We start from the raw sequence: 72,089 nt of genomic DNA, 5'->3' as shown, positions 1-72,089 counted from the left end.
ATCTATCTATCTAAAAATATTTACTTTAATCCCTAAATTTATATTTACCTTCTTTTTATTTAAGTCACAGTTGGTCTTTTCTGGTTTTCTCCATTAATTTCCTAGATATTCTTTTTCCTATAATTTTTTCATCTATATTATTGATATCACTCCCGTTTTTTTTTTTTCATACTACATTTCACACTGTGATCTCTTATTCTGCCCTTAGCCCTCTCTTCTTCATACTTCAAGTATTCCTGGTTGAACCTGGTCACATTCTTGGCTTTGGCTCACATTTATTATCTGTGATTCCTCAGTCCACCATGATTTCTCTACTAAACTTAAACCTATATTGGGCCACAGCCAATTCAAATCCAAGAGGTCTTAAATACTGTATCTTACATTTCAATCCACTTCTCCCAACATTCCTTTTTGAACTCTTCCTCTTGGTTACAATTTCCATCAAGATACCAAAGATAGGAACTTGGAGGCCTCTGGATTTTGGAGATACCCCTGCTTAGGTGTTCCAATTCATGTTATTGTATCACTGTTTAAAATATCACATCTATGTGAACAGTTTTTGTGGTTCCTCCTTGTGTATAGGATAAAATTCACACTCATAGTAAGGTAAATATGTTCTTTAATAACCCGGTCTTGTATTACTCCTGGAATCATATTGTGTTACTCCACCCTGTTCACTCTCTTGCTTCCGGGACTCCCACTTTTATGCCTCTGTGATCTGCTCGTGTATCCACCTCCTCATTCTTCAAAGCTTAGCTAAAATATCAGCTCTCCTGGGAAGTTTTCCCAGATTCACTGACTGAGATTAGTTCCACCTTTTATGCTTCCAGTATTTTGTTAGTTCTCCTTCTTACATAGTGTTCTGGTTACCGCTGTGGTTTCCATCTCTTTTAATGGGCTACAGAGTCCTTGAGAAGAGGATCCTTATTTTATTCATCTTTACACCCTAGGACCTAGCAAGTTGCTATATAAAAGTCTATTAAATTGAATAAAGAAAAGGGTTTACATGGGGGAAATTTTTCCTGATGTTATCGTTTTAATTATTAGAAGAGGGGAAGGCCTGGGAAGAGAACTGACTTATAATGAGCATCTACTTTGTGTCATGTACTACACAATGTGGTTTGCATATTCCCATTTGATCTTCACAGGGACTTTTTAAAATTAGTATTATTATCTCCACATACATATAAGCAAAATGAAGGTCAGAAAGTTTGAGTCACTGGCAGACTCTAATTTATAAATTTCAGGTCTTGGAAGTCAGTAAAAACTAGGACAAGGACTCGAATTAACTTGATGTACCCTAAAGCCATAGACATATTAAATGACTTAGAAGAGTGGTTTGAGTTCTATGGAAAAAGCTACATAAATATGATAATGCCATTTTCTTATTTGAAAACCTTTCAATTGCATTGTTTTTGCAAACAAACTAAATTCCAATTCTTCAGGCTAGCATTTAAGAGCCTCAAAACTGGATTGTGATTCATTGCTGCTCTTTCCTACATTAATTCCAACAAAATGCTCTGTTTTACTGGAATAAAGCCCCAAGCCACATGCATCTTTCTACCTTTCTACTTATGCTCACTCTTTCTCCCACCTGGAGTGGACTTCATCAGGAATATACTTACAATGTTAATTAGCTTACTTTGTATTATTATAATTAAATACGTGATTTTTCTAAAGCTGTGGACAAATAAAATTCTTAATGGGCCCCCTTTTGCAAACTCTGCGGTGTTCAAGAATGTCAGAGTAGAAAAATTATTCTAAGGGATAACAGATTCACCTCAATAAATTACAAAGGAAAAAAAGAAGAAGGTGAGTACTTTCATCAACATGATGAATTATTGCTAAATGTTAGAATAGGGACATTGCTTGAAACATAAAATATTTTAAATCTTAAGGATATAAATTTTTTTTTTTAACAATCCATCCTAAGAGCATTCTGAACAAACTTAACATACTCATCAGCTTCCTAATTTAAACTTTCATCTTTTATTTCTTTCACTTACCCCATGCCCAGATCAGTTATCTACAGTACCGGACTTGGCAAAGTACCAGGATTGTCCCATTCAACTGCTTGCTGGATTTGGTCCAGGATTAGCTACAACTTTGTTCAATTCTCTAGTTTTCAGTCAATCTCTGGTCCAGCATGTATAGTATAGTAATTATACAGTTACACAATAGAGCATAATGTATATTTCCCAGCACATTCAACTCTGTTTTTCTGATTACAATTCACTAACTTAGGATAGGGGGTGGGAGATAGTATCTCTAAAGATGATTGAAGCACAGCTGTTGGGCAGATCTGTCCTAAAAATGTAAACCGGAAGACGAAGGCTGACCTCAGAGCAACTTCAGAGTTGGCACACTCTGGATAATTTCCCCCACCTCTCTCCATTTCCAGAAGCAAGTCTAGTTTTATTCACATATTTTTTTATAGGAGATTAAGTTTCTCATGGGCTGCGTGTAAAACTGTATCCTTCTAACGAGCAATAGTAAACATGTGTGACATTCAGAGCAATAGCACATTAAAATTATGCCTATTGTTTGAGAACTATGGCTCTATTCCTTGGGGAGTATATGACGTCTCTGGAGAAAAAGAGAAAAGAAGAGAAAATAAAAAATCAAATAACGGGGCACAGAGGGTTATCATAGTCATAATCTCTTATCTGAAGTCCCCAAATCAAATAGCTCTGATACCTTTATTTATTTGTTGGCTACTTATTTGAGGCCACATCTGACCATCTGAACTCACTTGGCAAGATGACCTGATCTGACTTGTTCCTAGGATATTAATAGTCTTTATTTATACCGTGTCATATGACGATTCGTAGTTTTGCTACAGAAATATTAACGTGTTTGATTGGAGTACCATCTGTATCCCACTGGGATATGACGTGTACACCATATTTGTTTGTGAAATTTGAAAAATTCTATGTAGCAAATAAATGCAACTGGCCAAAGGGGCTTTGGATAAGGGAAAATAATCTATAATGTAGGTAGGAGAAACTATCTTGATTTTAAACATCCCTCTCTTAAGACAGCACAACTTATTCCTCTAACTCACATACTCTAGTATGTCACACACGTTATCGAGATTTCCAATCTATTGATCTCTCTTTCTTCCCTTCTCACTCACCCTAATTTTAATAGCCATTCATTACAATCACTGTTTTTTTTTGTTTGTTTGTTTGCCCCCTTCTTCCTTGAACTTGCCTGGTATATCTCCATTGTTGTTTCAACCAATTGTCTATTTACTACATGTCTTCACCAAAGCAGCTGAACATTATTGAAAAAATTTGTGTAATTGTGCAGACTAGTCACACTTAAATTCATAACCACAATCTCTACTGGACACTACTAGAGAGCTCTGCTTTATTTCTCCGGTAGTTTCTCTTTTCTGTTTGCTTATATTACTATATCATACCTTTTTATCTCCTGGTAAAATATCTATATTCTGCTACCTATCCTGCTCAGCTGATGACCTAAACTCATACTTTATTTAAAAATTTATAAATAGAAAGCAAAAATGAATTAAGTTATCTTCCTTCCACCAAAACTACCAACCTAACTGCTATCTGTACTTGTCTAACCTAAGCTAAGCTAAACTAAGCTAAACCAAGCTAAGCTAACTTAACCTAACCTAATCTAAGAAACTTAAATACCCACATAGTAGTCTTTCTCTCCTATTTTAATAGAACGATCCCTGTTTCTACCTAAAGCCATCTCTTCTGTCACCTCTTCCGACCTTCCTGAGGAATTTAGTCCTGCAGCCTCTCTCCTCTCTCTGCATCATTAATTTATTCATTAACTCTTTCTCATTTGCACTGAAATATGCCATAGTACATCCATATCCCCTCCAGCTAGTATGATATTTCTCTGGTTTTTATCATGTTACAGTTTAAGGCAGATTTCATCAGTATCACTCTTTCTGCTTTCTTTCCTTGACTCCATTCCGCAAGGCTATCACTGCCACTATACCACTGACATCGATCTTCTCAAAGTCTCAGTGACCTGTAGGTGTCCATATGCAGTGGTTACTTCTCTAGCCTCATCTTAATCTTTTAGTTGCTCACATTTGACCTTTCTCTCCTAGAACCATTATTTTCTCTCAGCTTCTGTGGACAACTGAATCTCCTTATTTTTCTTCTGAACTTTTTGGTTATTTCTTCCATTTCCTTTGCTACCTGCCCAACCTCTACAAGTTGTGGCATCCCAGAGCTCAATACTGTGCCCCTTTCTTTTTCTTCTTTTACTCAATTATCTTATCCAATCCAACGGCTTTAAATAAGGTTCCAAACTTGATACCCCCAGAACCTCTGATCTTGAGCCCTAAATTCGCATATCTAATCATCAGTGTAGCTCTCCACTGGAAAGTCTAGTGGGCACTTTAAACAACTCTCAGACACAGAATTCTTATTTCTCCACCAAAGTCATTCTTCCTCAGTACCCCCTATATTAATAAATAGTAAACACCACCATTCATCAGTTGTTAAAGCAAAAATCTAACTTCTTCATTCTCTTAACTACCCCAATGCATCCCATCAGCAAGTCCCACCGTATCATGTTGAAATATATCTTGATACTATTCTCTTCTCTCCACTACCCTAGTTTAAACCACCACTACCTCTCTCCTGAACTATTACAGTAGCTTTTGTATGTCTTCCTCTGTATAGTCTCACTTTTCTATAATCAATTCTTTTTATAGCAGGTAAAAAAAAATTGAACATGTACATGTATGCCTCTGTCCTGTCTCAAACTCACCTGTGGCTCCCTTTTCACTCAGAATAATTCTAAACTCTGCATTGGCCCACAAGGCTATGATGATCCAGGCAGGCCTGTGTCCTAGGCTCCTTTCCTGCCTTGCTCCTTGCTCTTCCTCTTGCACCGCCCCCTAGCCTTACTGCCTTCTCCCTCTTCTCCACACACATCACATCAAGCTCTTTCCCACATCACTTGCTCTTACCTCTGCCTGCAGTTTTCCCTTCATGATCTCTACATTTCTGGTTATTTCTTTTCTTTTTTCTTTTTATCACTCAGCTTTTAATTTAAAAGTCAGCCTCCAGTCACTCTCTGTCACATCCCTCTGCCTGACAGAAAACAGAGTCCTCATTGGCACTTCTGCCTTTGCCCTCACATTCAGCTAATCGATGAGTTTTATTTTCTCTCTTGCTAAGGTCCATTCATTTTGTTCTTTCTCCACTGCCAAAACCCTAAGATAAGCCACCTTCCTCCCTTGATTGGACCAGCCATGCCTACGTTTGTACTCATTCTTTTCTAATCTGTGTACATCTGTCATACAATTGCCTTACATAGGCAACTTCAGTGGCTTCCTTTCCATTGCTCTTAGGGTAGACTGCAGAATCCTTAACAGGATCTCTAAGTCTCTGATCTGGCCCCAGCATTTCTCTTCAGCTGTACCTTTCAATACATAAGCATTCTTTCAGTGCCTTAGACATTTCACACCTCCTTCCAACTAAGCACATATCTTTTCCTTGACTGGTAACACTTTACCCTCTCTCCTTTGCTTTCTTAATCCCTGCTCATCCTTCGAGTCTTAGCTTAGAAATCATTTTCACAAGAAAGACTTTCTTGACCACCCTCCAAAACTGGATTTGCTCCTTCTGTCGTATAGTATCATAGCATCCTGTACTTCTCATTTATAGTGCATATTAGGATTTTATTTAATTCATTCATCTTTACATCCACATCCCTTGCTAGAATGTGTTATGTATCTATAGTACCATGGTAAATGACATGAGCTCTCAGGCCAGCCTGCCTGGGCTCTAAATCCTGGTCTCTTTTCTTCCTAGCTATTTGAACTTAATCAGATTAGAATTTCTCAATGTACAGTTCCTACCATATAGACTTGTTCTGAGGTTTAAATGAATTAATGAATGTAAAGCACTTAGTATAGTGTCTGGTAGATGACACACATTCAATAAATCATCATGATTGTCATTATTATTATGAGTGCTGGGCTTAGGTCTGCCTCATTCATCATGGCACATTCAAGAAGTATTTGTCAAATAAGTAAATAATATTTTTCAAGAGTCAATTAAAATTGGAAGTAACCTTATTAAATGTCTAAATGTGCACTGGGCTCTTTAGGGGATACAGAGCTTAACAAGACATAGTTTTCACAATCAAGGGGTTTTCAACTCAGCTTATCAGAGTGAAATGGGGTGTCCTCAAAGGGAAAGGTTGCAGTTGAGATATCTTTGTGTCCGGCGCATTTTTCCTGGAGCCTAGGCCACAGACTGTGCTCAATGTGTGCACACTGAGCAAGCACCCACCTGGCGGTCCCACAGAGGAGAACTTGGGGATCCCTAGAGAGAACAGGAGAAGGCTGATCAGTGGAAATGGCAGGAATTTTGCTTTGAAGGAAAAGAAGGGTTTCAACAGGTGGAGCTCAGAGAATGGGGCGGGGAGTGACAGGAGGCGAGGGGGGCATTCCAGGAAGGAGAAAAGCAAAGAAATGGAGCTGAGAAAGTGAATGGAGAATACAATTGTCTGGAATGTGGAACAATAGTTCTCCCAGTGGTCCTGGAAACAGCAGCATCAACATCATCTGAGAACTTATTAGAGATGCAAATTGTTGGGTTTCCCCAGATTTACTGAATTAGAGAATGCTAGGGGTGGGACCCAACAATCTGTGTTTTAACAATTCTTCCATTTGATTCTGATACTTACTAAAGTTTGAAAACTTCAAGGTTTACGTCTGGAGAACTGTGTTCTGCTTGGTGATCTCTGAACACCCAGAGATTCACAAAGGTGTTCTAAGGGATTCATGTGGTAGCAATAACAGCACAATTCAAAGCTCCCGTACACACCTGATAGGCAAGCGTGGCAGTTAGTGCATAGTTACAACTTGGCTTAACGCCACGGGTTTCAATCATTATATAATTTTTAATAGATTTTTGTTCAATCACATTTTGGAGTTGAAAAGGGGGACTTTGGTTTAAGGCATAAAATAAGCAAAGCCGATGTTAGGATAGAAGTTATTAAGAAGCACATGATAATATTTCTGCAAATTTGCCTCTAGATGATCATCACCAGATCCACAAGTCACATATCAAAATTCTGATAAATCTCATCAAGATATCTCAAATGCTTAAAAAATAAACAGAAAAAAAGAAAAAATATAGTAGTTATCCTATCTAGTTTGGCTTTTCATTTAATAAAAATGTGCTATTTGGAAAGTGCTTGCAAATAACAGCCTAAAAACTCTTTTCATATCATCATTAGAACTTAACAATTATAAAAATGAACCAGTTGATTTTTAAACTGTGAAATGCAGGAATTTTAAACAGCTACTAAAGTAGTCAAATTCTGATGATGTAACACATAATTAAATTTTAATTTACATTTTAATCTACATCAGCCACCAAATCACAAACAGTATCATTTTGAAATTTGTTACTAAACCATCCCTTTTTCTTACATAATTAAAGTAAATCAAACAGTATGTGTCACATAATAAATAGGAAAAGCTAAAAATTTTTATACATCATAGTATTAATATTATAGAAGACTATATTAAATGAATGTTATAGTATGATCTTTAATAAAACACTGATCTAAAATTTAAAAAATCTTTCTAACTTAATATTAATTTTGAAAAGAATTTATGAGTCTCAAGAGACTAGACAGTTCAGGACTAGGGCACAAGGTGAGTACATGGGTCTGGGTGCTAGAGGAGAGAGAGATCAGGGAAAGGCAGGGCCGAGATGGAGTTTTCAAATCTTAAGCACAAGTAGAAGGCTTAGTTTTAGAAGAGGGGCCGCGTCTTCTGAGATAAAGGGGAAAGGGTACAACTTTGAAATTTTTAGAAAAAAATAGTGTACCTACCAGAAGTCAAGAATGCTCATTCAGCTCTTTAAGTCCTGTCTGAAAGATTCTGGAACTGCTGATCTGTCATCTGGTTTCTGTGATCTACGTACCATGTCCTGAATTCCAACACTTCTAGTCTCCTCTGGGACTTTGTTTAATTATTTATTACTCTCTCCTGTGCCCTAGGTCTTTTTTAATTCATTCACCTTCAATTAGCATTTGAATGGAAACACAGTTTAAACCTGTATTAGTCTATTTGAGCTGTCATGATAGAATACCACTGTCTGGGTGCCTTTAGCAACAGAAATTCATTTTCTCACAGTTCTGGAGGCTAGACATCCAAGATCAAAGTGTTGTCAGAATTGGTTTCTGGTGAAGACTCTATTCCTAGCTTGCAGATGGTCACCTTCTTGCTGTGTCCTCATGTGACCTTTACTCTGTGCACTAGTGGAGAGAGATCTCTGGTGTCTCATCCTCTTTTTGTAAGGAGATCATCACTCTTGGATCGGAGCCCCACTCTTCTGACATTATGCAATCTTAATTACCCCCTTAAAGGCCCTATCTCCAAATATATTCACATTGGGGGTTAGGGTTTCAACATACGAATTTGGGGGTGAGGCACAATTAACTAAATTTTTTATCCACATATATTTTCACCTTCTGGTTTTTTTTTTTTTTTCCATATTTGTGACACAGCTACGTATTTTTCAATCCTACTGTACTTGCTGATATTTTTATTTTTATTTCTTTGGTAGAAGACTCCATTTGTACCATGTGACACTGGCCACCACCTTTTCCTTATACCTTGTGAAGAGTAGAGATTAAGATAAGGCTGGATTTAAAAAGAAAATCCTGATAAATGCATTTTACTTGTTTTGTATTATATAGATTAAACTCATACTATTATTGACAATAAATTATGTTTTAAATACACTGCTCATACACTGTTGGTGGGACTGCAAATTGGTACAGCCACTCTGGAAAACACTATTCTTGTATTTTTTGAGCTTCCTCAAAAAACTAAGAATTGATCTACCATATGATCCAGCAATCTCTCTACTGGGCATTTACCCCAAAGACTTGAAAATCCATATCCCAAAAGATATTTGTACATTAATGTTCATAGCAGCATTATTCATAGTGATCTAGGACATGGAAACACCGAAGTGTCCAACGATAGAAGATTGGATAAAGAAACTGTTGAGATGAACTATTATTGCCATTTGCAACAACATGGATGGACCTCGAGATACTCATGCTAAGCTAAATAAGCCAGATAAGAAAAGTTGAAAACCACATGATACCACTTATATGTGAGATATAAACTTAAACGTAACAAGCAAATAAGACAAACAGAGACTCATGGACATGGACTATAGACTAGTGGTTACCAGAAGGTAGGGGGGAGAGGAGAGGGAGGAGGTAGATGGGTTAAAAGGGGTCAAATGTGTGGTGACAGAAGGAAATCTAACTATGGGCAGTGAACACACAATGCAACATGTATATGCTTTACTGTTGAATTGTACACCTGAAACTTACTGGATTTTGTAAACCAAAGTCACTATAATAAAAAATAAATTGAAAATACATACATACATACATACATACATACATACATACATACACACATGCATACATACACACCCCCAGGTATAGCCACTAAAGAATGTTGAGTTTGATCGTATGCATATGAATCTCATAACTATTTCCCACCTTCATTACTTTTTTCAGGTTTTTTATAGAATTGGAAGGTCAGACAGTCCACATCTTTATAATGAATGAAGATGGAAACTTTGCTCAATGTGTGGAAAGAAAGGGGGTTAAAATCTAGACTGTAGGTCTCCAATCCTCGTTTTGTCTTGGGTTCTCAGACAGCAAATAATATAACATTTCACATCAGGCAAATACAGATATACTAGATTAAATTTCTATTTTGTATATATTTAGATGATTGAAACACCTGGGTACCGGTGAGTGCACAGAAAGGAAATATTACTCAATTGTACTCCATAAAAAGGAACATTTTTCGGGGTTTTCAAAGATTCCTGATAAGGGAGACTCTAATACAAAATGCTATACTTCAATGAAAATTAAGATTTGTACGAAAGAAACATTTATATGTCATATATCATATTTTAGATTATATATTAACATTGTAAATGTATTTAAATCTTTTCACATTCTTTTTCATGTTAAATACTTATTTTTAAAACTCACTTAAAAATTTTAAGTGTACTATTTTATAATATTTAAAAATTTTTCACATAAAGCTAAATTACCTTGATAAAATTAAAGTGGAACATTTTTTAAAAAAACAATATAGGAGTATATCTTGTTTGAATTATGTTAATAATAAGATGTATGGCTTTCAGAAAGAAGAGAGAGAGACAGACAGGGAGGGGGCAGGGTGGGAACAGAGAGCTAACAGTGCCGGCGTATCTTCTTTTTTCCTATTTTGGCTTGACAAAGTAGGCTGATTATAGAACTTCTTAAAAGGTCATTTGGTAAAGTGAAATAAATGACTTGGAAAAAATGCTCCTAAGGGAAAATTGTTTTGAACAATTAAATAATCATCAAAATAATTTAAACCTCTTTGCAATTAGTCTTCTTATGAATGTCTACAATTTCAAAATTATTTTTAAAAAAATGAATCTTGGCAACCAATTAATGCTTGGAGTAGTCTAATTTATTTGATTTTCTTGAGGGCAGAGAAAACTGAAAAAGATCCCTAGAAAGGATAGCCAATTAATAAATGCGATAATATTTTAAAAAAACATATTACATGAATTTTTATTACAAATTAAAATATATTCTTTTTTTCTTCTCTTCTGAATTCTTTTTTCTCATCTGAATACACTGTAATAACTTTGAAGTAGTCTATATTTTATGCACCTAGTAAACCTGCATGATATCGACACATCTTACACACATTTAGACTTACCATATTAATTTATTAAACAAGTAACCTAATCAACAATTTTCAGTAATTATTGCTAACTTTATTCATAAATGAAGTATCACCAACTGCATTCTAACAATTATCTTTATAACAAACTCATTGTTACATTAAATGCAAAATCATTTTGTTACTCACATATATATTTAAATTTACTTTTATAAGTAAAGCAATAAGGATGAAGTTGCAATAATAGTGGCTATTAGTGAGATTTGCTAAGCCAAATACCTCTCTTTCTCTCTCTCTGCAGTAACTTTAAGGTTAAGAAACAGATTTTATGTGTAGCTTATAAAATGTCTTATTACATGGAAATAAATGGCTTCTGTGAGCTCATACAAAAATATGTGATATTTCATATTTTAGGTTAATTCTTTATAAAATGTCTTACACATAAAATACCTTTTGTATTTTTTAATATAGATCCTTTTTATGATTTTGCAAAAACAAGACAAAATTTAAAACAAAACATACACTCTTATTATTTAGTTCATTCCATACATTTGGAAAAGATGACTGGATTGATAAGAAAGAAGAAAAAACAAAAATTAATAGATAGCATCAATATATAATTTAAAAAAACTTAACAATTGCCATTTACTTCTCAAATGGTACCTGTGACCAAGAGCTCAGTAATGGAGATTTATGGGCATGTCTGTGTCTCTGTGAGAGGCAGGGCACCAAATATTGAAAAGTGTATTGTCTATGTCTCTCAAGGGCTTGTGATTAGAAACAAAAATAAAAACATAAGCAAATTTAAAAAATCCTATGGATACATTTGAGAAAACAGAAAGCAAAGGTTTATTGATCTTTACATTTCTTCCCTTTGTCATCTTCTCATTTCTTTAGTTTCGAGGCAGAAGAAGAAGAAAAAAAGTGGGAGAATCAAAAGAAAAGGAGGCAACAAGAAGAGGAAAAGGAAATAAGAGCAACTGGGCTAAGTGAAAATAGATGGAGGGGTCGTTTTAGCTGACATTCCATATGTTCTTTTGGAAAAAGACACAGTCCTCTTTATTCTGCTGATTGCCTTTCTCTCCCCGCCTACTCCGCCTCCTGTCCTGTTCCATCCTGCCACGATGGTCTGGCTATGGGGGCTTGTGCAGAGCAGGAAGGCCCAGAGGAGGACCTCCCCATATCTCCCATGAAGCCCAGTAAAAGTCCTTCAGATGTTCATGATCTTGGGAAAGCACAGGAGAGCCTCTGTTTTCTTTTTGTTGAAACGGGAAAACTGCTGATGTTACAAAGTGCTTTGGAGGAACAACAAAAATAACACATATATCCACACATGCATCCATCCAGCCCCTTCCCCTAAACCTAAGCAGGCATGGCCTCATAGATTCTAAAAATAAACAGAGAAATAAATAGATCGCTCACTCACTCAATCGATCGATAAAACTCAAATCCTCAAATCACATATTTTTCTGATTATCCAAGGGAAGATATATACTCTGTAAAAAGAAATTTGGATAATATGTAACTCAAAATAGTCACTTCATGCTTTTCGGTATATTCTTTCAGAGTTTTTCTTCAATGAATATGCATACGTATATTTTTATTCCAAAAGACAGTGTATATATCTTTCCTCAACTTGCTTCTTGAATGTGAAAGAACAATTGAGGTATCTTTTCATTTCAATACATATAGATAAATCTTGCAAGGTTTAATGGTTGTCACTTATGTGACAATACAATTTATCATAGCGTATCCTCTTGATGGACATTTTGGTAGATTTCCTTTTTTTTTGACTAATGCAAGAAATGCTACATTTAATTTATTTATATATAAGTAATATATAAAAATATATAAGAATATATTTATATACATATACGATGTCAATTTTTCTGATTCTAGAGTAGAAAGTTTGTATGAGTAGTAATGTCAATAGATAACGTCTAGCTGCTCACTTAAAAGATTGTATCTTATTTCCAATGCAGTAAGTCCTCACTTAATATCCTCAATAGATTCTGGAACTTTAAGTGAAATGACACATAACACAACTAATTTTACCATAGGCTAATTGATATAAAAAAGAATTAAGTTCCTTTGGCACCTCACCAATATTAAAATGAAAAGATGTTGAACTAAACAACCTTATTCTAGGACTTGCTGTAGTTTTAAAATCAGTTTTCTGAGCTAGAAACCTCAAGGTCATCACCAAACTCCTCCTGTCATTTCTTTGCCTCTTTCTAAACTGTCTCCATATTCTGTGATTATACCTCAGAAATGTCTCCTAATTCACTCAGCTTTATCCTCTTTGCTGCTTTCTCAGTTCATGTCTTATAGAAGAAACTTTCAACAGTTCTCCAGAGTTCATTCTCTTTGCCTTCTTGGGCACTTCAAGGAGTCTACAGTTTTCCCAGGCTCAATGCCTGGCCACAGTAATAGAAAGAGAACAGAAATGTCACATGCCCCTGCCAGGCGTGGTCACTAAGAACCTGCCACTCGTGATCCTCCGTGTCCTTTCATCTTCTGTCGGCTGAATGCTGCAGACCGCCAGGTGCTGTGGGGTGGTGGTGCCACAGATGGCAGAACCTGGGCCTCTGAATGACTGCATGGAGCAACGAGCCCGGGAGCCGAGCCACCGCCTGGAGCAACGTCTCTTGTGATCTGTGGCACGCTGGGGTCTCTGGGATGACACAGAGTGTGCAGAACAGATGAAGATAAGCCTACTCATCTGTCACTCACACTATCATAGCAGCCTTCTTGCTGAACCCCCTGCCACCTGCTTCTTCCCCTCTCATAGCCCTGACACTAGAATGGTCCTCCTCTGAACCACACTGATTTGAAAGCCTTCCAGGACACGAGATCCTTTATTAGTGGCCACAGCCTTCCACAGGTTGTCTCCTGTGCCTCCCCAGCCCCAGTGCTACACAGGCTCCAACATGCAGTAGTGTTCATTCAGTACATAGATGCAGAATGAATCAATGCATCATGTTTGCTTTAGAGATAAACATAACAACAGCTAGGAGGCAATTTCATAAAAATATATTTGTTTCATAGGACTATTAATTTGTGCTTAACAGTTGGTAAAAATAGTAATTTTAGGGTTCACCTCTTGAGGTACAGTAAAATGACATGTTTCTGGTATTACTGATTTAGGGCTATAATATTCTAAGCTTGAAAGGGCCTTCGAGCTCATCTAGTACAATTTCCTCATCTTGCAGGAAAAGAAAACCCTGCAACCAAGACAGCTGAATAATTTGCTCCAGCTCGTGCAGCTAGTAGGGCAGTCGCAAGGGCAGCTCCCAAGCAGACCAGCCCACAGGTCATAGGTCTGCCTTTTGTGACACCAGCCTGTTCCTAAGGGCAAGGACCATAGAAAACAAGTGGTACCTGCTGTCTACTGTCTGCTCTGATTCAACTAACTCTCAGGATCAATTGAAAGCTCCATTTGAAGCTTTGGTGCCTGTTTCTCTGGTTGCTTACCCTAGTCTTGATCTCGCAGCCCACTGGGCAGGGCCAGATTGATAGGTATGGCCTCTCAGTCTGCAGTCCTCCCTCATCACGAGAGCCAGCTGAGCTCTCACATGGACATAGCTTTCTTCACTCACCGGGGCCAAGGCTGCCAGTGTGTAGGGAAGGCATTTTTCTAATGTGGTTGGAGGGATGGCAGGCTTATAACTATCCTCATACCCTATAAAAAAAATTGTCACTTAAAAGGTGTATTGTTTCTTATATCTGGGTCTAGAAACTCAGCGATGGGCATGTTTAGAAATCAATACTATAGTGAGCCAAGCATTCAGCTCACACATCATGAGATTGAAGAGATTCCAATTTAGCAGGAAGACAAGATGGGCACAAAATTGAGATAGCTTTTCTTGCATTATAGGTTATTTTCTTTTATTCAAAGCCCCTTTGGCCATATGCATTCATTCGCCATGCAGGGTAGGTGTCTGTGTGGGAGTGTGAGAGTGTCCTGGTGTTTTGTCCGGAGGAGTAGCATGTGCAAGGTCTTGAGTGGGAGCAACAGGGGCTCTGTGTCTGGAGGGTGTAAGCAAAGGGAAAGAGTTGGGGAGATAGCCAGGACCAAACCCATAGGCCTTCGTGGCCCCTGGTAGATTTCATAAGGTATTCTAAGGTTGAAAAGAAACCTGTGGATGGTCATGTTCTGGGGAGTAACAAGATTTGATTTATGTTTTAAAAAGATCATTATGGCTGCTGTGTAGAGAATAAACCTTATAAAAGCAAACGTGGGAATAGAAAAATAAGTTAGGAGAAAAGAGAAAATGGGTTGGCTTGGAATACAATTATAAAAGACCAGTCTCAGGATATATCTAGGAATCAGGCATCAGGGCACTTCAAATGGACTGAATGTGGGTTGTGAGAGAAAGAAAGGCACAGGAGATGTCTCCTAGGTTCCTGGTGTGACCCCTGGGGTGAGTGGTAGATAACGTTAGTTGGAGTGAGATTGAAAGGTAGGGAAGATATTTAGGAAATGACACTAGCCATATTAAGTCTCACGCAATCTGAAAGCCGAACTTGGAGGCAGTTGACATAAGTCTATCATTTTATAGATGAGAAAAGAAGACCTGGACACATGAAGGAATTTCTTTTTAAAAAGACCGTGTAGGAAATGGCAGTATATTTGGCAGATTTGGTACCAGAAACCTTGGCTTGTTTGTTTTTATCCCCCGTGTCTCAGGGCAAATCTCAGAACTTTGTGCCTCCATCCTGGGTTTGCTGATATCACTTCTAAACGGTCTGAAATTGCTTTTAAAGATTTGTTTCCCTTATGGTTGGTTGTCTCACTTGAGAATCCGAAGGTGGTGTGAATCTATTCTCTTTTCGTGGAAGAGTAGTCTGAAAGAGAGATTATCAAACAATTTATACTGTTATTTTAAAAAAGAAATACATAAAGGTTTTAAGATGGCAACTGCCCATAAAACACGTTCAGTTTATCCTACAGGCGAAATACATTTACTAATAGAAGTCGACTGCTGTAGAAATTCTGAGTAAGACATTTAAATACTCTGACTATACTTCTTTTTATTTCTTATTTATTTTATTTAAAACATTTTTTTTTTTTTTAGTACGTAGAGGATCACATTCATTGGGCTCTTGAAAATAAAAGTAGACCAGTGGGGCTCTGGCAGAGGGCTTCAGAGGAGATGCTGATCCTTTGAAAATATAATTTTAGGAACAGCAGCTTGTTTGAATGGATTTCACCTTTCTGCAACTAACAGACAAATGAAAGGTTCGTGAGAAAAGCCTAATGAGCTTCAACACAATTCAGATGTTCTGCATAGTTTCAATTTCCCTTTGAAGCTTGAAACTATTCTTTTTATATATTTGACAAAAATTAAGCTAAGTTCTATGAAGTCTGCTGAAGGAGATTTTGTTTCCATATCATTCACCTCTCCATTGAGTGCATAGCTGTTATTTTTGATGTTAATGGATATTCAAACTTTAGTGTTCAGGGAAGTAGAGGAAGCAAAAGATATGAGGCCACACATGGTCTTAAAGCAAAGAGCCAACGTACAAGGGGCTGTGTTGAGGGGTAGGAGGCAGGCTCCCCGTGAAGTGATTGAGGGTCCCCCTCCATGAAATTGGCAGCTCTGCCTTATTCAGCTCTTTCTGCTCTCTATCTTCTGTTCTCTGTAGCACTCAGCACTCTGAGATCTTTGAGGGCAGAAACTTATGATGAGGCTTTTTATTAGGTATTTACTATATGCTAGGTTTTGAGCTAAATGCTTTATAAGCATTATCTCATTATTATTCTTTCCCCAGAGTCAGTCTATACAACCACAATCTTCCTAGAAATTGGATCACTGGTTTTTTGAGAGATTCACTCTATAACTTCAAGCAAGTCTCTAAATTCCTTATGCCTCAGATTTATTATTTATAAAATGTAGGTTCTTTGTATGTACACTCCAGATTTCATTTCTTTTAAAAAATATGACTTTTTTTTTTTTGGCAATTCCACATTTGGCTTTAAATAAGGAGAATAAAACATTAAGGAAAAAAGACAAAAGGTGAGAACAGAGAATGTGGGGTTTGAGAGGTAAAAGAACAAATAAGGTTAAGCCAGAAGTTTAAGTTTTTGAGGAAAGTGAAGGAAAAGAGAAACCTCCTTTTTCATTATTCCTTTTTTTTTTTAATTAAACAAAAAATTTTTTTTCAATTATGGTTGACATATAATGTTATATTAGTTTCAGGTGTACAACATAGTGATTAGACATTTATATAGCTTACGGAGCGATCACCCCACTAAGTTTAGTATCCATATAACACCATACATAGTTTTTATGCTTTGAATGGCTAGATTGCCTCATGTCTTTTCTAGTTCAAATTCTTTTTTTTTTTTGGTTAAAATTCCTTTGTCCTCTTTCTTGGAGGCAACCAATTAATGGGAACTCCCAAATAGAGAGTTCTCAGGAGGATCTCATACTCTATTATGGATATTACCTCCTAAGGTAATAAAATCATATCTGTACCTTGAGTTTCTATGGTTTTATGAGGTTCTTTTATAAATGACTCATGGGTTTTTCAGAAGAATGCTTTGTCATAGATTTTATTTTAAATCTGCCAATTCATGAAAAAGTTTTTGATCCAAATTTTTAAATGGTCTACTTGTGTCCTATTTTTATATTATGAACAGATAGACAATCTCTACTGCTAAAGTTTAAATGTTACACTAAGGTACAGTCTTAAAGTCTGAGCTCACGATTTCAATTTCTCACCTCATCTCTGATGTGCTTCTTATTTTGTCTAAATATGCATAGGGAAAAAAGTGCAGGATGACAGTCGTTATAGGTCTAAATTGGTTGTTGTGGTTACTGTTGACAGTGATGTGGTTCATTCAGTGGCCTAGCTTTGCTTCTCGTTGCTAAGAGGGGGACAAGTGCTGCTGAGCCCTGTTCAACGTGGAGGTAGCAGGGTGTGGGAAGCAGAATGCGTGTGTATCCTGAAATGCTTGCATCTGAGATTAGGTCTTCCATCTCTGAACCTCTTTTGGGGGACAGGAGTCACTATATATTACAGCCAGATAGGAGTACCAGTACCTCATTGATAAGACACTGAGCACAGGCAACTATCTAGCAGGTAAAGATGTCATTCTTGCAGATTCGTCTCCATTGGCATCATCTGTCTATGCCACAGCTAATTCTTGGCCCAGGAATTAGAATTGGTTCCCTGTAGTCTCTCTTTTTTTTTCCTATGTTGAGCTTGTCTCTCAAGTCAATTGTCAGTTTTAACCGAGATATTGCCTGGTTCTTTTGTCTCTCTAATTCCTCTCTTTAGAGCTATCTATTCTTGCTTTAGAAGGATAGAGAGATTTTGCTTTGGAAGGACAGAGATGTTTTCTTTGAAAACACATTGTTATCAAAATGATTACAAGATTGTAAACTACTTGAGGACAGGGATTACAGATTATTCATTATTGTGTCTTTACTGGTGCTTAAACAGTGGGCAAATATTTGTCTTATAAACAAGATGTATGCAACCAAAATGGGGCAGAGGAAATTAAACATATATCATATTTACAAAACTTGATTTCTCGACATTTCCAATATAATAGATATGTCTTTTTGTCCTTCTCCTCTTTTCAAAATAACTCCAACCAAATTTCAAAATGGTACCTAATAATGTCAGAGATTATGATATATATATTATATATACGCATATATATATATATTCATATACATCCTTGAGTCTCCCTTGGTGCTAAGCACAATGATTAGCATATTATAGGTGTCCACAATAAACTTAAGTGAATGAATGTGATTCTTTAAACCAAGTTAGTTTATTTTTCTGAAGAATTGAGTTTTAGTGAATTAAACTTTTATGATCTAGCAAATCCTCTATACAAACCAGTTGGGAAAACACCTATAATTTATGCTTCACAGACCTTCTGTCTACATTCTACATTTTATTTCCAGTGCCTACACTAATTTGAATGAAATGAAAACCAAGTTAAAAAAAAAGTAGAGTTGAACATTTTTAGAGATTTAGAACTATAACAATTTTATTTATTTCTTCATTTCCTGTTTCTCCTCTTAAGTTGAAATGCAAGGTCTAAAATTTGGTGAACTATAAGGATATTAGTTTTAGACTAAATTAAAGTAATTAATAGAAATTCTAAACAAAAATCACCTAATGACATCAGGTTCAAATTTTGTTGAACTAAAGCTTATTTATTTAGCTTCTACTAATAATTTACCAAATGTAACTGACTTTTGTGAACGATATTAAAAACATGCCTTTTTAAAAATATCGAGGCCAAAAAGGAACACTTAGATGGAAGACCCAGACTTTTTAGAAATAGTAGAGCAGAGGATGTGAGCAGAGGTTTTGGGCTCTCTGTACCAGGTTTGAATTCCTGTGCCAGAGCTTCCTGGAAGTAAAGTCACCGAACTACACAGAACTCTGTGAAAGAGCATGCACAGAAGCTCTTACCCAAGGCATCGCCCCCATGTCTCTGGGATTCTCTTCTCTGAATAGATATCTTTGGGAGGCTATGGAAAGAGAAGAGAATCCCAGAACTTGAAAAATAAAGGAAACTAAAGAGTCAAACAAATGAATATATACCATACCTGCTCCCTTTCACCCCTCATACAGAGATTTTTAAAAACCAAACATGCTGTATTTCCATCACCATCTGTATTGATTGTGAGGACATGAAACACATTTCCAGTGTTTGATTATGTGGGAATTGAATGGCATCCTGAGGAAGAAAACACTGTATTTTACACAGCTCAGGTGTCACTAATGGCATAAGATGGCAATATAGTAAAGGCAGGCCAGTTTTTAATGCTTCATCCAAAAACAATGGAGTGGAGAGACAGCTGGATTTGGGAACCTAACACTAACTTTGTTACTCTCTGCATGATCTTGAGCAAGTCGCTTCATTTCAGTATTGTAGACAGCATCACTGTTCCACTGGTCACAACTGATGGGCCCTGAGCTGGCAGAATAAAAACAAAGTGAGTAAGCATGTGAATGTGTGTGGGGCTTCGCTATACAGTAAGTGGTATTAACTTGAGCTCTTTGGGAAAGAAAGATAAAGTTTATTAAGATGAGCGTGGGAGCGCCTCAAAACCAAGCATAGAAATGTGTAAATCCATCATTAAGAGTGGAAGAGGATGAACACAAACCAGAGAAATAATGCAGGAATAGAGTCTACCCATTTCCGAAGCACGTCTCCCAGGCTACTGGTGAACTTCACTGGTCTGTCAGTGGTTTCTTCTGACATCTAATACTGCAGATCGAGCTAAAAAAAAACTTTTATCCTGTCACCCTCAACACTGCCCATATTTCAGGTGGTTCCAAGGATCCAACAAGAGTGCTTCCCAGCTTTTCAGAGTTGTTAGTCAGAACTGTCATACGGACATCGTAAGTTGTATTGTTTTAAACATATTTTTTAAAATTCAGCTTTTCTTTCAGGTACCCTTTCTTAATTCAGCTTGAGGCAGCATGGCATTGTGAATATCATGGATTTTAGAGTAGGAAAAGACTGCAATTAGAATCACTGTTCTGTTATTTATGATTTGCTGATTTGAGGTACTTCTTTAACTTCTCTGAGCCCCCATTTCCTCATCTTTAAACAAAACTAACATAACAATCTCCAAACACTGTTGCAAAGTCATACTAAAAACAGTAAAAACAACAATAATCATCACTTAAACATGAATAATACCATTATGCCCTTATGGCTAAGATTTGTTATTGGCAAACACTTTGACCTAAATTATTTTATTTGATTTTCCTAGAACCTCGGGAAAGCTCCTACAACTTTGAACAGCCTGCTGAAAGTAATTTGTGCCACCTGGAAAGCCAGCCTGATGGAGAATAGGTGTGAAAGAAGGAAGAGGGTGTTAAGTTTCCTGCATTCATGAAGTCCTGAACTAATAGGTGTCTGAGAGCCTTTGAGATGATTTCAACTGGAGTTTGAAACTCAGATTCCAAAAGATCAGTGAATGAGTAAAGACAAGAATATGGGTGTCCCAGATTCCTTCTCCCCGCAACCATCATCAACTTTAATCACAGCAGCTATGTATTTTTTTCTGTGTTATTGATTGAGTTTCCTTTTAGGGTTTTAGCTAAAGAAAGCTCTAACCAAACACTTTTATTTTATAAATGGCAAAACAGCTGTGGTTGTGACTTATCTCAAGGTAATATTCCCATAAACCTCGTGGATTAATAAAAAGACAGAGAAGGAAATGTAAAATAAAAAAAAATATTCATTGATTCACAGATGTGATTTATAGATACTTCCTCTGCCCACCCTCTTTTCACTGATTGAATAAATTGAAATTTTAGTCCTCAATTAACTCACCCGAAAATGACATCATTTAAAATTACTGAAATAGCTTCTTTATTAAACAATATTTTTTGAGGGTTTACTGTGTACAAATCATTATCTAGGCACAAAGATACCATAGAAATAAAAGTCCATACATGCAAAATCAATATAATTCGGATTGAGTAGATGACTTAAACTTTTGAGAAGGTAGTACATAATACCAAATAATTATGACCATCTTGAAAGGAGAAATTACTCAAAAATTGAAGTTATCTAGGGTAGTTTTTTGTTTTTGTTTTTGTTTTGTTTTGTTTTGTTTTGTTTTTTTACAGAAGTTGAAGTTTTAGCTAGTCCCTGAAGAATGAATTATGTTGGAATGGGGAACAAAGGGCAAGACATTTTAAGTGTGGGATGTCACCAGTTAAGTCATAGATCTAGGAAATGAACAGGCTGCTGAAGAGAAAATGAGAACAAAATCAGCTTATCTGGAGCTAAAGGCTTATGAAAGGAGTTTGGTAAGAATGGCTTTGGGTCGTTAAGCAGGGACTAGTGGATCATCAGGTAACAGCCAAGGCCACTCCTCATATTGTAGAAGAGAGATAGGTGTTCCATTAACCGACTCTATGATCCAACTCTGGTACAGGAGCAGTCCTTCCCTCCCTGTTCTCTCACGCCACCTTCCTCAGCCACCTCTTACCTGCTGTGTTAAACTCACAGATAAGATTTAAGACGTTGTTTCTAACACCTCTCCTTTACTGTCACCATCCAGCTAATTCGTGATAAGTTGGCAAATAGGTAATATAGAAACCAGAACATGATAGAAAGTTTTCAAACAGGGACATGATGTTGAAATATAGGTTTGGTAATGGGTAAATTTGAACTGGAAGAACCCATAAGCAATTGCAGGCAGGGAGACTGTGTAGGAATCCATTTACATGAACATTTCTTGAGTTACTATATGATATGTGTTGTAGATACATTTTATAATTTAATTTTAATCCAACCCTATAAAGTTGATTATTATAATTTTAAAAATAGGGAAACTAAGGTATAAAGAGATTTAAGTAACTCTCTCAATATCAATTCACCAACAAATAAGAGGTGGGATAAGAACATAAACCTTTATGATGTTAAAGTTCATTCTATATGTTATTCTTTTTTGAAGTCAAAGCATATGGTTGAGTTAATTATTCTCCTCAGACCAAGACACACTGTTATCTGTGCAAGACCCCTTTCTTATTTTAGTTATTTATTTTCATATCTTTTAGAAATACCTATACCCTGTTTCCTTCACTCTCCATAATTAAAAATTTCAGTATGTTTGATGCGTATATGTTTTTTGGGTGTGTTTTTGAAAAATGAGTATTATTTTTTGTGTGCATGTATTTTTAATTCATATAAATAATGTTAACTACATATCTTCTCTGCCTTTTTTTCACAAAGGACTATATTTTTAAGTTTCATCCATATTTTTATGGATGCTTCTAATTCATTGATTCTAACTGCAACTTCTGCCCTTTCAATTACCTTCAATTAATTCCCTAAAGCAAGGGCAGACTTGGGAGACAACATTCATAAATATTAATTGATCAATTAGCATATTAAAAGCAACTCGGCCAACAAAACGTTTGTTGAACACTTACTACTAGACATTGTGTTCAATGTTGGCAATACACAGATGAATAAAATGCAAAACTTATCTCTAAGAGATGCCCCATCCAGTAGGGGACTCGGTCATGCAAATAAATACAGTTTTGTGATTTATGTGCATTTATAGATATGAGCTCAAGAAAGAGTAACCACACAGAACAGGCTGTGATTGTTCCTGCTTTGTGCTCTGAGCAAAATGAGTGAAATGTAGAACAAAAGAGTGACCCTTTCTGGGTTTCAAAGAATGAGTAGGAGGAGAGTTCTGAGTGGATGGGTGGGGAAAGGGTATTCTAGGAAACAGCACTTTTGACAAGAATTGTTTCATAGCCTGTCCTCCCATGGCCCTTTCTAAAGACCTTGCTCCACCCACAGCCTCTCAGAATAGCAGCAGTGTATACCCTTCTCACATCCTAAGCCAGGCTGTTTGTCTAAGGGTAGGCACCTGGGACCTGACGCCAAGGCCACCTACTAGTGATCCAGCAACCAAACACATATGTGGTCTTCGTTAAACAGGTAAGTCGCTCCAACCTACTCTTTCTGTTGAAATTTGTTGAGGCTCAGGCATGTTTCCAGGTGGTGACAGAAAGTGAAACTGGTAGGTCTTGTAGCCTGGTGGTCATTTGGTCATTTGCATGTCGATGAATAAACAAACAGAATTGGCCTTAAAGCAAACCAAGGAAATGAAGCCTCTCCTGCTGCCTCAGTTCCTGGCTCTCTTCCCGTCCTCAGCTCCAGGCCTGGGAGCTGGACTGTGCTCCCTACCTCGAGTACCTTGACCTACCTCTGAATCTTTACACTCAAAGTCCTTTTACTGAGAACTATTTTTGAGTTTCTCTTGCTAATTACCTAATGATATTTGAATAAAGCACTCAAAGGCAGACAGACCTGAGAGACTGTGATCTGTTTACAGAGCTATAGTTTGTTTGCTCTTGCCAAGTATAAAATATTTGAGTAGGGTTGAGGGAAAATCTTGGAGGAAAACTAATAGGGTTTGATTAGATATGGGATGTAAAGATAAGTAATTCTGAAGTTCCAAGCTTGGAAGCCCTAAAAAATGATGATAACATGGATATAAAGCTAGGGAAATAAGGGAAAAGGGGAAAAGAATTCGATTCAGATATGTGAGAAGATTTTGGAAACATAAATATCAAATGGTAAATTGGAGAAAGAGGCTGAAGAGACCTATGCTAACAGAGAGAGAGAGAGAGAGAGAGAGAGAGAGAGGATTCAGTGAAGAGGAGTTACAAATGAGACAAATAATAGTCCCAGATAGGGGTTAGGAAAACCAAAGGAGAAAATTTTTAAAGACAAATATAATAGTAATAGTAATAGTAATAGTAATTACTAATAATAGTAGTAATAGTAATTAACAGTATAATGGCAATAGTTTATAAAACACAGTCAACACATCATAGAAATGAGGATTATAGAAAAGCACAATACATATGCAACAGTCCTGTAAATCCTACCACTTTTGAAAAATTTTCAATGACCTTTACTATTGTTCCACAGATCTGGCTATGATAACATGGACATTATTTTGGATAGTAAAATCCGAGTTCGTGGGGATTTTCTCCATTGATAGCTGCTTTATTTAATACTCTATGTAATGCCATATGTACTTACCAAACATAGTTTGATTAATATGATGAAGAAGGTTTCTGTGCTAAAGTGATTCTAATAGACTTAAAATTAGAACGGGGTAATCATGGCCTTTGTGGCTATGGAAAGGGACATTGAAGTCTCCATGTTTAGAAATAACCTCTAACGAAGGCTGATCTCTGCACATCCTTCAAATCGTTATGGCTAATTTGGAGCTGCGTATTAAGGGAATTTGAATTTGAGGATTTCCCATGTGAAGCATAGTTTGAAATGGTGTGCTTAGCTAAAAATGTTCCTTTTATAGGAATGTTCATACTAGTGACGCGTTGCTAGTTTGGAAAGAGAATAAAGGACAAATGTTGCCATTCTTCCTGTGCTGCAGACTTAACCAACTAATTAAATCCACTTTGCTTTCTGAGCTTATGGTGACTTTGTGTAATTCAAACTGGAATCTTGTCACATCCAGAAGATCTGTCGTTGTCCAGGTTACCATGGCAGCTAAATTTTTCCTTTTTGTAAATTTATCCCCAGCCCTTGGCTTCAGTTAACCACATAAGCTGGTGTATTATTAGCTTAATGAAGGGACCTTTTCTGCAGGCTTCTTCCAATGCTGTCAGGTAGCTGTCCAACTAGCATGGTGTTGCTGTGTTTAGTATCTTATTCTCAGCATCCATCTGGAGCTCCCTTACAAAGCCGGTAGGGTGTGTGCCAGGGAACATCCTGCTGCTTCTGAGGAAAATTCATCTCCTTCTTCCTTAAATGTGACCCATGATATCATGTTATCACCACCCCCCTACACTCCAGCTCCTCTTGAGCCCACACTTTGAGGGGTGGCTTTGTCACCATCTAAACATTCATAGCTATTGTCTGTGCAGAGATTCATTTTTCATGTCTGTAGCTATAATGCAACATACTCTGGGATCAGTTTCAAATTCTAATGATTAACACATGTTTATTCATTCCAAATGGAGCTGCGGCTGCAGTCCCTGCTGCACACATGTTATTGAGTTTGGTTTTTGTTGTTGTTGTTGTTATTTTTCCTCCTTAGGTTGGTTCTTCATATGGATTAGAGGAAGCAATCGACAGTTAACTCTGGAAACTTTTGTCCTTTGCCTCAGTGGTATCTTTCTGCACCTGTCATTTACCCATCAGGTGTGTGCCCAGATCACTCTCTGGGTGCTGAAGTTCAGCTTTGTGTCCGGCATTGAGCTTCACTCTGTATCTGTACACATGCTCCCTCAGCACAGTGACAGCCCATTAATAACAAATTTACCCTCACAGACTCGAGGCAATGATGCACACTGGAGAAATATAGATGAGAAAAAAAGCAATCTTTGGCCAAGTTTAAAATATAGTAGGTGAACACTTAGTGACACAAAAGCAGACGTTCAAAATTGAGGTTAGAAAAATTAGGGATATCCTTTTTATTTAGCCAAAAAAGTCAAACATGAGTTGCTATTATCAGCTACTGCAGCTGGTGTTCACACTTCCTTGGGAGGCATCTCTGAGAGGCGTGGTCGAGTTTTGTGGCAAAGATGGGAAGCTACATAGCCATTACCTTCAGAATGACAACACTTTCAACTGTACTCAAGACCCAAGGAGAGAGGTGCATTAACCAATATGCAAAAACACAGATAATTTGGACCAAATTGTGATTTATGGAAGAATTACTTTTGATTACATTATTTTTCTCTCCTCTCTAAACTCTATCTTAAGCCCAATTTCTGAACTAAATTGACGTTTCTTCAAATGTATCCTAGCAGTGGAGGTTAAATAGCCACAAATTTATTTCATCCCTGAATTTACAGCTTTGTTATGCAAACTATATAAAAACCATAAAATGAAAGAGACTAAAAATAAAAAGGGAAAAACCAATAACAAATAAGCTGTTTCAGCTGACTCTTCCCTGCTCAAGATGAAATAAAGTAAGCATGGCACATAATAACCATTTGTATTTTTTCCAGCTTTAATAGTCTGTAAATAACTACAGAGAAGGGATATATGGATATCTTTATTTTTTCCTGACCTAAACATTTCTCTCTTGCTATTTACCTCTTCTGAACCTGTAGTCTCTCTGACAGAGTAATCAGTTTTAAGTCTTTAAAGAGAGTTAAACAGTGTTTGTAATTTTTAACCAGTACCTAACAAACCAGGAATGTAGTGTCAATGCCAGGCTGTTATCATTTCAATGTCCTCTTTTATTTATTCCATTTCTCATGTTCTGTGTTTGAGTCCAGACTCAGGGGAACTCTTGTTTTCACAGGACACATCTAATCACCTGGTGCCAGGTGGTCCCAGCCTGAAGTGCAAGCACAGCCATCAGCAAGTTTTCTGCCAGTGGATTCGTCCTCTTCATACTTTTCCAATTGGCTATAAATAGCATCACTTGTGAGGATTGTTGAAATAATTTGTTGCTATAATTATAGTGACATTTCTAGCATGTTATAATCATATAAGACTGCAAAAAAGAAGGATGCTATTTTGGAGTGTTTTTTTTTTTTTTTTTTTTTCCCTCAAATCAGTTTGTGTTTCATGGAAAGGAAGAAAAGATTAGGAATGCTACTTGTTTAGAGAAGGAATCAAGCATGTGATAATGGAGAACAATGACATACAGAAACCAAGAGTATGTACTTAAGAAGAAAGGCAGATAGATACTTTGAAATTGACTATGTTTTAATCATAAAGGAAAAAAAAAATCTCCAAAGTATAATTCCATACATATGAGCAAAGTGAAGACACGTGATATTATTCCAGCAGAGGGCCTTAGCCAAACTAAAGTCAACTTTAATTTTTCATAGACTTTTACATTTTTGATGACAACATCTTAGTGAAGAGTCACAAATGTTTGAAAAAGAAATATTTAGGATGGTTGTACTATAAGAATCTTTGAAAAAAACTGTATTTTGAGTTGACAAAATATTTCCATTGTTTCCAAATGTTCAGTCAACACCAATTAAATAAAATAAAGATCTATTGAGAAAACTGCTGGTGAACAATCACACTGAAGCCTGGACTACAGTTATGGGTGCTTTTAAAACATTTCTCAAGAGTCTGAAAGGGTATACACTAGCTACATAAGTAATATTGATTGACAAAATGATAAAGTGCCCAAGTTTTTATTTTATTTTTTTTTAATTTACGTATTCAGCTTTATTGAGTAATAATTGAAAGAAAGGATAATATATTTAAAGTATACCATGTGACATTTTGATATGTGTATGTATACATTGTAAAAGGTTTCAAACGATTGAGTTAACTAACACATTCATCACCTCACCTCGTGTATTTACCCGATTTTTTTTTTTTGATGAGAGCCCTTAAGTTCTACTTTCTTAGTAAATTTTAATTACACAATATAATCTTATCGATTATAGCCACTTTGTTATACATTAGATCCTCAGACCTTATTCATCTTAAAACTGAAAGTTTGTACCCCTTTACCAACCTCTCCCTATTTCTTCCACCTCTGCCTCCTGGCAACCAATATTCTACTCTCTGTTTCTATGAGTAAGACGTTTTGTTTTTGTTTTTGTTTTTGATTTTAGTTTTTTAGATTCTACATATAAGTGATACCATGCAATATTTGTCTTTGTCTTACTTATATCACTTAGCATAATGTTCTCCAGGTTCATCTATATTCTCACAAATGGTGAGATTTTCTTCTTTTTAAGGGCTGAATAATATTCCATCATCTGTATATACCACATCTTTAGCCATTCATCCATTGACAGACATATATAGGTTGTTTCTGTGTTTTGGCTACTATGGATAATGCTGCAGTGAACATTGGAGCATAGAAATATTTTCAAGATAATGATATATATCCAGATGCCTCTGGATATATATTCAGAAGTGGAATTGCTGGATCATATGGTAATTCTATTTTTAATTTCCTAGGAATCTCCATACTGTTTTCCATAGTGGTCATACCAGTTTACATTCCCACCAACAATACACAAGAATTTCCTTTTCTCCACATCTTGCCAACACTTGTAATCTTTTGTCTTGTCGATAATAACCATTCTGACTTACATTTCTGATTTACATTTCTCTCATGATTAATAATATTGAGAACCTTCTCATGAGCCTGTTGGCTAACTGTATGTCTTCTTTGGAAAAAGGTTTATGAAGATCTTCTGCCCATTTTTTTAATCAGGTTGTTTTTTTCCTATTAAGTTGTATGATTATTTGATATATTTTTGATATTAACCTCATCAGATATATGAATTGCAAATATTTTCACCCATCCCATAGGTTACCTTTTCATTTTGCTAATGATCTTCTTTGCTGTGTAGATGTTTTTTAGTTTGATGTAGTCCCGTGTTTAATTTTTACTTTTGTTGCCCTTTTCATCTGGAAAGGCAACAAAAGTAAAAATTAAACACGGGACTACATCAAACTAAAAAACATCTACACAGCAAAGACTAGGGACAGAGAACTTATCTGTTATGTTTTCTCTAGGAGTTTTACAGTTTTAGGTCTTAGGTTCAAGTCTTTAATTCATTTTGTGTTCATTTTTACGTATGATATAATATAGGGATCCAGTTTCACTTTTTGACATGTTGATATTCAGTTTTCTCAACACCATTTATTAAAAAGATTATTCTTTTTCTACTGTGTATTCTTAGTGCCCTTGTTAAATTGATTCCTAGGTATTTTATTCTTTTGATGCTGTTGTAATTGTGATTGTTTTCTTTATTACTGTTTGGTGCTTACTTGAGCCTGGGAGGTAGGGGCAAGGAGATATTTGTAGGAAATGTTTGGGCACCCATTTAAAAACTGCTTTTTTGTTTGATATGGTCCTGTGAATGCTGAGCCCCATTAGATATCATAGCTAAATAATTTGAAAGATCATCTCTTGGGCGGCAGCCACAAAAGTTGGGATATAGATGTGTGGACAAACTCCTTCCAAAGAAAAGCTAGAGACTTGGTTTCACTGTTGGAACAAGCCAGAGAGAGGATGCAGGGGAAGTGCCCACAAGGTACATTGGGCTTCTGTGAGGAACGCAGTCAACACCTAGACGCAGGCTGATTAAAACCTGGGCCCTTAGGCAGCAGCTGGGAAAGTACCAAATATCTCCCAGGGAGAAACTGGGGGATGGGCATTTTTGCTTGTGTTCTCTGGGCTGAGCCTAGGGTATAGCCATGAGGAGTGCTCGCAAGCCCATTTAACGACTGCTTCTTTGTTTGCTATAGTCCTGTAGGATTCGTGAATGCAAGCCCTGTTAGATCTCAGAGATAGGTGATTTGTGACATTGTCCCTTGGATGGAGTACTTTATGTGTGGTTCAAACCCTTTGCTTTTCAGGAAGAAGCTTGAAATTAAGAGTTCCCTCCCGATTGTATGTCACTGTGCCCAAGAGGTGTGGTTTATGGGAAAAGTGTTTCTCAGCCTTTGTTACCCATTTTGAGGTGGGTGTTGTCTCTGTAGTTTAATGTGTAGGAACCACTCATCTAGTTTTGGATTTCTCTCGAAGGGAATTGTTGCATGTGCAGCTGTATATTTGGTGTATCTGTGAGAGGAGGGAAAATCAGGAGCACCTTATGTTGCTGTCTTGTGATATCAGTCCTGTCAATGTTTATTTTTAGATGCAACTCCTCTTGTGAGTGAGAATGCTGGACCTATTCTTTTGACCTGACCAATGACACTGAACAGCAAAATGGGAATTGGCACTGGCTCCTTTGTCAGCACTGATCAGGGTTATAATTTACTTATCTGTGTGATCTTTCCCTCACATGTCTGTATGGCCCAGGAAGGCGGAGATCCTGTCTGGTTTGCAGCAGTCTTATTCCCAGTTCTTGGCCAAGGGCTTGACGTGTTGTAAGCTGACAGACTGTGGGTCAACATGAGTTTAAAGAATTAATGATGAAACAGGAAATTTCAGACTAATTCGAGTCTGCGATTGTTAAGTTTTATAAATTTAGAAGAGTGTTTCACTTCTTGTAGCCTCAAATTCTTTATTTTCAAAATGGTTGGCTAGGCTGGGAAGTTCTCCAAGGTCCCCAGCCTTAAATCTTATATATGAATATATGGTGGACACCTCAGGGCCCTTCCACCACCTTTCTTTCTGGGAACCGTTTGCTCAGGCCCCAGCTCCATCTCACTCTACAACACCACCTCCCTTATACATTGCCACTTAGTTCAGGGTTGGACTCTGGAATCTAGTTGGAATGACCACATTCTCTTTTCTAGGTATTTGCCATTAAGCCTGTCAAACAGAATCTGCTATGGCTGTGCTGTGGCCTGTGAATTTGGGAACTTTGGGATGGTTGCTTCCTGCCAGTGTGATAAGTCAGGCAAAGGCAGTCAGAACATGGAGAGAGAAGAAAGAAGCAATCTGCAGAGCAGAGAAGGCATGGCGAGTGGAGCTCTGGCAGCCCTCAGTCTCTTGCTGGAGCTCATGGCTTTCCTGACCTTGGGTTTGATAGAATGGCTTGTGTACTGATAGTAGATTCCCACCCACCCCCCTTTTGGGATGAAAAGTAGTTCTAATTAGTTTTGTTATTTGTATCCAGAGGCCTAGCTCATACGTGTGCGCGCGCGCGTGCGTGTGTGTGTGTGTGTGCACATTCTTCTCAATAATTAAAGCTAGTTTAATTGGTTATTCAGCTGAAGTCTATTAGCTTCTTCAAATCCTCATTTATATAAGCCTATACCCAGTATTTATCAGGGCCTGTGAAGCACTGGCTCTCTCTGGGATTTCTACACAGCAGAAATCCCATAAAACTAGGAAAGAGAACAGCCTGTAACCTGGGATGAGCAAGTAGACTATTTATCAGCATTACTTCTTAACAGATCGGTCTCATCCTATTTATTGACCTTTGTGGTCAGCCCCTGCACACCTGACTGTGATTCTTAGCCCTGTCTGCATACTTCTTCAGGCTTCCCAGACCCTGGGCAAGAGTCACCTCCCTGATACATGCCTGTGCAAACCTGTGTCCATCCTTGGTCTCCTCTGAATTACCCTATCTTGTCACACGCACCTGATTTTATATGTTCTTTCTTGATCTTAATGAGAAATGAAGAATTTGATTATGAGTTATCTAATTCCATTATTTCTCAGAAATTTGAGTGTGGAGAAGTAGTGCCATGGAAAGGAGGAAGTCAGAAGACTTGAGTTCTACAGGTAACTGTGCGATCTTAAACAAATCTCTTTTCTTCCTTGCTTATAAGATTAGTCAACTACAGGATTTGAGGGATACTCCCACCCTATCCCCATCCCCAGGGTCTATTTCAACACTGCCTTACATGGTACTAGTATCAATTTCTAAGATCCTACTACTCACTTCCTTACATCTTCCAGGACTTCCAGGGTAGGCGTCTAATTTGTGGGTGAATCTTGTTCACTATTGATATCTCAGTTTCATTGTAGATGTTTAAAAGTTTTAACTAAATGATCTTTTTTTAAAGAAAGGAGCTCCCAACAGACAGAGGGAAGTCAGGGGATGTGAGGAGCAGTGCTTTTTGACCTGGAAGGTCCTGGGGCATCCAGGTCATTCCCTACACACTGGTATTGTTTGCCCACATTCTCCCCTCACCCTCTCCATCTCCTTCCTTGATCAGCACAGTCACCAGCCCTGGTTGTTTTTTTGCCTTAACTTTATGTTAAGCTTTCAATGTTTCTTCTAGACCAGGATGTTTTTGTCTGACAAATAAGAAGCTTTTTCCTTTTGCTTGCCTTATGTTCTAAGCTTGCAAGAGACTGGAACCCTTGAAATATTTTTAATAATAATTTTCTCTTATTGTCACCATCACAGCCCTCCATTTGTTCTGTGAATGATGGCACCTGAGCAGTAGCAGTGAAACCAGACTCTGGAGTGGCTGGCCTTGGGACTTCAAGATGCTTGGGACATGAAGACGCTGAAGGGTTTGTCTCATAATCTATGTTGGTGCCTTACTAGGAACCAGCTTAGCCACTTTGACCCAAACCCTTCTCTCCACATGACAGCCATCACACATTAGTCATATTCAGTAGTTTAGCTTCCCAAGCATGGCTGCCCTGCAGTTCTGATGCCACTAAACTTGTCCAACATTTTGGAATTCTTTTATTACCACCATCATACTGGGACGGATTTTGAATGATAATGATGCTTAAGATATCCAACCAAACTTTTTTTTATAGGTTTACTGGTGTTTTATCATGTCACTATCGGCCTCTTGCAACCCCTTGCTCTTGTCGGTCTCCTCCGAGTTTCTCAACTTTTCTTCCCTCAGAGCTGAGACCATATTGAAGGAGAGACCGAAAATGCAATAACTCACCAAGTGGAAAAGAGAAGATTTTCTTGTAACTATTAGTTCGCAAAAAAAAGAAAAAAGAAAAAAAAGAGAGAGATAATATAGGTTCATGCAGTGCCAATGATCTAGATAACAGCCAAGAAAAGGCAACTTTATTGCTTTCTTGCAAATAAGACAAAAACAATATTTAATCAGGTTTCCACTGCATTCATAATGGAGCATTTTATGATCTTCTAAGGAGAAGTCTGATGAAATGCAAAACTTATGCTTTGGATAAAAATGCCAATCTTTGTTAAAATCCTTAAATTCGTTTGTCACACCTTCTTTCCAAATTCCAAACTAATTTCTTTGGGGCTAAGAACTCTTCTAATTTGTTTGTTTGTTTTGTAACATAAAGGCCATGGAAATTATACTTAAAGTGGCCATTGGTTTGCACTGGGTGTTCTTGGCCTTTTATTTCCTACATAATTTTAACTGTGGTTTTGGGGGACTGATTCATTTAGTCTTGGCAGTTACTGAATATTCTTGTCCTTTGCAGCTATAGAGATGCCTCAAGTTGGCAGGAGGGAAAAGGAAGTCTTTATGCTGTTGCATACCAAATTTGGCCTCTATTATGGCACTGAAGGAATGTTTTTTGTAATGACATTGAGAACAGCCAAAAGAACTTCCCAAAGACCTTCTGACATTGATAGAGAGAACTTATCATGGAGTCACTGATGGTCAAGCAGGTAGGCAGGGAAGCTAATTTTGAAGGAGTAGTGATTTCAGTTATATTGTTCAGCTTAGGCAATATGTTTTACAAGACAATTGAAGTAAAAAGGAAAGCCTGATGTGGCCAACGCCTTGTTGGAAGAATTGGTATGAGGAAGATTATCCTTTTGACTACTTCCAATGTTGGGGCAGTGCCAGACAAAAGGAGACATCCATGTGGCTAGATAAAAGTCATCACAGCTACATGACCTTTACAAACACTCATATACTAAATAGTCTTCCACTACTATTGTCTACAACTGAGAGCTGATGATACACTCAACAAAAAGATTCTCTCCAGAGTCACAAGTATGGTGACCACCGTGTGGACCCACAGTGTAGGAGAGGATACTGAACTGGAGTGGATTTGCAGAGTGGAAAGCAGTAGTCCATTTTGGGCTTTCCTCTAAGGAAACAAGAGAGATTCCTGAAACAGTAGATGAAGCTAGATGGCAGGAAAAGAAGGCTTAAGTAAGAGAGTTTAAAGAAAATTTGAAGTTTGGCTCAACCGGGCCAGTACATGGGGACCCTTGCCAGAAACAGGAGAGGGAGAGGGGAAAGCGATGTTAGAGCATGGAGTTCTTTTGGAATTATGACTTGAGGACTCTGTACCTGCCCCTCCACCACTGGTCTGAGCCCACCCCTCAGTGCTTGTGGCTCTTCTACTTCATTCTGATGGCTTGGCTCGACTGTGACCTGGATGAGACAGGGTATATGGGAGGGAGTAGTGGAGAGCCTAGTGATAACACTGGCATTTGCATTCTTTTGGGTGGAGCACAAAGCCAGATAGGAAGTCTTAACTTCTAGTCTTTCACTGTCTGAAAAGCTGACTTATAGCAGAGTGAACCCAAAGATATCCTCAGTTTTCCCAGCATAAATAAATGCGGCGGTTTCACAAGGGTGTGAGAGCAGAGAGCAATAACAGTACCAGGGAGTGGGCGTGTGTATGCGTGTAAAGAAAGTTTGGAAAATATCCATGGCATCACAAGCTTTACTCTCAGAAAATGGTCATCGTGTTTGTTGTGTTGCCAGTTAGACCTGTGTGTATGGATAAGATATGACAAACATGGAAAAGATACAGTTTATTTGATTTTCTGTTTTGTTTACAAAAGAGAAAGAAACAAGGAAATAAAAATCATGAAGAGGGAGGACAGCTTGCCCTGTCATACCCACATGTCGACCAAAAGGGTTTTGTGTGCTTTTAAACCCAGCTATTTTTGAAATTTAGTGAGAAAAAGAAATACTAAACTCTTTTTCTGGCATGTTAAATAATGATAATATATGCTTTAAAAACTCATTATAACTATTAACATGAATAACTAGTGATTTAGAATTTGAGTTAAATCGTTAGGCTGCTACATTTGTGCTCTTTGGGTGTTTGAATATAATTATTTGAGGATTAAGCTGAGAGACATAGATCAGTACCAGAAATAAATAGCAGGTTTGCTTGCAAAGCCAAAATTAAAATGGAGAAATGAGAATTCTTAGAGAAAATGTCTGTGAATGAATGAATGAATAAAAAGTAAGATATTCCACACCTTAATTACAGGAAGATTTCAGGAAAGACATTGATTGGAGTTTTCAAGAAGATGAGAGAGTAATATATGACTTTAAGAAAACAGTTTTGCTTTGTCTTTTGTGGTCTCTCGGATTAAAGAAGGATTAAATATGGAGGCAAAATTTATATTTTTATTATTTAGTAACCTTGTTCATTTAGACAAAAAGCGATGACAGACTTTCTTAGAATAGAGTATATAGGACCTATTTAAACATTATACCAAATAGCAATTATGTATCAAATTGAGATGAACCCTCTGCATCATGCTTATTTCTTAACAGACAAATTCCTAGTAGTTTTTACTATACCTAGAAAAAAAAGAGAAGGAATTTATCATCAAAGCTAAGCAAACCAGTAGCCACGTGCCTCACTGTCAAGGTAACCTTGGATTTGGGGGTGTTGAATATACTTAGGATCAGATGACTACATATATTTTTGAAAAAAAGAAAATCCTTTTAATTAAAATTTTTACAGTGTAAATAGACCCTGAAGGCTGATTTTAATGTCTTTTTGTTAAGGATTTCATTGATGTATGAGTTTAGGGTATTTTTGGCTGAAAGTACTATCTGTTGAGATGTTAGTGAAATATCAAGCAAGGTGAACAAAATAGCCAACTCACAAACAGTATTCTGAAGGTCTCACAAAAATGAAATCATCAAAAAGAAACTGTGAAATGCGACGCGGGACAGAATGCAGGAGACATTTTCAAAGGCTTTGCTGCCTTTGGACTCGCAGACCACCAAAAGTTTAGCAAGATTCTGATGTATGGAAACCAGGGAAGTTTCTGGGCTCACTCGTCCCTGGAAAACTAAAAAGCCAACAAAAATTCAAACCATCAAACCATTTTATAATATAAAAAAGAATCCAATCTATGCATGTTTGTAATTTCCATAAATTAGCCTTGTAGGCCAGCATGGTGTTTCGTAACATTGTTGAGCAGTGCATCATACAAATGAGACAAGAGCTGTAGCCAAGAACCATTTTAAGGAAAATTACAGATCCTCTGCCCTTTCTTGCACTCTGAGCTCAGATCTTCTCTGTCTGACTGGAATCACAAAGAGCAAACTGAACATTTTACCCCAAATATTATTGTAAATTAGTGGCAGAAAGGTCCTTTTCAAAAGACAGGTCTTGTGGCGGGTGAACATGGGCTGGTGGGGGAAGGCTGGTCTCTCACGCAGCCTCCAGACAGAACAGTCGCCAGGACCGGGCTCTGAAGCAGTGGGCCGGATTTGCAAATCGTGTCTCACAGGGACAGGAGATACAATTAGGGAGATCAATGCATGAAAACAGCACCTGGAGCGGCTGCAGTGGGAATGCCAACGTGTGCTGAAGGTTCAAGAGCCATTCTGACATGGTTGTTAGGTTCAGTGAAATGTGACTTTTTTAATGCTGCCGCTTCCAGAACCCTCAGTTTCAATAAATTAAAAAAAAAAAAAGTCACCTCCTTCTCTGATCCCTCTTCCTCTCCCTTATGCTCATTCCCACACACCTGCTTTTGCAGCCGCCACTGGCCCTGCCTGGACTGCCTGTTCTTCGTGCCTTGCACCCAGAGTAACAATTCACAGTACACTGTATGCAAGCTTTTTGCTTGGAATTTATGGAATTTAAGGATCTTAAGACCCAGGCACTTCCCTCAAGGGGTTGAAAATCTCCACAGAATGAAAAGAACCAAAAGTATAACAGATAACCAAAAATGTGTGTGGGGGAAGGATGTAGGATTTCAGAGGAGAGAGCTCGTCCCCTGGGAAGTCACACGGCCTTCACTGATGGGGGTCCAACTGGGACCCAGAAACCAGCAAGATTCAGGTAGGTAAGATTGGATGGGGCCAGGGCATGGGCAGGCCTTTCCAGCAGGAACTCAGCATGACATAGGTAGGCAGGCAGGAGGAAGGAAAGGTATGTAGAGATGTCACTGGGAATGTTCAGATGCTCAGAGCAGGGACAAAATTACTTGTGGGACTAAAGTACTGCAACTTTATATTTTGCTAGTAACCCCGGACAGAAAAAGGAGATACTTGGTGAAGGGCTATTTTATGGATAATACGCAGGGACCAGTACAAACTGTAAATGTGGGGACTTTTGGTAAAAATCTGTAGAAAAATATTCATCGATTTCCTAAAATAGAAAGCTATTTTTTTCCCGATGGTCTCTCCCTCTCCACCAATCATTGTTTTTTTGTTTGCTATTTAATAGCATGCTTCTTTGGGCACAAGATGCACTCAGGGAATATGCAGTGCTCCATGGGTGCCTGTGGACCCCATCCCACAATGTGGCGGGGCTTCACCCTCCAGCTGCTGGGTTCTCCCTCCTGAAAACTTCTGGACCAATGTGTTTTGCTCTGGTAGGTGTTGAGAAAATCAGCCAGGCATCTTATTCCCACTGTCTGCTGATCCAACTCATGGCTGATGGTTGACTTCAGGGCATTGCTCCTAGATGTGCTTGGTTGGGTGGGTGAGAGGCTCACCTCTGTCAAGTTGCCCACCGAATGACCTGTGGCATTTATAGCTCAGTTATGGGAGGATCAGCCATGGTTCCCCCTCAAATCCTGCAGGCACCTTTGCCCAACCCCTAGCCATCCTCAAGCTGGCCTGTGCATATCCCCTGATGGGAGTTGAGGGTAGAAGCTGGCGGGGGTGGTGGTGTGGAAAACCCAGGTGGAACCCCGGGAACCAAGGTACAGGGATCTAGGAATCCACAAGGTAGACAGAAGGCTGCAGGCAGATAGGTCCCAAGTCCCAGTGCACACTGGACACTGAGGCTTCACCGGGGGGCAGAGAAGTCTGTGAGGGGTCAGGGCCCTGGCACAGGTGGCCCAGGTCTGACACAATAGAGTGAGAAAAGAAGAACCTATCTTGACCTATCTTGGACCATATAGCAAAAGTTGTGGGTTGAGGGTAATGTAGCAAAAAGACAGAAATTGCCTGTATCTGTTACCTTGAGAGGTTTTCACCCTTTTTCTGGACAGCTTATATTTGGACTGTGTAACAAAAAATAAATTAATTTCTCTATTATTTAAGTCACTGATATTTTGGTTTTCTCTACTCCTATAACTTTACTTATATCATAAAAATAATATACTTGTACATGTTTATAAATGAGTTTAAAAATATTTACTTCTAGAATTGTGAGAATTGAGCCCTCCCTAATGCATAAAAAGCACCAAGACCAATAGCTAACATATGGTAAGTATTCAATGTTTGCTGTATACATTATGATTATGGATAATTGCCAAGGGACAGTGTATGCGTGAGAGAAGGGATAGAGGGAGGTGCATTTTAGCTCCCTTGTAAGTAGATAGATGTTAAAGGATTTGAACTTCATTCTTTAGGTAGAGGCTCATTACAGTTAGTAATGTAAAAATTAACAATATGCTCATGCATTTTGATGCAAATGTAAAGTTTAATATTTATTGAGCATCTACTTGAAAATATTGGGTAAACAAAGATAATAAATCAAGGTCTTCGCCCTTAAGTTGCTTGCCTAATGCAGTTATTATATAGTATACTGCCTAAAAGCTTAGACTCTAGTTCCGGGTTGCCTGAGTTTGAATCCCAGTTCTACTATTTACTAGTTGGTGACTTTGGCAAATTATTTCACCATTATTTAACTGAGTTTCAGTGTCTGTAAAAAATATATAGTAATAACACCTGCTTTAGGGTTTTTGGGAGGCATAAATGAGCTAATATTTGCAAAATGCATGAAACAATGCCCGACAATGAGTAAGTGCTCAGTTTATGTTAGCTATTATATCAGTTAACTGTTGCTGCATGATAAACCCCCCCCCAAACTTGGTAGCTTAAAACAACAAACATTTACAGTTGGCCATCTGTATCCAAGGGTTCCACATCCACAGATTCAACCATCCACAGATATGTATTTTCAATTCAGAACCCCTTGATGTGGAGGGCTGACAAAGGGACCTGAGCATATGCAGATTTTGATATGTATGGGCAGGGGGTTCCTGCACCAGCCCTCCTTGGATACCAAGGGATAACTGTCTTTAGTTCACAATTTTTCAGGCTGCCAATTTAGATTAGACTCAGTTGTGTGGTTCATCCAGTCTTGGATGTGCTCTTTTACGCATCTGCAGTCAGCTACTGGTTGGCCAGGTGGCTCTGCTTCTGGGGGTTGGTAAATTTCTAGTTGCTGGCAATTAAGCCATTGACTCTCATACTCTAAGAGGTTCATCAAGCTTGTTCTCATGATAGAAGCAGGATTCTAAGAAGTATGAAAGTTTTCGAAACCTAGCAACAGACATGGCATAATATTACTCCCCCCACCCATATTCCATTGGTCAAAACAAATAGCAAGTTCCGCTAGATCCAAGAGGAATAGTCTCTATTTCTTGATGGGAGAAGCAGCAAATTCACATCGCAAAGAGTGTGAGTACAGAAATGCTATTAATTGGGGCTATCAGACTGCCTCCCCATCCCAATTATTTATATCCCTCCTATGTGCAAAATATAGTCATATCCTTATAAGACCTACAAAATCTCATACAATCATGGCATCGAACTCAATATCAGTTCTGCATGTGGCTCTTTAAATATAGCACATTGAGATCTGGAGGTCTATGAAATAGAGAGATAGGTTACTTACCCCCAGAGGTCCAACATATAATGGCACAGGGGCAGGACCACTGCAATAAATACTCCTATTCAAAAAAGAGAAAGAATAGAAGACTCCAGCACCAACTGATTCATAGCAATTCTGAAATCTCACTGGGTAAATGTTCCTGGGTCCCCCAGCTTTGGGAGTGGGGAGTATTCCTTGAATAGATCTTGGTTCTGGTCCTTATGAGTGTTCCTTATCCATTCTCTGGGCTTCTGCTTCTGCCCTCTGAGATGTTTTTCTTTTTCCATCACACCTCTCAGCTACATATAAAGAAATAGCCCATGTTGGCAAGATAACTGGCTTTCGTAACCTGCTTCTGCCTATAGAGAGCAAGATGCTCAGGGACCTTTGTGTATTTTTAAACAATCTCAGTTTCTTTTAGTCCAGATGGTAACACTTTCCTTATATAATATCCTTTAAAATGCAGTGGCCATCTGATTATTTCATTCACCACACTGGACAAAGCCAGAACTCACAATAGTTTTATAGATATGGCTAGATTTACTTACTGTTACATTGAGATTAGCTTTTGTGAGATTATTAATATTCTAGAAGTTCTTTGTTCTAGATGGTCTGCCTTAATTACTTTAAAAGTTTTAATAAGTGGTCATATACCACACCCTTGGATTCACCTGTGCCCTCAGGCTATATTTTACTTTGAAGATTTTTTTGGCTGTTTGAAGAGCCTGGAAATGAATAACTGTTTCATTTTTCATCCAGCAAGTCATTCTGCTTCTAAATCAGCCAATTCTTTCTTTACCTCATCTCTTTCTTGTTGTACCTTGCCATATGCAACTAGAAGCAACCAGCGAACACTTTCAACATTCTGCCTCAGGAATCTACTTAACCAAATCCAAGCTATATATACGATATATGCATATTATATATTATATGTATATAATATTTATTACATACAAATTATATACATATTATATAATATATGTATATAATATATACATGTTATATATTTTATGTATATATATGTACATATTATATATAATATAGAAAATAGTATATTCTTATATTTTACTGAAGTTTTTTTTCAGTAACAGAATTATTGAAAAATGGTTTTATATTCTAAAACTAGTTTTCTTAAATTGTACAATTCAGTGGTTGTGCCATTACCACCATTAACCTATTTTTGGAGCATTTTTGTCATTTCAAAAAGAAACCCTGTACCCATCAGCAGTCACTCCTCATTACTCCCTTCCCCCAGTCCCTGAAAACATTAATCTAATTTCTGTTTTTACAGATTGACTGGTTCTGACCATTTCATATAAGTGGAGTTATATAATAATAAGTGACCTTTTGTGACTAGCTTCTTTCACTTAGCATAATGTGCAGAGGTGACAATTTTACAAGTAGTTTTGATACTATATAACACAGATTGTCATTTTTTCTAGCTTTGAAAACAATTTCTTCACCATTTCTTGAACCTTAGCTAACAGTGTATTTACTGCTTTTCCATTCTTTACTCACTCATTGGTTTCAAAATCAATGGCGCATATTTTAGATTTTGCTTACATCAGCATTTCACTTCTTGTACCAATTTACACATTATTATTCATGACCAAAATAATGTTTTATCAAAAACAATCATTCATTTTTGTTCATGAATTTAAAAGTCAGTTAGGTGGTCCTTCTGGTCTGGACTGGCTCATTTATGTATAGACTGTCAATTGCGGGTCAGATAGATAGTTCTGTTGGCCTGTCTTGTGGCTGGCTCACTATAGGGTTGTCTGGCCTGGCCTGGCTAGGACAACTAGGTTTTCCTTCATGTGGTCTCTTGTCCTCCAGCAAGCCAGCTTGGCTAATTTACATAGAGTCTGGGCAGAGTTTCAAGAGAAGGAGCAGAATCACATCAAGTCTCTCAAGGCCTAGGCTCTGAATTGGCACACTGGCACTTCTGTCATGTTCTATATGTAAAAGCAAATCACAAAGGCAGCTCAGTATCAAAGGTGGGGAAATAGACAACCCGCTCATTGGGAGAAACTACGAAATCACATTGTGAAGGGAGGCCATTAATTGGGGCCATCAGTGCAATCTATCACAACTATTATTCTCATTACTGACACCAAATAGCCACAGCCAATTCAATCAGGATGCTGGAGTTTCATAGTTTTCCCCAACTCAATTCAGCAAATTTTTACCAAGTGCCTATTGTTCAATAAACACTGTGTGTGGTCCCGAGGAGATAACCATGAAAGGACAGATGGGACCTGTCCTCAAGGAGTTCATAGTCTAAGAAGGAAAAGAGACATGTGAACCAGCAACACAAGCCAATGTTATAAATTCATTAGCATGTCCAAGACAGAAAATTAAGTGGTAAATTCTACTGTAGGTTTCAAGGGAGGTTTCATAGAAAAGGTGATCTCTAAGTTGTGTCTTTGTGGGAGAATAAGAGGTTGCCTGGAAGACAAGAGGGTGGAAGAGACTATTTAGAGGAGAGACGAGAGTATACACAAAGGTATGGAAGCGTAAGTGCTTGTGCTGTGAATAGAAATTCCAGTAGCTCAGAATCAGTGAATTATTAAGTGTTGGGAGAAAGAAGGCAGGAGATAGGTAATGGAGGCAGATAATGAGGAAATGGCACGACCACACAGAGGCTTCTTGCTAATGCTTAAGACTTGTTTATCATCCTAGAGGTAAGTGGGTATTAGTGAAGCAGATGATCGACAAATTTTCTTTTAAGAAAGATGACTAGTCTATTGCACTTTTGATGATGGACTGCAAAGAAGAGAATAAAGATATAGAGGTTAGTTAAAAGGCTATTGTAATCGCCCATCTAAGGAATGATGATGACCTGTGCCAAGATAGTGGCAACGAAGGAGGAGATAAGGTTTAAGCAGTGTACAGGAAGTAGGAGTTGATGACTTAGTCTGGAAGAGGATGAAAAAAGGAAAAATTAAAGATGGTATCAGGTCTGTTATCCATTGCTTTAGTATCCTGAGTTATGTTTAAATCTCTTACTCATCTGCCACATGCCATTAACGCGACCACTTCTCAAATTTATCAACCTAAAACCTAAATCCTATTCATTAACAGCCTGCAAGTATTCCTTTAACACTAAAAACCATTTTTTAGCTTTTTATTTTAAGATAACTGCAGATTCACAGGCTTTTGTAAGAAATAACACAGAGTGGACTTGTGTACTTATCCAGTTTCCCTTTTGTGGCAATTACAGCACAGTATTATAATCGAGAAACTGATGTGGACACACTCCAGCAACCACATTCAGATTTTACCAGTTTATATACACTTATTAATGTGTGTGTCTTTAGTTTTATGCAATTGTATCCCATGTGTAGATGCAGAACAATTTCATCACAAGGATACCATGGGCTCTCCTTTATAGCCACAGCCACTTCCGTCTCCTTCTTGCTCCCTAGCCCCTGGAAACTACTCTTCATTTCTATACTTTGGTCATTTCAAAATGTTATATGAACAGAATCATATAGTATATAATCTTTGGATATTGACTTTTAAAATATCGAGACTTAGCCAAGTTGTCCCATGTAACAGTAGTTCAAAATTCCATTGTTGTTGTTGTTGTTGTTGTTGTTGTTGTTGTTTGTTTGGTTTTTTTTTTGGTGAGTAGAATTCTATGGTGTAGATGTAACATAATATGTTAGCCTTTCACCAGTTAAAGGGCATCTGGGTTGTTCCCAGGTTTTGTGTATGAGGAATAAAGCTGCCACAAATATTTGTGTGCAGGGTTTTTTTTGGTGTGTGTGAACATGTTTTAATTTCTCTGGAATACAGATCCAATAACATAATTTTTGGGTCTTGTGGTAAACTTGTTTTTAGTTTTATTAACAGCCATATTCTTATCCAGAACGGTTGTAGCATTTTATATTTCTACTAGTAATGCATGAGGGATCCATTTTCTCAGCATCCTTGCATTTGGTAATTTTTATTTCAGCCATTCTAATAGGTGTGCAGTAATATCTCATTGTGGTTTTAATGTCCAATTCTCTAATGGCTACTAATGTGAAATATCTTTTCATGTGCTTATTTGCCATCTGTAGATCCTCTTCAGTGAAGGGTCTGTTTATGTCTTTTGCTCATTTTTTAATTTGCTTGTTGTATTCCAGCATTTAAAAAAAATTCCCAGCCTCTTGTGCATTCACCTAATCATAAAACAGTCTAAATCTTATCTTGTGTTTTTCATTTTTCTATGGAAGAGAATCAAAAGTCTTATTAAACCTCCAAACATTCTATTTAACTGGCCTACTTGTACTGTGCATATCATTTTAGCATAGAAACAAATGGGACTGGTCCAGCATACTAGTCTTTCCTCAAAGCTATCGATTTCTTGCTAGTCTCTTACAATATGTACAGGTGCTGAAGAGCAACTAATTGCTTAGGCTTGTAGTACAGGTCTTATGCTTAAGAAAAAAGTTTGGTTTTAGGCTCAACTAAAGCTTATTATTTGTGAATGTCTAAAGGAAACTGTTGGCCAAGCACTTAGGTTGTGTGGCAGGTAGGGAGCAGAAGGTAGTTGTACAGTTATCTGTGTTTGGCTGGACACTGGCAAAGTCTTCTCACTCAGAAATGACCAACTTTCAGCATCAGCTCTTCTGGAGTTTTCTGTGAGATGTGCTAAATTTACTTTTGTGTTTTTTATTCAGTTGAAGTCTTTAGTCTCTTTAATAAGTCATAACTGATGAATCAGCATTTATACAAATTGCTAAACCAAAATAAGATCAAGCCTTAATAAACAGTTAATTTTAGGGAATAGGGAGAATTACTGAAGAATCTTTCTAGAAAGTGTAAGAGAAAATTATCTCCATCCTTTACACAAACTTATGGTCATATACTTTTGTGCAGAATTCCTCCTCAGTATAAGATATAATTCCCAAATTATGTGAGACCTTGCAATTTAATTTTTGAAACAAAAATATTCAAACAAACATGCATTGAAAAATTAGTAACCTTTTTGTTTGCGTTTTGTAGGGGGGAATAAACACATATTTTAAAATCCAATAAGAACCCCCCCCCCAAAGAAAACCTCAAAACAATACATTAAGTGGATTGCAATAAATTTCAAATTCAGAAGGCAGCTTGTGTCAAAAAGAAATGATTGCAGGTAGCTGACATGCACTGAAATATGGACTAGGCTAGAGAGCGCTTAAAAAAAGAGAATCAAAACAGTAAATAAATAATCATTTTGCATTTTTATAAATGATTAATTGATTAAAGGGTAGACCAGGTTAAGTAATTCAAGCACCCAACATCAATCAGAAACCAGATTCTAGTGTACGAGGTACCAACTGGTGCAGAGAGCTTGGATGGCTCTATGTTGTTTTCTATAGGTAATTCATTTGTTTCTGAAAGTTCTGAGGTTGCTGGGTCTCTTTGAGCATTTGCTCAGTGCAGAAGCAGTCCTGGAATAGATAAATCCAGGCATCTGGAGCAAGTCGGTACTCTACCATACCACATGGAATGGGTGCATGGTGAGCCCTATTGGTAGCATAAAGACAGATAACCAGATAGAGAGAGGTTAGGTAAAGGCACATGTATAGTGCTAAAGGAACTCAGCCACATTTATCTTTGCATTCAGCAGTATTAACTGAGCTCCATCCATAGTCTAGCTCTGTGCTAAGTTTCTGCATACAGAAAAGAAAAAAGTTCTGCTCTCAGCAACCCTGTAAGGTGCATGTTTTATCCTCATTTTGAAGATGAGGAGCCTCAGAGATTTAGACCTATCTAACGTTCTCCTTCCATCATATCGAGGTTCTACTGGGAAGCAGTATTTTTAATATGTTTTATCCCACCTGAGTGGAGCTCTCTGAAGGGGAATAGACCACATATCATGCAGATAGTTTTTCTTCAGGCACTGATCACCACCATGAACATCGCAATGGGGATTCAGACATCACTTGGGCTGTCAAACTATGTGGCCTTTAAAGCCCTTTTTAAATGAGGGCTTCTAGTGTTCTGTGCCATTTTTTAAATCAGTTGGATATTTACAATATATGGTATGTGTATAAGTTCCCTATTGTTGCCATAACAAATTGTTGTAGACTCAGTGATGTAAAACAATAGTTTTTTTTCTTTTTCTCTCTCTTACAGTTCTGGAAGTCAGAGCCCACTTCCGGTGGGCAAAAATCAAAGTGTTGGCAGAACTACCTCCTTCTGGAGCCTCTTGAGGGGGAGAATCTGTATCCTGGCCTTTTTAAATTCCTGGTTGTTGCCTGGATGGATTCTTTGGCTTGTGGCCTCTTCTTTCATCTTCGAAGTGCATCACTCCGATCTGCTTCCATCAAAGCATGACCTTTTCCTCTTCTATAATCAGTTCTCCCTCCACTTCCCTCTCATGGAGACTTTTTGTATTACCTTGGGCCCAACCTGATAATCCAGGATAATCTCCTCACCTCAAAATTCTTAATTTGATCAGATTTGCAAAGTCCTTTTTGTCACATAAGATAACATTCATAGGTTCTGGGAAATAAGGGCATGAATATCTTTGTATCTTTGAAGGGGGGGGGGAGGGGGTTGTTATTCAGCCTGCCACAGCATGCAGAGATGAAAGCCTCGGCATAGTGAGCATGGTAAAAATCTTCTCAAACTTAGGAAAATTCACTGAAAGATGAATTCCAATATGCATATGTCCTTCAGACACACAGAACAGACCCCATTAAAGTTGTTTTCTGGCACATGCATTACTGATAAAACAAAGAACAGCTCCACAGGGGAACCAAAAAAAGCACTCTTACTTATCTTTTCTCACAAAGAATGGTAGCATTTTAAAATTCAGATAAATAAAATATGTGCCCAGCATCAAAGTCTCAGGAGGCAGATGAAATACTAAAGTATGAAAATAACCAAGAAAAACTAATCACAAATCAGACAAAGACCAAGTACCACTATTGTTTTGCATTACACAGGACTGTCAAGCCATCGGACTTAGGGGACCTGAGGAAAAGGGCACTTAGAGAGACTTTCAATTTCGCACTGGAAATGGGTTTGTCACACAGCTAACCCAACTGGCAAAAAGATCACATGCATCTGAGTCCAATACCTGATCATCATCTAACACCTCATTCTTTGCCAGGGTTTCCTCTGAGCCCATTTTAGGCTGGCTTCTCCAGGGAGCGATTTTATCTTTTAAATTCACCATATAGGAGTCTCTGAAAGAGGCGTTCATGCAACCAGAATTTGTTCAGCACCTTATAAGACACTAAGGGAGACATAAAAGTAAGTGGAAGACAAAACCTGTCCCTGAAAGATTTTAAGATGCATGAAAAGCTCTCTTCAACATTCCAAAATACTAGTGACCTATAATATCAGCTTGGTCTCTATGTCCTAAGATTTGATTGCTGCTTTTAGTTTATGAATCAAATTAAACAAATAACATCCACAAATAACAGACATTGTTGCCCAATTGTTATACATTATTTAGTATAGATGAGATTGAAGAATATAAAAATGAATTTATTGAGCACTGGAGCAAAACAAACAAACAAAACATTTATTGAGCTTTTTCTGTAGGCAAAACCTTGTGTTAGGCCCTGAGTCCACATGAATGAATAGAGCAGGGTCTGACTTCAAGGCCCTACAGGACATTCTCTGCCACCAAAGAGTTTATCATCCAGCTAGAAGGATTAAAAACATGATTGAAACTATTAAGTAAAAGTAGAAGCTAAGCTATGGGTACTGAATGAACTTCTCATAAGTAGACTCTTAACTTTGATGGAACAATATCTCTAGATCTTGGTAAATCCTTCAGATTTGGAAATACACTTTATCAAATGTATTTCCTTTAGTTTCTAAAATTTAATAAAATATAATTGAAAAAATATAGCAGTCTCACTTGAAACTTAAAACTATATAAGTGCAGAACTAAAAACTATATGACAGTATTAAATGAACCCACAACTAAAGTGAACTCTTTACTATATTATGTGTATAGATATATATTAGCAATATTGATAAACTAATCTCAATATGAAAGAGAGGGAGTTTTGGGTTACTTTTTGTAGAAACCGACTAAATGATAAATAAAGCACAATAAAGTCAGCATTATTAGGGATCATCTAGTTTTACTAAATAACTAATTTAGTTATGCCTCAATCAAATCACAAGTTCCTATAAACTGTAGATCTCCTAAATAGTTCATATAATGATTAAGCAATGAACATTAAACTTCTGTTTGCCTGGGATCCATAGCACTTAAACAATTCCAAGGAAAACTGAGTGAGTGAGAATTAGAGCATTTGCCAGGGAAGATGAAGTTGGGCTAAGGCTTAAAGGACTTGCAAAGGCAAAAAGAGAGCTTTCCAGTATAGATACTGTGTGGGCAAGTAGTTGGAAGTAAGGTTGGACTATGGTTAAGCTAATGCAGGTAGGTAGGGTTTTGATACACCTCCCATCTGTTTTAGACACCAAGAAGTATTAAATATTTAATATTAAAAGAAAATTTAAAATATTAAATTATAATATCTAAGCTAAGTGCTATTAAACATTTCCATGGATCACAAATGAAACACAAATCTAAAGTGGTACGTAGGATGAAAACCATAGGTGAGATGGAGTGCAAGCCAGACAGAAGCAATGGCAGCTTCTTTTCTTACAAGAAAAAAAAGACCCCCCCCCAAAAAAAAAAAAATCTCATGAGATCCAGATCAGAGCTAGGGGCTGAGGTAGGGGTACTCTATTCTCTCAGTATGATGTTGTGAACAATTATCAACTGCTGCCCCTGGGCTACAAATTTTAGCAATTCAATACTGTGGAAGCCCAGCAAGGTAGGAGAATAGAGGCACATTCTAAGGACTAGGAACTGAACCATCTACTCACCAGTTTCGGCACTTCATCTGTGATCTCTTTTTTCTCTAAAGTGTCAGATCCCCAAATGACCATTATAAGGTCTGATTTTGCACGTGGAACCATGGGTACAGGTGGAGGCAGCTGCAAAATTGCTTGGCCAGGAAGGGTAAGAATGTGAAGGAAAGTAAGAACTAAAAGAAGGAAAAAAATGAAATAAGATGAACCAGCAAAACAAAATTCTAAATCATATGGAGAAACTATGCTAAGAAAGGCAATAGACAACTAAACAATCAGGACAAGAAATGAGAGACAAAGTTTGGATAAAGGCCTATATTTAGGCTGTTTAAAAAGATACATAAAGACATATAGCCATAAAATATAATTATGAAACAAAAGAAGGCAGAAATAAAAGTAAAGTGTATAGGTATAGAAAAGAACCAATTCTAAAATTTAGGAGTTGAGAAATATGGTAATTGAAATAAAAGTTAAAAACTCGAAATACAGGATAAATTCAATACTGTGGAAGAGCATATCATAGATTAATGAAAATGAAGGGGGAGAGGGGAGAGGGAGAGAGAGAGAGAGAGAGAGAGAGAGAGAGAGAGAGAGAGAGAGAGAGAGATGCATGAAAGAGCAGTTAAGAGATGTGGAGGACAGTTTAAGCATTCCAGCATTTATCTAATGAGAGTTCCAGGAGAAGAGAATGGAGTAATGAGTGGGAAAAGGGAATGAATGATGTGAGTGTTTAGATTGAAAGTACATATTGTTTATCTAGAAAGAGAAATAAAAACAAACCCATGCCTATTCATAAAGCCCAGAACACAGAAAAAAATAATTATCAAGAGAAGAACATCAAATAAACAAGTAGTTGAAGAAAAATTGTCAACATAATTACTAAAAATGGCTAAACTATTACTCAAGAGTGAGATCAAAATAAAGACATTTAAAACATTAAAAATAAAAACTTTAATAAAAGAATAAAGCAAAACAGGGAAGAAGAAAGTAATGAGTTGAAAACAATTATAATAAAGAATTTTATTAAAAGACATTACATTTTTTTAACCATAAAATAATTTTAGAAACTGTAAAACAGAACCTAAATAACAACTGTGAGAAAAGAGGAGGTAGTCATTTTTCAGTGGAGTGTTAAATCATGCTAAAGTGGCTATCATGATCAAGAAGAGGATATAAGTATTGAAAGATAAAATATATGTAAAAAAATTAATGGTTATCACTAAAAAAATGGAAACATGAGCTACGATTATGAAAGCAGCGGAGGAAAACAAACATGCAAAACAAAAATATAGAAACATTTCATCACTAGAAAAGACAAAAGCGTCAAAAATTAAGGAAAAGAATGATGACTAAGATAGTAAAAATTAGTTCAAATATATGGTTAATCTCAATAAATATAAATAAACTCATTTATGAAAAAGAGAGATCATTATATTGAATTATATAATAAAAATCTAGGTGTGTATTATTTAAAAGAGAGAATTTAAAGCCATACAGAAAGATTAAAAATGAGGAGAAGTGAAAAGATATACCATACAAATACCAAAAGAGACTTATTTTAGTAATATTAATCAGACAATTTATAATTTAGGACAAACATTAATAGGGGCCAAAAAAGGACATAATGTAATATTTAAAAGAATAAAGGAGTCAGAACAATCAGGCACCTGTATATCTAATAGAAATATAAAAAGCAAAGTGATTGAAATCAAGCCAGGTGGGACCAATTAGTGGTACACCTTTGAATTTAGAACATTTGCTTTTAGTATAGTAGATAAAATGAAGCCATGATGCATTTTCCAATGAGAGAGGATGTTTGGAGAACAGGGATTGGGTGGTTAATCTAACGACCCAAGCAATAGGAGTAAGGAAACATTAGGTGAAGTGGTTTCCATTGACCAGACAGGTGTGGCAAATGAGGTGTAAGTTAATGAGACAATGCTCTAAGATGGTAAGAAACGAAGCAATTAAAAAGAAAAAATTAAAAAGAAAGAGAGAATATAAAAGCAGTGATTGGATAGCATGGATGAAAAAGGAAAACTAATCCCAAATTCTTTTCAAACAAGAATGGCGATATAATGTGGGGGAAAGATGGGTAGTGAGAAAGGGAGCCAGCTTTTGGGGAAAATTGATATAGTTTTTGATTTATTGAATTTCGAGTAATCTCTCTGAAATAATCATTCATCTGACATGTGAAGCTGCCAGTTGTTTCTGTGATGGGAGACTTAGAGAACCAGTCTTGTTGATATTTCTCCTCATATTTACAGGGTCCCCCGAGTGCTCCAGAGAGGTAGAAATTCTTACCCTCACTTAAAGAATTAGTAGTGCCAAGATTGGTTAGGAAAGAAAGGGGTGTAGGAAAGAAATTCCAACAGCAGGGCTTTCTATCCAGAAGCTTCTAGCATCCGTGAGGACGAGGGAGGGAAGATGGCTAAAGTATGCGCTGGCCCATCCACCTAAAGGAAGGTATGGTTAGTAGTATCAGTTTGTGGCTACATCGTCTCCCATTGTCACTTGAAGTCATAATTATAGGATTTTTATTGTTTTGTTCTGAACATTTTGTCACTGAAATTTACCATTTTGTTTTAAATAGATGAAAAATACTATTCTCCCCAAAGTTCAGTTATGTGATTGGGATTCTGTGCAAGTTCCTAAAAGTTTAAGATGCATGAGCTAAACCTGGATAACTACTCTCCACAAGGAAGGGGAAGCGAGAGGAATCGCTTCTATAACATTTACAGAGAGTGGTGGGGGTGGGGAGGTAAGGAAGTTGTGAGAGCCACAGAGAAAATCGAGGCTTATAAAGAATGTCATGGAAGAGTGCAGACCAAAGAATGGGTGGTGTTATTAGGAGCATGATTAGCTCATAAAAGACAGAGAAGAGATGTACTAATGACCTCATGAGGATAATTGGTGCTTAAAGAGAAAAGAAGAACTAACAAGGATGGGAAAGGTTTGGTGTAAGAAATTGAAATTTCTGGCATGGATAGAACTTATCAGTTAATTCCTCTAAAGTTTTGTAGGGAGAAACTGGCTGATGGTGAAACAAAAGCAGATCTGTGAAGAGCCAAGGAGAAGAAAGAGGGCAAATCACGAGACAGCTGAAAGCAGATTCATCATGAGACCGAAGTTCCAAGAAGTCAATGATTGCCATACTGGTGCATTAGTCGTGCGAACTTTCATTATTAACACTCTGGCTATGACTCACAAACATTTTAGTTGCGATTCAGATTCCAGAGTTCAGAGAGTATAGAGCAAGCTTTAGCAATGGAGCAGTTTTTGACTCATTCTGGAGGGTAAGGTGAGTACTGACTTGGCAGCAACGTCGATAAGTAGGCCAAGGCTGAAAGCTGTTAGCAAGTTATTAAATAACTGACCACATTTACAAGAGATGACACAGTGGTTGGACAGAAGCAAGGCTTTGTTGTAGATTACAGAATTACTGATGTGGGGGTGACATTGTGGGTGTGTATGACAAAGAGAAGCTGAACTAAATCTTTGCTCCAAAATCATTTTCTGGGGAGGAGGGGGGAAATATCTATAAGCAGGTTGCATAGCTGTATGCCCAAACTATGTGTATTCAGAGAACATTTTATTATTAATAATTTGCTCAGACTCACATAACCAAGGCCCAGTGATACCCTCAGGGAAGTGGTACTTGTGACCTTAAGTGGCAGGGAACCAGAGGGGACCAAAGTCTGGAAAGAAAAGGCTTTTGGGAGAGGAACTGGAGACAGGAGGAACAACTAAAAGTGATCTTTCTGAGATTTAAAAAGTGATCTTTCTTGCTTCCTCAGGATTTCCAAATTCTGAAAAATATGCATCCATAAAGATTATTAAAATGTATTAACATATATGAAGAATTTCTCATTTCAAAACTATAACTAGGGAAAATATCATGTCCTATGCATCTGATAAATAACAAAAAAAAAAATGCATTTTAGTTACTTGGAAAATGGTAGGACACCAGCAGTCCTAGTTCCCCGGGAATCACACGAGCCTTTGACAATCCACCTCTGCTTTCAGAGAAACTGCACAAATGCAAGTACCATGTTAATCTCAGGAGATAATACTAGTCCCAATAGCAGAAGCAACTTGAATCTGACTGATCCAGGCAAGATCCAGGGGAGCTGGGTTACAAATCCTGGACACCCTTTTAATCACCATACAGAAAAAAGTGGGTAGAGAACTGGCATTACACTTACAGGTCTTTTTCTTGAAGTCTTAGGATAGGGAAAACTGTCAATCATATGCATTCATGAGACTAGAACAGGACCCAGAATGGTAGTTTAACCCATTAGGCAGAAGCTGAGGATGGAACTGGAGAAATGTATGGAAAATGTATAATCAGTGAACTATATAACAGAAAGAAGCTTGGCTGGGAATAAAATAAAAAGAATGAGTAATGTGGAAGAATTATGTTATAAGTGTGGTGCAGCTGGGGACCTTCTTGTCAAGCATCCCAGTGCTCAAATGCCTAAGAGTCTTAGAAAAAATTTAAAAAATTATACTTTTAATTTGTGGTAAATGAACCCAGATTCCACTGGAAACCTTCTTCACATTAGAAAGGGTTTTGAGAACAGGGGAATACTGGACGCGTCCTTGAGTCAGTGATGATTCAAAAACCTAGGCCCAGTCTTTTCTTTCAAGAATCAAAATCTCATTATTCAACACAAGATGGGTGAAAAGCCTTGACTGTCTGCAATGAAGATATATGAGAGGAGATAAAAAAAAAAAAGTATATTGCAATGTCCTGGAATGAAAAAAAAAAAGAGTTGATTTTAGGGACAGATGCAGTTCCATATACTACTTGGCACCTGATATAAGAAGAAACATGTGACAGATTTATACTTATAACAAATTGATACCAGAGAGATGACTGTAAGAAGGAAGAAAGCAAATCTCGTGGAAAAACTAGAAGAAAATACCAGAGTAAATGTCAGCCAGGTAGTCCGCGCAGTGAAGGCAATATTAGGGGCATAAGAAACGTGCCCTTTCTGTGCATGTCTGTTTATTTTGTACTTTATGGGTAATGGAACTTTTTGAACATTTTTGTTTCGAGTCACAAATCTTGAAAATCTGTCCCTATCCCATCCCTCCAAAAAAAAAAAAAAAAAGAAAGAAAGAAAAAAAAAGGCATTGACATTACAGGATTAAATAAGTAAATGTCTTTATTAGACCTTTCTGTGTTACAGGTTTCATTTAATTTTGAATAACCATAAAGGGTGACCCATACAACTGGGCCAATTTTGTTTAAGCTCAAAGGCAGGTGAAGAATGAGAACAATGTAAGATTTAAAAATAACGCAAAAGCAATATAGACTATGAGCTGTGGAAAGCAATTTAGGGAGTAGCAGTGGCAGCTTTCAGAGGCCCCAAACTGTACAATAAAAAAAAGCAGGCTAGCAGATGGCTTAGTCAGCTCAGTAGTAACCATGCACAGAACTGAGTTCCTGAGCAAGTCCTTCTGACAATGAGCAAATATCTCTTGCTCACATGAAGGTTCCTGAGCTTATGATGGCGATTTCAAAATAGACTTGGTGCTGACTAGTAAGAAGCATATTAGTCTAATGAAGGGAGAGGTGACACCTAACATAAGTGCATGGAGATCCATGTTGTGAGTAAAGGGCCAAAAATGGCTTACTTATTGAATCGAATCAAAAAAAGCCACGTGATAAGAAAAGTCATCTCCCTCCCAACCTTCCAAGCCATGTAAGCATATAAGTTGCTATTAAAGTTTGCACATTTGTAAAAAATGTAGGTGATAGATGACAGATAGGTCATAGATAGATGATAGATAGATAGATAGATAGATAGATAGATAGATAGATAGATAGACAGACATGAGTGGATGGATGGATGGACAGAGAGGTATTTATCTATGATGTATAATGAAATTTTTATTTAATAGTCACTAACATTTTGATATCAACTTATTGAATGGGAGAATTTATAGAAAAATATGGATATGAATCATTTGTATTCATTAGCTAATTGGTAAAGGATCCCTTAGAGAAAAAAGTCAAGAGCACACTTAAGGTTAGTACTGGATAGAGTTGTTGAAGGAGTGGGGAGATAAATCAATTCTGAGTGTGCACCTTTGGATAACTGAATAAGAGGGTTGTCAAAGAAGAAGATGGAGGTTCTCAAAAATAGATGATTTATATGTGTAACTATTGGTGTCTATAGTTAGCTAAAATAGCTAAAAAAAAACCCCATGATCTACAAGGCTGAAAATTATGAAAATGAGAATCAAAAGACAATACTATAGAAATGAGACCTGTTTGAATGCTAGGGATGTTAGATCAAAAATGAGAAAGGATATTGATTACTAAAAGAATACAGATGATAGCAGTAGACCTAGCATTTGCATTGCATTGGGTACAGATGGCATCTGAGAGAGAGAATCTCAGACTCTCAGACCTATCAGGTGAAAATGCCCCACTCTGTGAAGTGCACTCCAATCCCTGCATCTGCACTTCGGCGTTAGCGCTGTGGAGCATATCTCAGTCCACATCCAACCTTGCCATATTCCATTTACACCACATGGAGAATTAAAATGTATTTCTAATTGGCTTTCTAATAAGTACTAATTAGTTCAGGCCTTTGTGATCCATAAAGAGATAAAAAGTGAGCTTACATCCTTCTATCAAAATGCTAAAGCTGCAGCTGGCAAAGCATCATGCTGCTTTCCCCGCCTGTCTTTGGGAAGAAATTGAAATTACCTCAGTGAAAACTCTCATTTAGCTTTTGCTAGTATGTATTAAAATCTAAGAGGTGACACAGTGCAAGCAATTGTGACAGAGTCCCCAGGAGTGATTTGAGGGAACCAACTTGGGCAGATATTAAGACAATCACTGACTCTTCCAAGAAGTCACATTTAAGCTCAATATTAAGTTGTGACAGTTGCACAACATCCACCATTTCAAGACCTCTTTTTACTGAAGGACTCCAAAGGTGATACCTAAGAGTTGAAAGCCAAAGGGAAAAAGTTAAAGGATCATATCAATTGCTATAAATGAATGGGTTTAAGCTGGCCTGGAGGAAATATGGGTCTTTTTAGTTATAGGACTCGAAAGGATCTTCTAGCTGAAGCATTATTGCGAATACCTCAGAGGAGGCATCCAGGACCAAGTGAAAGATTTCTGAAAGTAGGCTTCTGGGTCCACTGTCCTTGTGCTTATGTTAGGCACCAATTCAACTCCACCAAAGTTAGACAAATTGGTCCCAAGGTCTCAAGTACCTTCTCCATTAAGTGAGCCATGGGGACACTCTCACGATTTTTAGTGCATGAAAACTTCCTGGGAAGCAGCTGAGACAGTCTCTTTTGCTTCTGCTTTTTACCTGAGTCTTAGGAAATATCTCATGTCATCCCCATAGCGGTTTCCACAACACAACATTTCCTCAAGGCTATTCTAGGGTTGTCCTGCTTCCCATTTCCTGTGCAAGGTCATGAAGTATTCTTAAAGAGACAGTAACAATGATGCTTTGTGCACTGATTCAAAACAAGAAGTGTTAAGAAATCATTTGTGACAAAGTAACGAAATCTAATACACCCTTGTTATTTGTAACAACACCGTTCTGGAAGGGGATATAGGGCATGGGATATGTATAACAGCACTCAAACTTTAAGTCAAGTGTGATAAAATGAAATAAATCTGGAAAGTAAGGGTGCTGTAATAGGATGTTTATAAAAGCCAATTGTTAATGACAGGGCAGGAATGAAACATAGTGAGTAGCAGAAGATGAGATAAAAGGAGGGTCAAGCAAATGTGAAATATTTTTATATTGAAAATGAAAAATTGGTCTGGAAATATAAGAGGAAAAAAAACCAGATGAATGGACTGCAGTTGAAAGGTTAGAGAATGTGGGGGAGGGGCTGAGAAAATAAAATATTTTGATAGTAAGTGTTTAGATTTCTAGGGAATGAGAAGAGATAAGCAGGAGCCTTAGGAGGGCAGAAAGCCAGCGTTGTATACAGGTTGAGCAGGAAATTATTTCAGCCTAAACTAAAGTCACAGTGGAAGTGAGAAAGAAAGCACTCAATTTGTAAGATTTCTGCTCAGGAAGTGGAGCAAATGTCCCATGGGAATGAATGTGGCTAGAGGAGGAAATGGAGGAATAATAGATGATTACGAGCCCCTGAGTTTGGGAAACAGGGAGGTGTTATTGACAGTCAAGAAGGGAAATAAGGTGTCTTAAAAAGGAAACAAACAGGGTTCATTTTTAGGTTGGTTATTTGATGTATGGGGAGAAACATTTAAAAATTGAGACTTGAAGGAGGATGTATCTAGGAAATAGAGGGTAGAGGCAATTGTTACACCCAGGGGGTGACTCCACTTACTCCACAAATGTAGAAGAAACATCTTAAGGGCCAAATTTAGCAGGCGGTGAAACATGAAGCATGTGAACATGGTGCCTGAGAGTTTATAAGATGGCTTCATTGTCCGGATTTTATTGTTTTCTGTGCATGTACATCTGTGTACCTTTCAGTGCATTTGTCTGAATCATGAAACTTGTACCTTCTTTTTATAGATTGGAAGAATAAATCTTTGGTGATTATGGTAAAGTGAAGATGGGGGTATGGGGAAAGGTCTTAGATAAAGCAAAGGATAAAAGTCAGAATTCTTATATATTACAGTTAATAAAACTTTTTAAATAACTAGAAGTAAGGCAGAATAGAAGGCAGATAAGATTTTGACAAGACAAGCACAGGCTGATTTTGAAAGTACAGGGGAAGTGGCAAAAACAGTATGTCAGAGGACAGGATGTGAAGAAATGGAAGGAGAGTGAGTGGTAAGGGACAGAAGAAAAAGACAAGTGTTCTGGAAGAAGTTAGGGAAAAATATCTAGGGAATCAGAGGCAAATGTTTGGGATAAATGACACCCAGATGGCCAGCGCCACCTGTCATTTTCCTAGAGAAACTAAATCAACCCTGAGCCATTCATCTCAGCAATTAAAAGCAGAATCAGGCATGAAGTTTCCACACACACTCATCATCATCATCATCATCATCATCATCATCATCATCATCATCATAACAAGCTTCTGATGCTGATTCGTACACTAGGGCAGGGGTCCCCAAACCTGGGGCTGTGGACTGGTACAGGTAGGTCAAACAACAGGAGGTGAGCGGCAGGCAGAAGGGAGCAAAGCTTCTTTTGTATTTGCAGCCACTCCCCAGCAGGCATTAGATTCTCATAGGAGCACCAGTCCCTGGTGTCAAAAGGGTTGGGGACTGCTGCACTAGGATTAGAGATTAAAATGAGCAGGAAATCGATGAATGAAGTGATCGACTATTCAGAAGTGAACATGATATGTGGCTTAAAGAGCCAGAGATGCACAAAACTATTGCTGAGGCTGCATCCAAAATTTTTGAGATTGAAGAAAAGAACCGTAGAGACTCATGGTTTGGGTTTGGGGAATATAGAATCTAAGTAAATGTAATGGATAATGATCAAGAGACAGAGAAGCAAGTTTCAAAATACACCAAGACACAGACACACACATAAAAGAAAAAAGATTAGAAGGTATATACCAGCAGGCGGTGATTTCTTGAATCTATTCATTTGCTATTTTTGTGCTTTTTCACAAAATGTTTTAAATTTGAATTACTTTGTAATCAGAAAATATTTATCTATCTATCTATCTATCTATCTATCTATCTATCTATCTATTTATTTATTTATTTATTTTTGTCATTAGGAAAACCACCTAACTTTAAAAATCAAGCCAAATGGAGGATTAAGCCATCTCAACATGCAAATACATAAGCAGTTAATCCTTTAAAAAATCTTTTTTTTTATGTCGTTCAGTGAGAGGTGTGGCATTTTTGCGGATAGGTAAGAACTTTAACGCAATATAATTTCAAAATACTAAGAACAATTACCATTTATTTGTAAAGTTCAATAGATACTTGTTGGACAGAGTAATGATGAGGAGTTGAATTTCACAGGCTCTTACTTCGCAGAGGTAGATCTGGTCTCTACTACTGGGAAGCACCATGGAGCCTCTTCTCTTTGGGAGGGAGTCAATGGCTGCTTGAGCCAGTCTCCATGACAAACTTGCATTGGGAAGGGCTGTCTCTGTGTGTGACCCCTTTGAGCAAACATACTTTCTGGTTTTCTAGGCCAGAGACTCAGTTTTAAACGTATTATCAAATCATCCCACAAACCATAGGAATGTCCCAGCAATTCCAGTATTTCTGACTTCTGAACTATACATGACTCAGCAGCTCTGAGAATTGGGAGGCAATACTCGAATCTTCTATGGATCGTCTGTTTGAAGGTCTGGTTGGACAATGTGACAGCTGAAGTAAAATATCACATTTCAGTGTTCTACCTTTGTCTTCTGGCTTCCTCACCTGCTTCTCCAAATTCAGAACAGGGTTAGACAGAACACTTGCAGTTTGTCCTGGTGCTTCACGGAGAGGTTAAAAGACTCCCCCTTGGACAGTGTGGAGGAAGCCTGCTCCTTCTGGCTGGCAACCTCTATGACTGGGCCAGCGGCAGATGGCCTTGAGAGGGTGAGAAACTCTGAGACGGTTCAAAGAAATAGAAGTGGGGAGCATCTTCTTCCTTCTGATGTGAACAGAATTCGAAAAGGACCCAGGTCCTCATGTTTTTTTGACCCTACATCTGACACGTTCCTCTCTGCTCAAGGGACTGGGGTCTCTGTTGTCCTCATGAAGATGCTTGTGAGGACGCCGGGTTCTACACACACCACACGCTGCCCATGAGAGAGGCAGGGAAGGCAGCTCTGGTCTCGCTGCCATCATTGCTTTTCTACACCTGTATGTTTCTTTTTCTTGTGTGTTTTTTCCTGCTCATTTCCCTAAATAAAATGTTCTTTCTCAGCTGTATAGCTGCTTCCCCTGATGAATTCCTACCGTGGCCTCTCTCTAATGGGTTTCTTCTTTTGCTTAAAACAGCAGGCATCTGCTTTCTGAGTTGAGTTAATGGGGGATGGAAGGAAACTAGCCAGGTCTCCATGGGCTCTCCAGGAATCCCCGTAACCCCCTACAAGTGACTGACGTTTTTAGCTGGTTTCTTTTTGACTCTGTTTATGCCTCACCAAGGTAGAATATTTTATATGCCACTCAGAATTTCATGAAATAGCCCATACTGGGCTGGACTGTAAGTAATACCTTTTAGGGAATTCAGGACCATCCAGTCATCACTCCTGCTATCGGAGCCCGAGTGGTCCTTTGCCATCATCAGAAGGACAAAGCGTTATATCTGCTTTCCTTTTCCACAAGGCGGTTATCCTAATCTTACTGCAAGTTTTATTATCTACTGGTCTCTCTCTAATGCCTCACAAACAATAGATTGCATCTATTTAAGGATCTCAATCCCTTTGAAAACAAGGCTTTCTTCTGACACACACAAAAAGGATGTTCAGGCAGCAAATCTGCAGGTAGTAATTTTAATAGCCACTAATGTGAATTAATAATTCTAATAACTTCATTTCAGATGTGTTATCGGGACACTGGAGAGGGTTGCCATGGTTGCTGTATTTTATTGCTCACAGCTGTGCAAACTCATTTTGGCCAGCGAAATTCTCCTGTCTAACCTCTTTTCATTGGTTTGCACAATCTCAGGCAGTGTGGATTAAAGAAAAAAAAAACTTAAAGAAAAGTTGTGCTCTTAAGACTCTAAGTAAATGGCATTGATAAGTGACAATAAGGGATCTCAGTGCTTTCAAAAAGAATTATGCAGTTACATATTTATGAAATTAAATAGTTGCTTTGGCACATTTATCAATATCAATGTGCAAAGTGTAATTTGTCAGTAATTCCAAAGCACCTTTTAAAAAGTGCTTTGGGCTATAAACAATATTCCTCAATATAGTACCTTAGGTATCATTGCCTCCTACAAGATTCCAAAAAGTACATTAATTAATTCATATTCTCAGGCCTATAACCAACAACAGACCATTATATACTTAGCTAAGTGTGTGTAGCATGTGCCAGTGCTCTGCATGAGTGGCAGGGTAAACTCATATAAATTGCACTTGACCTTGTCTTATGACAGTTCATATCTGGGAAGTTCCAACGTGAACCTTAATAACCACCACGAATATAAACAGAACTCCATTTATTAAGCACTTGTTAATTTCCTTGTTCTATGATAGCGCTTTATGAATATTTCCTCATTTAATCCTCACAGCACTCCTATCAGGTTGTCATTTTAAAACATGACCACATGATCTTTGATTCTGTCTTTGAGAAGTGAGTCTATACCTTCCCCCTGGGGAGGCCTGTGACTGCTCTGACCAGCAGAGTATAACATAAGTTGCACTATGTGACTTCCAAGGTGCCTTGAAAGGCTGTGCATCTTCTGCCTTGGTCACTGGAAGATTTTGGATGCTGCCATGCCTAGAGGAAGCCCAGGGCATATCCAGTGGTCCAGGTGGCAGTGCTAGCTAAGCCAGCTTTAAGTTCAGCCTAACCCATATATCCGCACTTAGAAAACTCACATACCCATGTGCCAGGTATGTGAGCAGTAAAAGTTCCAGGCAATACCAAAAACCTGTAGATTCAATCTTTTTAGCTGAGGCCCAGACACTGTGAAGCAGAGACAAGCCATTCCCTCTGCCATTTGACTGAATTCCTGATCTAGAGAATCCATGAGCATAATTAAAGGGTGGTTGACTCATCCCTAAGCTTTGGGGTGGTCTGTTATGCTTCAATAGAAACCAGAACACTAGAGAAATTTAGAGGTTACAAGAATTTGACCAGCGTTACACAGTCAGTAGCAGGCCTGGGACTCAAAACTGGGTTTGTTTGGCACCACATCTCAAGATCTTTTTACCATAAAATTATAAGCGCCATAAGAAAAGTCTATAAGCAATATTATAAAAACATGAGACACAAGTATTTTTCTTTCTGTCCATGGTCATTGGTTTGGACTAGTCTTGGGCTTGCCAATCCTTAATACAGAAAAGCTGTGGGAAACATGTTGTGATCTTTAATTAAAGTGTGTTTTTTAAACCCACCCCTGTGTTTCTACCAAATTTTCATGTATCTGATTTGAAAAGTAGCCAACTCATTGACTTTAACTTTCATCTGAACCCATATGGCAATCTGGAACTCAACACAAAACCCCAAGTTCCGTTCCGCTCCGGTTGCTCCATTGGAAGCCAATCATGGGAATAGCTTAACAGCTTCCCGTCTTTGTTGCCATTTAAATGTTGTCTTCTTTGTTCATTAAAAAGAAGTTTTAAACTTTTACAAACCTTGGCTGTTTAGATCTCGGAACAGCAAAAGAAATGCAGGTCTGAAGAAGTTAGACCATTCTTCCATCCTGTCAGGGATGAAAGTCTCCACTGCGAGGCCCATTCAGAAGGCTGTGATCCTGTAAACTAAAACCACATCCCCCGCTCCTCCACTGCTGCCCCACACGGGTCTGTGAAAAAAGGCAAGGCTAACATCATATTCACTTGGAGGTTTGCAAGACTTAGGAAAACGCTCGATGAAATGAAGATCTTTTAATAAAAACCTCAAACCTCTTTGGAGCTGAACTCTGGCAACATATATCTGCACTTAGAAAACTCTTACAAGTGGAATTGAAATTTTACATCAACTCCATTTTCCTGGAGCAAATTGACCTTCTTTATAATGTGAAACCTTCTTTATAATGAGAGGTCTCAATGCAAGGTCACAGGTGACAGAATCGCTTATGCAATTAGTCACTAACTGCATCTAGAAACTGTTGGGAATAAGGGACTTTCCTTGCTGTGGAGGCTTATTTATGAATTGTTAATTATAATTTCTCTTATCAGCTTCTCTGTGGATTTGGTGTCTACAAAGAAAGATTGAGGGAAAAAAATTACAAGAGCTTCTGTAAACGAATCATCTCAACAGTTTATGGCAGCAACATTTGGGGGATCTCAGACAGAGTAACGTCGCAGGTTCGTTTTGTCCACCATATTTGCACAGCGCCTCCTGGGTGGGACCCCCAGATGAATGACCATCCTCTGGAGCTGCCATTCATATTTGGTCCTATGGAAACAGCAAATAGGAGCTCCAACACCCCAGAAAGCTTCTCTAGAGCCCCTAGTTCTGTTCTGCATTCTACCTCGTAACCTGCATATCACATTTCATCTGAAAATCCCTTTTCTTGGCCTTCCTTGGGTGGGATGTTTGGTGATGATGAATCACGCTGGCCTCTCTCTGGCATGGTGGGTTCTGTGACACCAGCAGGTAACATGACATTGAAAGAAAACCTGCTGAGAGCAACCCAAAGAGCATACTGGGTCATCCTTGAGAGTGTGATAAGTCATCTTCCTTTAGGTGCCAAGAGACTGTGTGTAAATACTTCTTAACTGATCTTTTGTGGTTGTTGTGATGCATGGTTTTCATACAGAAAGAAAAAAAATGCCTCTGTACTTTAAAAAATATCAAGCATGACATTAAATATTGCCATTTTTTTTTCTGTAGGCTGCCTTCTTCATGGGGTTTGTGGTATAAGTCTTTTCAGGTTTTAAAAGTAGATAATCACTTTTGACAAATATAGATACACATATTTCCCCACTAGCAATAAGTGGATTAGATGATATTTCAGATCTAGACAACTCTAATTAAATTACTCCTAACTTTACTGGCCTCTGTGGATTGATCTCTTTTTGACCTTCGCAGCTCATCAGAATAAATGAAAAGAAAACATTCTAATATTTTTTCACATTAAAATTTTTACATAAGCCTTCATGTCTGTACACTATATAGAGATCTCTCTCTCCATACATATACATAAAATCTCAATTGAAACGAACAAATGTTTGCTTGTTCTTTATGTTTTTTTAAAACCAGTAGTTGTATAAATTAGCATTATGTCAGAAAATATATTACAGTACTGCAAAGAAAGGTCTTTTAAATTACATTTTTAATATTTCCCCATTTGGTTAAGAAAGAAAAAATACTATTTTTAAACAAACATCCTTTCTCAAGACAGGAATGTAAATGTATTCTGATGCCTTTATTTTTAACTATACAGAATAAAAGTGCTGTCCAACAGAATGAACAAAAGGCATTTTCTTTAAATGAGTAAAATAGTGGAAATTTTCTTTACAACACCGTGCACTACAAATTATCTTTCACATGAAAAGAACCTTTTTTGCTCTTTGTGAGGTGTCTTTATGGTAAACATAGTAAGGAAGCATTTTTTTTTTTTTTTTGCCACTTGTGAAAAGACAATGTTTATATTACACATTAAAAAAAATGTTGGATATCTTATGTTGTTTGTTTAAAAAAATGGAATTTTGCTACAAGATAACAGATGTGCCTTAAATAAGATTCAAAAATTACAAATATCACAGACTACAAGAACTAACAAAAGTTTTTCTTTTATTTTGTTTCTCTGGCTTTCCTTTTCTTTGCCTTATGTAAAAAGTCAGATGATGGCCAGGTGATTTTGTTGTTTTGCTGAATAAATCACAGTTAATAGTCATCTATCTGTGTAGGCTTTTTAATGCAGATATACAATCATCTTGATCATCTACCTGATGGTACCTGCTATCCTCAGGTATTTTGATGGGGTGTTGTCATCACCATTAGGCACTGGGTTTCCTTTATCTCTAGTCCTCAAGGGTTACGTTTCCTAATCTCTCTTTTTCTGTCTGCTGAAAAAGACCTTTTGGTTAACACACGCACATGCACACATGCATGCATACATGCACACACCCACTGAAAGTTGCCAAACACTGCCTCTTTTCAATTTTAATTATTAATTCAAGTGATTCTACACAGAATAAAGGTTGATTGAAGAAGAAAAGATGTATTTTGCTTTCTGATTTTTTGATTTGGCTAATCTTGAAAAACTATCAAATTTTCCAAAATAAATTGCAGCCAAGAAACATTTTCCATTTCTTTGGCTCCTTTCCAAGGCTCAAGTCTCAGAAGTCCCATAATTCCTAACATTATTAAGGTGGCCTTGTCGAAAAGGACTCCATACTTCCCATATAGTCAAAGAAATTGACAACCAGAGAGGTTAAATGACAATTGTCATAATGTGGGCAAAGCCAGAGTCAACAGACTTAAAATTGATTTTTCAGTAGCTCTCTACTCATCCACAAATGAAAGTAAGTTTTACGAAAGAAGTAATCATTCTTTTTTCCCCTAATGAAAATCTTGATGTACTAGTAATTTTGCAACCCCTCCATCTTTCCAAAAATATTATTTTCAGTTACTCTGTACTTGTGGCCAGAAGAACTAAAACCAAAATAAAACCTAAATTACTTAACTTTTGTATTATACATTTTCCCCTAAATTATATTCCAAATATCATTTAAATACTCATAATATCATCTTTGAAAAAATTAAATTCCAAAGCTCCTTTTTCTATTCTTTCTGTTTTATTATGCCCTTTGGAATTAATTTAATCCTTTTTTTTTCCATCCTCCTAACCAGGAAACCTGGGTTACCTCCTACAGCCTCCTTTCTTTTAACTTCTGAAAAGCAATTGAAAACATCTTTGCTTGCTTCTCAGAATTCATACATTTAACATAAAATTACACAGGAATCCACAAATAGAGAAAGTAAAACATTTCCTATGATGTCAAGAGAGTGGTTCCCACAGATGACAAGCTCAAGAAGTAGCAGCCAATTTTTGACCTGTATCCAAACTCAGGTGGGGGTTACTAAGAGATCTGAGTGCTTTGTAAACTTACTATTCTATATATATATATTTTGCTCAGATATTTCTGCTGTTCTGTTCACTCTTGTCTATTCTTTTATTCACTTGACTAATCACTAGCAGCAGCAGAAGCCTAATTACCATATCATCCTCTTCATGCTCAAATCATGAGTAAGAGGGGTGCAACTCTTTCCTTATGATTTTATCGCCTTCTTAATGATAACTGATACTAACAGTGTCTTATGAATAAAATATCTGAGCAAAGCCTGGGAACTTATTAAGTTTGATTTGCTCTCGCCTCAGTGGCAAGTATCACCTGCCCTTCTCCCCTTTCCTTAAAGCTGCCAACGAGGCAAGGGCTGCCTTTCTTAAAATGTACCTCTGGGATGTTCACACCATATGGCAGCACTGATAATGTCACCCTATGCTCTAGGGCATTTTCCCCCATATCTTAAACAAATTGTAAATTATTATCCATAAAATAATGGTAAAGAAAGACAAGGGCAGGGAAAAGATCTGCTATAAAGCCTCCATTAGCAAATGAGATTGGCTTTCCTATTCATGTGAAAAGTTCAAGGAGGCAATCTTGTTAAACAGCCATTTTGCATAAAGAAATAATATGCCATAATGGACCTTTTCAAATAACTTTGATGTTTTCTAGAACAATTTATTAATATTGTGCTTTGGAGGAATAAGGGATGAAGTCTCACTAGAGGATGAAATCGGTGGCTGTTGGGCAGTTGGTCGTGGCTCAGAATATTTCACAGTCATCTGAAGCATACTTCAGGCCTCTGCTGGAAGAGCCTTTCCCACTGCAACCCCCATTTTATCTTGGCATCGTTTATATCAGAAAAACACAGTCCTGATTTTCAATTCTCTATAATGGATAGCCCAGGCAATAGTAATGCAACTGTGATCTGACTTCTCCCTCTTTTTCATCCCTTCCCTCAATACTCACTGAACTTCTTAAGAATAAAAACATGGGAGAGGGAGAGAGAATATGCTCCAGGTTTATAAGAGGTAAGTTAATAATTTATCTATTTGAAGTAAGTTTCACAAGTAAGATCCATAATTTGGCTTCTTGTCTAGATTTGTACCTGCCTATACATACCTGTGTGCTGAGCTCATCCAAGCCACTGCCTATCAAACTCCTTCATGTAGTTTGCACAGTGGTGCCTGCTTCTAACTGTACCACTCAGCCTCTGTCCTACTCTCCTGGGTGGCTTACATGAAATAAAATGCATCTCAAGTGCTTTTGGTTTCTCCATGTTTTGGGTACATTATCAGAAGTAATTATTTCTGGTCATATAAATAATATCATATTTATACAAGTGCATTCTGCAGAGAACCAATTTTGGATTTGCTAACAAGGTCTATTACCAAATTTATGGAAACTCTGATAAAGTAAGAGTTAAACAGCTTTTTTTAATGTAGAAATTTAATAAAGTTGACCCTAAAATAACACGGGAATTGGGAGCGCCCCGCAATCCCAGTCAAAAATCTGAATATAACTTTTAACTTTCAACTCTACATATCCATGTATTCAATCAGCCATGCATGAAAACAAAATTTTCTATCTGTGGTTGGGAAGGTAAATGGAAATTAGAAAATATTATTTTGATATTGGTTGAAAATATTGGTTGAATCCTTGGATGTGAAACCCATGGGTACTGAATCTCTTTGTAAAAAGCTGCATATAAGTGAACTGCGCAGTTCAAGTACAGTGTTGCTCAAGGGTCAACCTATATGCTAGCTATTTTAATATATTTATTTGTTTAGTGAACTTTCTCAAGTGTCATATATAGTTCGTTGCATTTCTCAAACTTACCTGATCTTTGTCAAAAAATGTGCTTTGCACACTGTAGTGCACCATCACGAGTTACAGAAGGAGAAGAATTGATTCTTTTTAGTCTGGACTAGTTTATGTAATCTAATACAGCTTGAGAACCAATAAATATAATGGGAATGGATGGCAAAGGCTCTAGATTCTAGAAATTCTCTCTCATCAGCTTCCATGAAGCAAGCGGCCATGTTGGAGAGGTGCGTGTATCACAGCACTGAGAGTAGCTTCTTCCTAATTGCCAGCAAGAAACCTCAAGCTAACAGCTTTCTAGAGAATGAATCCTTCCCTGATGGGCGCTTCAGATAAAGCTTCAAGCCCTGGACTGACGCTTTGATCGCACAGCTTGTGAGATCACGAAGCAGAAGACCAGATAGGTTATACCTCAATTCTTGACCCACAGAAACTTTGAGTTAATAAAAATTTCAGGCCACTAGGTTTCGAGTAATTTATAATGCGACAATGAATAACTTATATAGATTTTGGTCTAAAGCCTGGAATAACGTGAACCAATTTCTTAGTAAAATTAGTTTTAAAAATTGTTATTGAGGATGTAAGTCCTATGAATAGTTTTTAAGGAGAAAAACAGATTAATTTTTTTTAAGAGAGCATATCCCAGTTTTGAAGAACATGCAAAGATTATAACATCAATTATTGCAGAGAATATTTCCTGAAAAATGTTGATTCTATGCTATAAGGAGTAGGGAAATGAATAATTTCTCTTGTTCTTAAGAAACTTTAGAAAAGAAGGTAAATAAATTGAGCATCTATTTTTAAGAGCAGAGTTAAAACAAGATAGAAAGTCCTATAGAAGTTATACTTCCATATGTGCATATGGGAGAAATTAGTTACAAAAAAGTGGAAGGAGAGAACTAGGTAAGTTTACTTGGAGGAAATGCCAGTTGAATTGGCCTTGAGGAATAGGAAATAAAATAGTAGTATTTTAACAGATGGAAAGGGTGAACAAAGGAATTCCTGAAGGAGAGAACATAAGAAAAGGTTTAGATATAAGTTAAATATGAGGTAAATTCAGGGTATATTCAGTAAGTATGTGTGTGACATCAAATCTCCAAGAAAGAACTGAGACAGAAATGACATATTCAAATGATTTTTTTTGCGTGTAATGGGTGGATTTGTATTTCAACAAATAACAATTTGGATATCAGAATGAAATAGTTGGGTCTCAATTTCTATCCTTTTGTTCCAGCTCTAAGCCTGGCACAGGGGAATAAACATTTCCCTTCAGATAAGATTGACTATCCTTTTATAAATGATCTCAAGAGGTTCTGGAGTTTAAGCTCATGACTTGAGATAACATGTGATTAACCACAAGCAAAATACCATCAAACCCTTAATCACCTGCAGATAAGATTCCACATTATCCCTTGGAAATGTCTTCTAATGCTTGAGAACTTTAATAGCCAGAATGCTCTTCCTGATCTGTGTTTCTTAATGGTTAATTTCCCACTTAAAATTTTGAAGATACTTCTCTGAAAAGTTCTGAGTTTCTTTGACCTTTCTTCATAGGTCCTTTTTCTAAGTCATTGATAATTGTCATATTCTCCTCTGGACTTAGTCCAAATTTTCTATGTATCTTTAGTAGCAAAGACCCCATCTTGGCAGAGCACATTAATAAAGGGCCTAATATAGGACAGATAGGTTAAAGAATGATTTGACTTTTACATTTCATATTCTACGTGTATAACATCACATGATGTTTATTTCCTAATGTCAGGACCATGTCACAAGCTCACATTTGTTCTGCACATCATTACTTCTAGAGCTAACAGAAATTTGGCTCTATCAACAGGACACTAAATTATTTTTTAGAGTCATAGAATTTAGGAGTAATGACCCTTCAAAGGAGCTATATTGTAATAAATATCCAATATGATTAGAAATTTAATGTTTGAACACAAAACGAAGGCAACTTCGAGCTGCTTTCTTTTGGTAAAATAGTTTAAACTCTCCAAAGAAACTGCATAGGCATTGTCTTTGAGGGTTTCACAAACATCCTGCTTGGGAGGTTGGGTGGTTCCTAATACTATCATTGCTTTGTCATTGAGTGAACTAAAGTTCAGATACGGTAATTTAGTTACAGAAGTAAATCGTAAATGGTGGACTCCTAAAAATCTAATCTAAACAAACCCCTAAGTGACATGCCTCTTCAAACAAATGCTTTGCCTCCACATTCTTCCTTAAATTTTCAAAGCATATAAGTTGCCTAAATCATTAATAATAAAATGCAATTTACTTATAGTATAGTAGCTAAAATTTAGGCCCAACTGCCTAAATTGAATTGTTAGGTTGCTACTGAAAGGATGGGTGAGTTGTTTTTGTGCATGTGCAGTGCAACCTCCATCAGTAAGGCCCACAATTCTTGGTTAGCACCATAAAAGAAGGTACCTGGTAAAATTGCTGTCTTTTCCCTGACCAGACAAAGTTACCACCTTCCTCACAGATGGCTGAATCCTGTTCCCTTAATACCTACTAACACATATCACACTTGCTATTGAATAAAGAGATCTGTAAGCCTACTCTTCCGTGAAGTAGAGGATCTTTTCTTTCCTCAACTGGGCAAGTATTTGGCAGTAAATAGCAATACATCTGATCATAATCTATCCATCTATCTATCTATCTATCTATCTATCTATCTATCTATCTATCAATCATCTATTGATCTGTCTATTTACTTCTCTGTGTTCTTGGTGGAAAGGTCCTATCTTGCCAGAAAAACCTGTTTAATTTCCACCTTAAAAATCAAAAATTTGTTTTTAACCAACTAAAAAACTAAGATTTGCACAACTGGTTAATGGCTGAGGAAGGCCTAGAGTACACGTGTCTTAACTCCCATGTTCTTTTTATTAAACCACACAATTGGTGTGATAATTAGCTGGGAAATCTGGTGCTTAGAAATCACATTGCTATATGATTATACTGTTTTGCCATTATAAAATTATGGACGTCATTGAGTGGTAGAAATCAGGAATTGCACAAAACCAGTCAGCAAATTATATTCTAAATATTCCCTTTGGAATCAATTAAAGAACATCTTTAACAAATTAGTCCTTTTGTTTCATCATTAGAGAGGAATACATAAACAGAATATTTAGGCAATGAAATATTTTTCATTCACAGTAATTATAGCAAATTAGCTCGAGAATCTGTAATAAATTGCAAGGTTTGACACCTTATGAACTTATTAAAGTGAAAGCTTTTCTCATAACCTTTAAATTATTCATTTTCATGGCTTACAATTATAATTTAATAGTTTTATTGGCATGTGATAATTTTTAAATTATAAAACTATATAAGAATAGCTCACTAATTATTTAAATATATAACTGAAAATTATCTAAACATTTTAGTATCAATATAAAATTTTGATATTTTATATTGATGGATGCTCAAATATGACTGTTTACATAGTTTTTCCACTTTTTTTGCAAAACAGATAAAAACTCTTTCCCCAGTAAACCAATACTATATACCTAAGAATTTTATTTAAGAAAATCAACTATTTTGTTACTTCCTTTTGATTTTGTGAAAATTTTGCTTTGTATTGATTTTTTCTTTTCTTCCTTCTTTCACTTGAGCCAACCAAAGAAAAAAACAAAGAGTGTATTCCATGTTTCTAATTCCTCAACTTCCCTCCACAGCAATATTATTTAAAAGAATTTACTATGTGTATCTCTTTTTTTCACCCTGTCCAATCAGGCTCCTATTTCCATCATCCTTTGATGATGAAAGGATTGGTCATTTCTTTTTCCTTTTCTTACTTGACTTTATTCTTTTAAAACACTTGAACATTTCCTACTTCGTAAAACAGCAGCTGCTCTTGGTTTCCTGAACACCATGCTCTTCTCCCACTTTGGTAGATGTTGCTTCTTAGTTTTCTTCTCTAACTCCTCTTCCTCTGTCCAATATCAAAATCATAATCCTAAGCTCCTTCTCTTCTATATCTTTGCTTCTCCCCTAGGTAATTTTATCAAGTCCCATTGCTATAACTATTATCTATATGATTCTGAATCCTAAATCTATTACCTCTGCCCTGACTTCCTCTGGTTATTTGACTCCATAATTAAATAACTCACATACTCCCAACTTAGTGTTCAAGACAGGATTCTTGATTTTTTTTCTCCACAAATTTATTTCCTGTCTGCCCCTTGCTGGCAAAACATTCTAGCATTTACCAGTTGCTCAAGCCAATAACTTAGGTGTCATCCTATATATCTTTTATCTCTCCACTCCCAATTCTCAATCCATCACAAGACCTGTCAAATCCACATCCAGAACATAAGCCAAACACGTATATTTCTGTTTGTCTCCCACTAACACTCTTGTCTGTAAGCCATCATCATCTCTCACCTGAAATGCTACTGGAGCTTCTATAGTGGTCTCTCCAAGTCTACTCCTGCCCATCTTCAATCAGTTCCCTACACAGCAGCCAGAGTAACTGGGAAAAATCATACTTCTTTTAAAAATTCTGAATTGGATTTCCTCACACTGAAAATAAACTCCAAAATCTGTACCTTGGCTTTTAACGCTCACATGATTTGGCCCCTGTCTTCCATTCTGAATTCATCTTGCACTCCCTTTCTCTACTTTGTGCAATCACAAAGTGATGGTGGTAGGGGCACCGTCAGCCTATATATGAGTGAGAATGGAGTGGAGAAAAGCCCCAGTGGCTCCATGATAAATGTGTTTTAAGCTACTAAGATTTTGAGGATGTTTACTTATATAGCAAAACCTAGTCTGTGTTAGGTGGTACAGGGAATTGCTTATATATTCATTGATAGAATATATATTTCTTGAATGCGTAATAAGTGTCACACATTTTTGGAACAATGACTATAACAAAATAAACAGAATCCTTGCTCCTATCGGGTTTATATTCTAATGAGGATGGATAAAATAAGCAAAGAAATAAATGAGAAGATACTTTTATGTAATAAAAATGAGCAGAGCATGTCCTAACCTTTCTTCGAACTCGACAGCAAGATTACAAACCCAGGTTATCATGGATTGATATCATAAGCATGCAGATAACATAAGAAAGCCCCAATGTAAAAAAAAGATGATCATAAAATATATCCAAAACAACTACAAAGTTCAAGTTACTTTTTAAAAAGATGATAAATAGAATTAATGAACAAAGTCTAGCAATGAAAAAGTAATAATGGCTAAGAATTCTCACATTTAAAGAAAAACATCAGAACTTATTAAGATCAATGTAAAGTGCTATATAAGATAAACCAGAAAATAATATCATATATTTAAAACACAGGGCAGAATAATTCAAGAATATGCAAATTAAATAGGACATCTAAGCTTTCAAAATAAAAAGAAGAATACTTAAAAATGAGCAAGAATCATAATGACAGGCTTTTCAATAGCCA

The 72,089-nt window shown here is 37.2% G+C and overlaps 1 long non-coding RNA gene across 1 annotated transcript; it reads left to right on the top strand.

Moving 5' to 3' along the window:
* Window positions 1-23,068: 23,068 nt before the first annotated feature.
* On the top strand, window positions 23,069-38,248 carry LOC107499297. The gene is made up of 3 exons (XR_001594226.2): window positions 23,069-23,186; window positions 31,339-31,401; window positions 32,033-38,248. It is a non-coding gene; the product is annotated as an uncharacterized LOC107499297 (long non-coding RNA).
* Window positions 38,249-72,089: the final 33,841 nt, after the last annotated feature.

The sequence above is a fragment of the Rousettus aegyptiacus genome, unplaced genomic scaffold (genome assembly GCF_014176215.1).
Source record: "Rousettus aegyptiacus isolate mRouAeg1 unplaced genomic scaffold, mRouAeg1.p scaffold_m13_p_10, whole genome shotgun sequence".
Taxonomy (NCBI): Eukaryota; Metazoa; Chordata; class Mammalia; order Chiroptera; family Pteropodidae; genus Rousettus; species Rousettus aegyptiacus.
This window is presented reverse-complemented; position numbering and strand designations above follow the sequence as displayed.